Source organism: Suncus etruscus, chromosome 4 (assembly GCF_024139225.1).
Source record: "Suncus etruscus isolate mSunEtr1 chromosome 4, mSunEtr1.pri.cur, whole genome shotgun sequence".
Lineage (NCBI taxonomy): Eukaryota > Metazoa > Chordata > Mammalia > Eulipotyphla > Soricidae > Suncus > Suncus etruscus.
The window spans coordinates 124,586,835-124,658,923 of record NC_064851.1 but is presented as its reverse complement, the minus strand read 5'-3'; the positions used below and the strand labels follow the sequence as shown (position 1 = coordinate 124,658,923).

The 72,089-nt window shown below is 41.1% G+C and overlaps 1 protein-coding gene and 1 non-coding gene across 2 annotated transcripts; one reads left to right on the top strand and one right to left on the bottom strand.

Annotated features, from left to right (window-relative positions):
• Positions 1-30,798: 30,798 nt before the first annotated feature.
• Positions 30,799-55,944, bottom strand: ERI1 (exoribonuclease 1). The gene is made up of 7 exons (XM_049772376.1): positions 55,729-55,944; positions 49,173-49,351; positions 45,713-45,923; positions 44,007-44,090; positions 40,943-41,052; positions 34,996-35,110; positions 30,799-31,265 (listed from the first exon to the last, which is right to left on the bottom strand). The coding sequence occupies exons 1-7, from the start codon at positions 55,843-55,845 to the stop codon at positions 31,023-31,025; spliced, it is 1,059 nt and encodes a 352-aa protein (XP_049628333.1). The 5' UTR covers positions 55,846-55,944; the 3' UTR covers positions 30,799-31,022.
• LOC126008151 (U2 spliceosomal RNA) lies at positions 48,500-48,689 on the top strand. The gene has a single exon (XR_007495534.1). It is a non-coding gene; the product is annotated as a U2 spliceosomal RNA (small nuclear RNA).
• Positions 55,945-72,089: the final 16,145 nt, after the last annotated feature.

Genomic DNA, 72,089 nt, shown 5'->3' with positions numbered 1-72,089 from the left:
AATGGAGAGAGAGAGAGAGAGAGAGAGAGAGAGAGAGAGAGAGAGAGAGAGAGAGAGAAGAGAGAGAGAGAGAGAGAGAGAGAGAGAGGAGAGGTGCACATCTCACATGTGTACTGCAAGCCTGGAAGAATTGGCTTCCTAAGTAGGACAGGCAGTGGTGGCAAAAACACCTGGCAGGCCAGACAAATGTCCTTAGCAGACTGCATATGGCTCATGGGATGTAGTTTGAGGACCCTTGGTCTAAGAGTTAAGGTGCATATGATTGATTTTGGTTTAATCCCCACCACTGCATATTGTTCACTCCTGTTCAGGGGACCATATGTGGAGCTGGGGATCAAACCCAGGTTGGTCAAGTGCAAGGCAAGCACTCCACCAGTTGTACTATCTCTCCACAATCCCCACTGCTCCTTTTCTAGGGTGCATTGCAGACCCCTTAAAAATCTGGGAAAGGATATGAAGCCATGGACTCGGATCTTTTCTCTGGTCTTGCCTTTTCTGTCTCAGAACTAGCTCCCATTTCTATTCTCTCTAGCATTGGGCTGGCTACATTCAGGGATTGCTCTCCCATCAAAAAATCTAAGAATGAAGTTAGAAGACACTAATTAAACTCAGCATTACTCATCCCAGCCCTGCTCTTGGCAATGATATTACTGGGAGATGCCAATCTTTGGGCTGGATGACAGTATGAATTTTAGGCGCAAATTGTGGTTGCAAGTAGGTTTGAATGTGTTTTCTGCTAGGAGATAGTATAAGTGCCCTGAGTAGGAAGACCACAGGCTTAGTCAATTGCTACTTTGCCTAGTACCCTTCTGAAATAATAGAGGGGATTGTTTTAATCCTTCTGATCCAAATCTCAATCCAGGTCAGAGACCCCTATCAATTCCAGGTTGATGTGAGGTATGAAAGAGAAGTGTCGGATATGAAGACATTCAAGAAATAAACAAGTTTAGAGAGAGAGAGTTGACAATGTGAGAATTAGTGCAGAACAGATCTGAGGATTCTTAATTTCTCAGTTACCTGAATGGTGCCGCAGGGATTGCCTGGTGGGAGGGAATCCTGTATCAGTCTTATCTGCCACCTTTTCCAGAGGAAGATAATCTTTAGAGATTTTACCTTAGCTTCCTCTTTCATCACACATCCCTTTTTCAGATGTAAAGACTCACTTAGGTTTGATTAACATTAGATAGGTATTTTCCTGTTGGCATCTGCCCTTCCTCTCATGTTGTTGTCACTGAACAATAAGTACTGTATGTGAAGGAGAGTCAGGGCTATCAGTCTATGAGGCTGGGAGCCCCCTGGCCCCATGCTTTTATCTATTATGTCTGTCTTGTTTTCTTAATCCTCATGGTGCCCCAACTTCAAGCCCATTCACTATGGACTAGATTCCAGCAAGAAGGATGTGGTAGAAATTGGCATGGCTAAAGTTGGTGCTGCCTCTGAAATACTAGGTACTACTAAATAGGTGGTATTTGCTTTCTGTTGATGGAAACTGTTTCTTGTTGGTGTGTGTGTGTGTGTTGCATTTGCATTCCATCTTTTCCCAGTGCTTCCAATTAGCTTGTGAAATGACTTCTTCCTCCCTCCCTCCCTCCCTCCCTCCCCCCTTCCTCCCTTCCTCCCCTCCCTTCCTCCCCTCCCTTCCTCCCTCCCTCCCTCCTTCCTCCATTCTTCCCCTCCCTTCCTCCCTCCCTCCCTCCCTTACTCCCTCCCTCCTTCCTCCCTTCCTCCCCTCCCTTCCTCCCTCCCTCCCTCCCTCCCTCCCTTTCTCCCTTCCTCCCTTTCTTAATCCCTCCCTCCCTTCCTTCCTTCGTCCCTCCCTTCCTTCCTCCTTTCCTCCCTTCCTTCTTTCCTTCCTCTTCTTTTTTTCTTTTCTGTTCTTTTCTTAAGAAATTACTTGACAGAGAGAGCATTCTGTTCTTCCCCTCCCCTAATCCCATTTCCAGGCTTTTAGAACACTGGCTATTTCCTCTACCTTGTGTGTGAAGCAAAAGTATCTGTTAGACTTTTCACCATTGACCTCTTGCAGCACGGCACATCATGGATATCAACTTGTGCTTGTGTGAGCTGTCAAGGGCAAGAGATTTGGGGAGAGATTTATGAAAAGAATAAAGGTGCATCTTGTGGAAGCAAAGACAGGAGCATGGCTGGGCTGCAGTGGGAAGTTCCCTAGGCTCCACAGAACCCTCTGCAAAGGACTGGTTTCTTTTTGTTATTTTTTTGTTTGTTTTGCTTTGATTTTGTTTGTTTGTTTGTTTGTTTGGGGGCCCCACTGTTGATGTTCCCACCATTGACTCCTAGCTATGTGCTCAGAAATAGCCCCTGGCTCCAGCCCCAAAGGGCTGGTTTCTAATGATTTGTGGGTGCTGCTTTATATTCTGATAACTGACTTCATTACCCTTGCCTACAAGTGGTCATATCACACTCACAAAGGCACAGTTCTCATGACTTTTTGGACATGCCCAGGGTGGGGTGCAGTATTTCAGTATCAATTCTTAGGCCAGCCAACAGTCAGTTCCCATTTCCATGGGTCTCCATGGCTAGTCATGACTGTGTTCTCAACTCATGTTCCCTGATTGATTCAGCTTATGATCAGAGTCACATGTGAGATGCTTTCAGCCCAGGACTCTGCATCAACAATACCGCAAGTGATTCTAATGATAAATTAGATTTGAGAGCCACTGAAGCACAGGACCTGGTATCCATTAATCTTGCTACCAAGATCTAACAAGACGCTGCCTTTTAAGCTGTCTCCTATTTGTGGAGGCTATTACTGGAGGGCTAGAGAGAGCAATTCATTTCTGTGCAAACAGACATGAGTGCTATGGGGAAATCCCTGCCCTCCAGGGTACTTTGCTGTAGAACCAGTCTAATGGAAATCTGAGAAGCCAGCTCAGAATTGGAGCTAATGCCACTATTTTTCAAGGTTTCATGGTCAGAACGTTAGACACGACTTCAAAAACAGTTCTTAAAAGTTGAAATCTGGCACAGTGTTAACCAAGGAGTATAGCTATTGTAAGTCAATATGAGAATCAAGAACAACTTTAAGAGGCCTGAGATAAATTTGGGGAATTAGGTGCTTGCCTTGCAGGAGCTCAACCACAGGCTGAGTTCTGCCAGGTGTAGCCCTTGATCACCACTGGAGTGCCCTCCTCTCACCCCAAAAGTTAAGGAAGCTACAAAGTTAGCTCAAAAAACTAGATTGCTGGTTTGCTCGTGAGTACTCTGAATTTGATTCCTGGAATAAATGATCTTCAAGCACTGAGCCAGGTGTAGCCCCTGAGCACCATACCAGGTATGGCCCCAAATTAATAAATAAAAGAAACAGGAAAAAATGGAAATTTTTTATACTAATGAAAAAGAACTCCACTGGAAATACCATTCTATAAAATAAAATTGTATTTTAGGTTTATATTATTGTATGGAGAAATATTACCATTTCTTTCTCTAAGGTCCATCAGTTTATTCTTTAAGACTTGACTTTAAGACTTGATATTAAAAAAAAAACAAGACTTGACATAGAGATTAGATCTTTTATTGTATTTCATCAGAAGCTAATATAGACAAAGCATTTTCTTCAGTTTTGATAATAATAGCTTAAAATTTAAAGATGGTGTATTTCAAAAAAAAAAAAAAAGATTTGACACAGACACAGACAGTCCAGGGATTAAAGAATTTGCCTTGCATGTGATCAAACCTTATTTTATTCCCAGCACCACATATGGTCCCCTGAAACCTTGCACACCATGGTTATGGACCAAAAGCAAAACCCCAAAATACTCATGTCTCCACTCAAAGGAAGCCTTAGTCCATTCATCTTTGCTTCCGCTCCTGCAAGAGCCTTTGCATGTCTTGATCATGTCCTGAATTGTGTTCTACTCCACCACCTCCACTTAATTGTGAGTAGTTCAGCAACAGGATCTATTCATATTCAAACTGGTATGAGTTCTGCTACTGAACTGATGGTGGAGAAAGTGCTAACTTGGCTCCAAGTCCCCCTTCTCTTCCCCTTATGCCCTTTATTCCTACAACCAAAGTCACTCTGGTTTGATTAATAGTCCTAAAACCACCCCAGGTTTCAGGGTCATTCATCACTCATCAGAGAATATTTTAGGAGCTTTAGAATTGTATTCTCCATCCAGTATTAGCCAGGCTAATTAGGTCACCTTTTAGCACCATGATGAGTTTTGGAGATGTTTTATTTGTGTTTTACTCTGTGGTACTCCAACTCCATGTCATACTTGACTGGGGATGATTCAGTTATTACCTCATTTAACTCCCACATCAAGCCTATAAAGAAAGCTTTATAGGGTGTCATGGAGTCATGGAGGTTAAGGAATCTGCCTAGGACACATCTTCAGCAAGTCTCAGGATGGAGATTCAATCTCAGTCCTGACTCCAAGACCTTCTGCTATTCCATACCAGGCCACCTGGCAGCTCCTCTAAAAATCTACTTTACATGGTTAGTGCTTTTTCCAAGGATAGGGCTTCCTCAACCGGAAAGAGAATAAATGTTTGATGGGTACAAAAAATTAAATCAAATAGTATACTTCTGAATGTAAAGCAAATGTCATCTCTTACCCTTTACCAAGTGTAATTTTTTTCCGCAGGTATTTATTTGAAAGCTGCCAAAGGTACAGGAGTCAGGCTCTAGCTGCCTCTCAACTTTAACATGACTAAGGAAAAGATCTCTCGACAGTTGTCATTTCCCATAAAAGACATTCCTGACCTGCGGTGGGATATGGCTCAGCAGAGTGAGCAGGTGCCTTGTGAGTGGGAGGCTCTGGGTCGGATTCTTTATGTTCCTAAACTCCAAGGAAGCCCTCCTTACCCTGTTGTCTTAGGTTCACGTGCTCTGAGAAAGTGTATGGATGATACGGGATAAACATGACCTCAGAGCATTTGCTGCTAAGATACAAGTCACATGAGCAGTTAAGGGAGGGCATTGCCAGCCTAGTTTTCTAATGTTCATTTGTATTTGAGAGCCCCAGACAAGAAAAACACTTCTTACTTGTTCTAAAAGAGAGATGGAGGTGGAGGGGGGAGTGCCTATGTAAAGTCTAGGGGTCAGAGAATACTTTTCATTTGTTCAAGAGATGAATTTGGAGGAACTGGAGAGAGAGTACAGAGGTTAGAACATATGCTTTCCATGTGTCCAACCCTGATTCTATACCCAAAGCTGATGACCCTCAAGCACTTCCAGATTTTGGGGTTTGAGTCATTGAACACTACTGTGTTTGGCTCTGGAGGGCCCAAGTATCACCTGAAGGATCTAAGCATTGCTCAGGGGACCCAAGCATCACTTGACCTAAGCATTGCCTGGTGTCAGCCACAGATCTGTGGCTTTATCACTGACATCCCAGTTGGCTGAGCATTTCCAGGAGCAGCTTCTGGGCTCCATAAACATTGCTTTGGAGCTTCTCGTGCCCAGGTTTTTTTAAACAAACAACAAAAAAAATTCTCTACAAAATTTATTCTTAAATGTACAACAGATTCCAAAATACATTATTCTTGCGGCTATTGGCAACATAGGCTAAACAGGAAACCCAGATGTTTCACCAGACTAGGAATTAGGCTCCCCACTGCCTTAGGCCCCAGAGCAGCTTCTTTATACCATATTTTTTTTATTTTCTCTTTTTCTTTTTAAAAAAATAAATTGAATCATCAAGAGACACACAGATACAAAGCTGTTCATGGTTATACCAAATGGTTATACCAAATTTTTTTTTCATTAAATTTAAACACCGTGGTTACAAGGTTGTTCATAATAGATTTTTCCCCACAGATAAAGTTGTTTATGACTGAATTACATTCATGCAATGCACAACAACCTTCACCAGTGTTCGTTCTCTCTCTCTCTCTCTCTCTCTCTCTCTCTCTCTCTCTCTCTCTCTCTCTCTCTCCTTTCTCTTCTTTGATACTGTGCATTTCTGTCAATGAAGGGTGCCATGCATGTCACCCTTTCGGCACCCAGTTTTTGTCCAGAGTGATCAGTTCCAGCTATCACCTTCACCATGACACTTTTTTTGTTTGTTTTTTATTTTGGGGCACACCCAGCGGCTCTCAGGGGATGACTTCTTGCTCCTGCGCTCAGAAATCGCTCCTGGCAGGCTCGGGGAACCATATGGGATGCCAGAAAACTAAATCTGGGTTTGTCCGGATGTGCCCACACATGCAAGGCAAATGCCCTACCTCTGTGCTATTCCATGGTTGACACTTTTCTACTCCAACTGCACTCTGCTCTTTGTGGTAAGCTTCCTATCATGGACTAGTCCTCCTAATCCTCATCTCTATTGTCTCTGGATATCATTCCCATACTGTCTTTCATTTTCCTTACAGCCACAGTGAGATTATTCTATGTCTATTCCTCTCCTTCTGACTCATTTTACTTAGCATGATAATCTCCATATCCATCCATGTATAAGCAAATTTCATGACTTTATTTTTCCTAATGGCTACATAGTATAACCTTGTGTAGATGTACACAATTTCTTTAGTTTCTTTCTTTTTTTTTTTTTTTTTTTGGTGGCTTTTTGGGTCACACCCGGCAGTGCTCAGGGGTTACTCCTGGCTCCATGCTCAGAAATTGCTCCTGGCAGGCACAGGGGACCATATGGGATGCCGGGATTCGAACCGATGACCTTCTGCATGAAAGGCAAACGCCTTACCTCCATGCTATCTCTCCGGCCCTTTAGTTTCTTTCATTCATTGTCAGGCACCTGGGTTGTTTCCAGATTCTGGCTATTGTAAATAGAGCTGTGCTGAACATAGGAGTGCAGAGGACATTTTTGTATTGTTTTGTGTTCCTAGAGTATATCCTTAGGAGTGTATACCAAATTTCTTAATTCAGCCATTGGCCAGGGTTTTTCCTTGTGGACTTAGCTTTGATTTCTTTTGCTCCTCATCACCCTGTTTCTATTTTAATGCCATGTCTGCATTATCTATCTCTTTGGCTTACTATTGTGCTTTTTCAGGGGCTGCTTCTTGCCATCTTTAAGGTCAGAAGTGGTTCCTGCAATTCCTTACCACTGGAAGTAGAGTATGACATTTTCTTCTTTTGGTTTCTGGTCACACCTATTGATGCTCAGGGACTATTCCTGGCTCTGAGCTCAGGAATGAGCATGTGGTGCATACTTGTGAGATCATGGATGGTGCCTGGAGATTCGAGTGCAAAGTAGAATGCCAAAGCAAGTTCTCTATCCTCCTGTGTGTATTATCTCCTCTGGGTCTCTACATACGGGATTTTTAAACCATTCATTAAAAGAAAATAAATTCCCTAATGATTCGGGGTGACACCTAAATCCTCACTCCTAATGTGAGACAATATTTTTGCGCCTGGTAAGGTTGCCTTCCAGGTGACCCACCTTTGCAGGAGGACTGCTCGTGTGGAGCAATCTGCCCATTCCTTTTCCCGCCCCAAAAGTCAGATTGTGCAGAGGGAGCAGCGGTTACTCTTGGTCTGAGCTCAGAAATCACTACCCTGGAAGGATTTGGGGGATCATATGGGATGCAGGGAATCGAATCAGGTCCTTCCTAGGTCAGCTGTGTGCAAGGCAAACACTCCACTGCTATGCTATCTCTCCGGCCTCAAAAGAACCCTCAGTTATTGGCTCTGTGCTCAGGACCTGAAGCCAGTGTTCCTGACATCCAAACCAAAAGCTGGGCAGTGATTGGTGCAATTTAAGGATGGACCAGGCCTCACTGTATGGCCAAGATGGGGACACGCAGGACTTTGGCCAGACACAGAGGACTGGAAATGCAGATGTGTGGCCAGGCCTGCAGATAAATGCACTGGGGGTCTCAGTTTGGAAACAAATCTGGAGCTTGGGACTAGGGCTGCAAAGCTGTGACCATCCACGAGCCCGAAAAGAAAAAAAGAAAAAAAGAAAAAAAAATAAATTCCATAGTTGACAAAACTGATCATAATACATTTGTTTCAGGATGACAGAAAGTGAAGTTATTAAAACATAGAAAGAAAATAGAGAATTAAAAAAATGAATGGACAAAGAAGGGGGAGAGAGTTCATTAGCAGTTATATTTGTGAAAATTATTTAAATCACCAATAGTAATTAATACACATTTTTTTAGTGTACATCTCATCTCTAAAGAAAAAAAGGGTAGTGTACTAAACCTTTGGCTATTGTATTATATAAGGACTTTTTAAATGAAGTTTGGGACCACTGGTTATGGGAGTTGATACTAGATTGGTGTTAAATATTAAGTGCCTAAAACTTTACTATCAATAACTTTGTAAATCATGTTTTTTTAAATAAAACAAATAAATAAATTTATTCCTTCCCCCCCCCACAAAATATGGCACCGTATTGGGGGTATAAAAATGGTTTGGCTTGGGCCGGAGAGATAGCATGGAGGTAAGGCATTTGCCTTTCATGCAGAAGGTCATTGGTTCGAATCCCGGCGTCCCATATGGTCCCCTGAGCATGCCAGGAGCGATTTCTGAGCATGGAGCCAGGAGTAACCCCTGAGCAATGCCAGGTGTGACCCAAAAAAAAAAAAAAAAAAAAAAACCAAAAAAAAAAATGGTTTGGCCCAATTAGAGGTCTGGGGCAATAGCAAGAAAATTTAAATATACATCAGAATTAGGGTATTTCTCACTCCTCACCCCTACCCAAACATGGTTCAAAATCTAGAACGTAAATAGGCTGCAGAAAGATAGCAGAGTCCTGATCCACAGATTCCAAGAAGGAGATGGAACTTGTGAACTAGGAAGTGGGGGGTCCGGCTATGCTCTCTAGAGACAAGCAAACTAGTCCTGAGTCTTCAGGCACAAACAGGTGCCCTGAGCAAAATGGAGACCCTGCACTGGATCAGGAGAGGGCAGGCTCTGAGAATGCCTCCGGAAGTCAGTACTTCTCCAGCATCAACAGCTTCCCTCACAGAGGCAAGGGCTAGCTCCCTCAGGCTTCCTTAGAGGGCAGAGCCACAGAAAACCTCCAAAGAACAAGAGACATCCTCACAGGAAACAGGTGGCCGTTCACAGATTCTGCGATGAGTGATGAGCAGGTAGAACAAGTGTGGTGGGGGGTGGGGTGGGTGTGGTGGGTGGTGGTAGTCTTTGGCAATGAGTTTTAGGAAATAATCAAACTCAGATAGGATCCAAATGAGTTATTCTTTTATTCGTTTTTTTGTTGTTGTTGTTTTGTTTTGGGCCACACCCGTTGGCGCTTAGTGGTTACTCCCGGCTCTGTGCTCAGAAATCGCTCCTGGCTCAGGGAACCATTATGGGATGGCAGACATCAAACCAGCGTTCGTCCTGGGTCAGCCCACTAGCGAGGCAAACGCCCTACCACTGTGCTACCACTCCAGCCCCCAAATTACTTATTCTGTCTCCAGCTCCAGCACATTAAGGTTGGACTCCATTTGGAGAGATGCAGACCTGAACCTGATAAGACTTGAATAATGCCAGCTCAGAGAAGGCTGGACACTTCAGGAGAAAAGTTTACGTAATAATTTCCAATTAAAAATTCTGCTCATGGGGCTGGGAAGGTGGCGCTAGAGGTAAGGTGTCTGCCTTGCAAGCGCTAGCATAGGACGGGACCAGCGGTTCGATCCCCCCGGCGTCCCATATGGTCCCCCCCAAGCCAGGGGCGATTTCTGAGCGGCATAGCCAGGAGTAACCCCTGAGCCATCAAACGGGTGTGGCCCAAAACCAAAAAAAAAAAAAAAAAAAATTCTGCTCACAATCTGCACACCAAGAACTTAAGGCCAGTCAGGGCAACTTGGAGAAAAGCCTCTGCACATCTCTCCCCACGACCTTTTTCTCTTTGGATGTGCTTCGCTTATAGCAAGCTTTTTCTCCCACCACTTAATTTTTGTTTATTCTGGGGTCACACTCAGTGCCTCACAGGGCTTCCTCCTGGCAGGGCTGGGGTGCCAGGGATTGAAACAGGGACAGCCCTCATACAAAACAAGTGCCTTACCAGCTAGGATCTCTCCTCCAGCCCTCCCCTTCCCTTTTAATAAATTTTCTTCACTCTTGTCTTTTTCCTGACCTTCTTTTGTTACAGAGAGAAAGTATGGGGGCCGGGCCGTGAGGTGGCGCTAGAGGTAAGGTGCCTGCCTTACCTGCGCTAGCCTAGGACGGACCGTGGTTCGATCCCCCCGGTGTCCCATATGGTCCCCCAAGTCAGGAGCGCACTTCTGAGCGCATAGCCAGGAGTAACCCCTGAGCGTCACCGGGTGTGGCCCAAAAACCAAAAAAAAAAAAAAAAAAAAAGAGAAAGTATGAACTTGGGAAAAATGTTTGAAAGTAAATTGGGATTTTGATTCCATCTATTTTGTAAAACATTTCCTTCTCCCCTCCCTCAAAACCAATTGGCAGGACACATGGAAATTGCTTGGGTAAGGAATGTGCTACTTAATGTGACTTTTATGACTTTGAGTTTGTTCATTAGATTTTACCTGTCTTTCCTGATTTTCCTGAATCATCAGTAAGTGATTGTTTGGAGTTGCCACATTTTTCTCCATAGACACACCAAATGAACAAAAGCCATTGATCCCCACGGTGCCTCTTTACCAAGTTTGAGCAAGCTAGCAGAAGTGCGATTGTAATCACTCAAACACTCAGCAGAGCCAGTGACCGGGGTGCAGCTGTCTGCACTGAGAACTGTTTCCTAACATTTACCTAGTGTGTCTGCACGTTCAGTGGGGCTCAGGACTGAGCAAGCACTAGACTTAGTAATATGGGGGGTGGGGTGGGAGGGAGAATGCTAATGCAGGGTGTTCCTGTGACATTATCAGATATAGGGAGTTCAAAAGGCTTGGTGTGCCTGCTTGCTGGATAAGTTTGCTGACAGTAATGAGGCAGGGGCAGGGTGGTTTGCTTTGCACTCTCCCACAAAAGATTAGGCCTATTTTCTTGGGGACTCACTGAAGAAATCCTAAATAAGGATTTGCATTAACTATAAATTTTATATAAAAGCATAATAGCACTGAGGAAAGCTTTTACTAACACAGAACAACAAAGATCGAAAATTGTAACTCTGGACCCAAGATCTTCATGTAAACTGTCCTAGTTGACACTTTTTATGGGATTCCTGAGCAAGGGTAATTTATTTACAAATTATTTATATATCAATACTTATGTATATAAGTTTATACATAAATTATATTTTTTATGAGGCCAGAGAAGTGGCACAAACGGTAGGGCATTTGCCTTGCACGCACTACCAGGATGAATTGTGGTTCAATCCCCCAGTGTCCCATATGTCCTTCAAGGCCAGGAGCAATTTCTGAGTGCATAGCCAGGAGCGTCACCAGGTATGGCCCAAAAAACAAAAAAATATATTATATATTTATACATTATTTATATATTATTTAGTTTTTGCTTTGGGGGGAGATATGCTAGGTGGTGGTGTTACTCCAGGTGGAGTGCTCAAGGCCATACCTGGAAGTGCTTGGGAGATCATGCTGGGCTGGGGATAGAACTCAGGGCTCCCTATCATGCAAAGCAAGGTCAGATAATTAGAGCAAGGATAATTTATATCTTTGCTTCTTTGCATATGCTTCTCCCTCCACTCTACAACCAAAAACTCACTACTCACCTAACTCAGGCCAGACTGTGCAACCCTGAGATATACACATCTATAAGGAGACAAATGTGTAGTTCATGGGGCACCTTAAACTGAGATACCCTGTACTGCATTTGTACCCAGAGAGATTCAGAGATGAGGCATTTGAAAAATTTGTTAAGAAGCTCAGAGACTCGATTTGTGGGAAAGTAAGGTTGCAATAGGAATTAATGATGATCTTCAATGAACAAATGGGTTGCTTGCATCTCGAGATCCTTACTAAGAAAAAAATAAATGGGTCACTTCTGATGGAAGAAACACGAGCAAAGCAAACCACATGTAAGAACTATTGAATTACCTACAGCTTTTCTCATAAGTAATTTTTTACATACTTGAAAATGTCCTTTCATAGCAAAATCACTAGAAAGGAAGGTGCCTTTAGAAAAAAAAAGTACCTTTAGAACCGTAGCAACAAAAATAGCCCTAAAGGTGGTTCTAATTTTAATTCTGAGGATTTTTTCAGGATGCCAAAACTTTTTACAATGCACTGAAAAAAAACCCTAAACACATAAACTTTTCATGATCATATAATAAAATATGTCACATACACTTCATATTATTATTATTGAGTAGTCAATACTCAATTATTTTAGTCATATAGAATTATTTCCTGCCACTTACAATAAAAATAGATTAAATTCTATTGGTCACTTTCAGTTTTCAGCAAACTATAATGTTCTATATAAATGTTATCCTATTAAAATTGATGCTTTATATTGTTTCTTAATTCTTCCAAAATCCAAACACTCTAGTGCAATATATGCACACACTGTTACTGACAAAAGATCTTACCTTTTTTCAACCCACTAGCTTACTGAATAATTTTAGCTAGATATAATTTATCAGATAGCTTGATATACACTAATAACAAATGACATGCATACTGATTTATCTTTATTTAAAAAATGTTAAATCCAAAAAAATGTTAAATCTATACAATTATTTTATTTTAGGAGAGAAAGAGTTACAGATCAAACAGTGATGCTCAGGAATTTGATATAATGATAAGTGTGTATATATTGACTTGAACATATTGGATATAAAATTCCTAAATTTTGCTAAAATATATATTTAATATTTAATAAAATTATGATAAAAATAAAGAGCTTTATTTTTGTTCTATCTATATGTCTGGAAATACATCCTTTATACCTAAGACAATTAAAACATTTTTTTTATATTTTAACTTAAAGAAAATGCATTACATAGTTGTCATAGTTGGTTATAATACATTTGCTACCAGATAAGTGAAAGCAAAGTTATTGGGGAAAAAAAGGGAAAGAAAAAATTAAATGGAAGAGAAAAGAAAAAGAAAGAAAGAAAAGTACACTAGCAAGCCCATTTGTGAAAATTATTGTATCACCAATGTAATCAATACAATGGCAAAAGGTTTAGTAAGTTCTTGTTATATGCCCAGTCTGTTAAATTGTCATCCTTTAGGGATGACAGCATCAAACAAATGAAGTTGTCCAGAAATTTATAGCTACAATACTACAGATTTTAGGGGCATATACTCAGCTGTAGGGCCTCTGAGAAGGAAGTCTGGTTTGTGGGCATGGTGACAGCTTCCAGTCTTTCCCAGAGGAAGGAAGATAACAGGGAAGATTCCTATACACCCTCCCCCCACCACCACAACAACAAAAAAAGCCCTGGCATACCTGAATTGAGGTCAGATCAGCGTCCACTCAGGGAATTGTAAAGGGCCATCAGAAAAATGGTGATTCTGAATGTGGAGGTAACAAGTGTGACTTTAGCAGGGTGGGAGCTTGGCCCACTCTCTCCTCCTGAGATGCAAGCTTTGTGTTGTGTCGGCTGGGATAGATATCTTTCATGGCTCAGTTTATATCTCGTTCTAGAAAAGAGTGAGTGTATGGAGCTGGCCTGGTTTGAACATGGCTTGAAAAGACATTCTAAAAGTGATAGGTTGGCTATTTAACAGGGTTAAATAGGGCCGAAGCCAAAGCACATCGATAGGGCATTTGCCTTGCACCGAGCCACCACAGGATGGACGCCGGTTCAATTCCTGGCATCCTATATAGTCCCCTGTGCCTTCCAGGAGCAATTTCTGAGCACAGAGCTAGGAGTAATTTCTGAGAGCAGCTGGGTGTGACCCCAAAACAAAACTAAAAACCAACAGGATTAAAATACTGGAATTAGAAGCTGGGAGATGCTTTGTATCCTGAAGTCCTTTAGTTATATTTCTGAGACCATATGGTATACATCTCCACCCCTCCCACCATTTTGAGCACCACCAAATGTGGCCACCCAAATAGAAATGATCTGATTTTCTGCTACATGAATAAATCTGTAAAGTATCATGCTCAATGAAATTGTCAGTAGAATATATTTAGAATAATCTGTCTCATACGTGATATATGAAGAATATAATAAGGGAGCAACAAATAGTTAATAACAGCAGAACATGGAAACTGTTCTATAGAAATGAGCTTAACACAATAGCAGCGGAGTACTTTGAGACAATGATGGAGAGAAGCAGACACAGTAGGGAAGGGCGCAGGGGTGGAACATTGTACATATAAAGCCCCACCATGAACAGTAGTGTTAAAAAAAGTTCACTCCCAATGTTTGTTTGTTTTTGTTTTTGGGTCACACCCAGCATTGCTCAGGGGTTACTCCTGGCTGTCTGCTCAGAAATAGCTCCTGGCAAACAAGGGGGACCATATGGGACACCGGGATTCGAACCAACCACCTTTGGTCCTGGGTCGGCTGCTTGCAAGGCAAACGCCGCTGTGCTATCTCTCCGGGCCCACTCCCAATGTATTTAAAAGTGTATGTTTATATAAAAATAGTTTTTTCCCCAGGGTCAGAGAGATAGCACAGTGGTAGGGCATTTGCCTTGCATGCAGCAAACCCAGAAAGGTTGGTTCGAATCCTGTCATTCCATATGGTATCCTGAGCCTGCCAGGAGTGATTCCTGAGCACAGAGCCAGGAGTAACCCCTAAGCACTGCCGGGGCGTGACCCAAAAACCAAAAAAAAATTTTTTTCCTTAAGAGTAATAGGTATAGTTAATAATAATCTCTTAACAGTTTTGGCAAAGCCCTTGGACTTCATCCTCAAGTTTGAGAATACACTATTAAATAATTTGCTAAGTAACAAAACCTAAGTTTCTCCGCTACCAATCTTTCTGTCTTCAACACTACAACAAAATAAATAGTAAACATGCTCTCAGTTAAACCATGATCTTTTGTTTATTTTGTTTTATGGGCCACACCTAGCATACTGAGGTTACTCCAGGCTCTTCACTCAGGAATTACTCTTGGTGGGCTCAGGAAACCATATGGATCAAACCCAGGTTGCTAACATGCAAGGCAAATGGTCCCCTGCCCACCAATGATTTCTAACACAACATGGGAATCAGTGGTAGAACACACACCTGAAATGTGCACAGGGCTGAGTTCAATCCCTGGCACTGTATGCCCCCAGCACTATGTCAAAGTGCGATCCCAATTTTACGAAATACAAAGAAAAACCAAACAAAATCTAAACACAAAAATCTCAGAACATAATATGTGGCATGAAATTAAGTAAAACCAATTGTTTCTTTAGTGTTTTTTCCCCAATTTGGGTCTACACTTGCGCCAATGCTCAGGGGGCCAAATGGGGTACCAGTGATGGAACCTGGGTTGTGATGCCACATGCAAGGCAAGTGCTTTACCTATTTACTATATTATCTCTCCTGCCCAAATAAAATTGTTTTTGAGAAAGCATCTCTGGGATAGCCCAACTGTAGGTGCTTGCTTTGAGGACAATGAGGCCATGAATTTGACCCTTTTACTTATGGGTATTCTGGATGCAACAATGAATAAAGAGTACAGGGGAGACTGAAGAAAGAGTATCTACTCCTGCGTGACTTTTGAGAGGGTGCACTCAGCATTCACATAGATAAAAATAGAAAATAGAGGGGCCGGAAAGATAGCATAAAGGTAAGGTGTTTGCCTTGCATGTGGAAGGTCAGTGGTTCAAATTCCGGCATCCCATATGGTCCCCCAAGCCTGCCAGAGCAATTTCTGAGGCTAGAGCCAGGAGTAATCCCTGAGCGTTGCTGGGTGTGACTCAAAAACCAAAAAAAAAAAAAAAAAAAAGAAAACAGAAATAGAACTGATGCTGAGCCCTCTTTCATCCTCGACAAATTAACCAGGGATACACAAACTAATCTGAATAGTTGCTTATTAAGACTTCTAGAAATTTGACATTTCATTTTTATCTCTTTGGGAAGCTATGCAACATAATGTTATATTTAGCTCAGACTTGAGGCAATCATTTATTCAAATGGAATGTGTCCAAATTTGGTACAAAAATATATGTTAGTGATCAATATGATCTTCATATAGATAGTAAACTCCTATGAATAACCAAAACCCGAAATACGAAACTTATCTAATGGAACTGGCCCCAGTCCACCATCCCATCCACTTTTTTTTTTCTCATCCACTTTCTATAAACAATTCAGAAAGCCTTTGAGAATGGTGGATAGAAATGTTCACCTCGGGGCTGGAGAGGTGGTGCTAGAGGTAAGGTGTCAGCCTTGCAATCGCTAGCCAAGGAAAGACCGAGGTTCAATCCCCCAGAGTCCCATATGGTCCCTTCAAGCCAGGGGCAATTTCTGAGCGTTTAGCCAGGAGTAACCCCTGAACATCAAATGGGTGTGGCCCCCAAAAAACAAAAGAACAAAACAAAACAAAAAAAAGAAATGTTCACCTCAAGACCAACAGGAAGTTTCTCAGCTTTGTACAAAACATGTTCTTTCTACAGTGTTTTTCCTACTCATACTTTTGTCTTTTGTATAGTTGAATAGGATAAAATACATCTTCCAATTATTATATTATTATTACACTAAGACTGCCACATTCTCACATTTACAGTGAGATTTTGGGATCACATATAAGGCATTATTTTTTTGATCATCTTACATTAAGGTAAAATGTCTTCTGAAGAGTTGCAATGAAAAGTTAAGAAGAAAATACATAACTTGTGTTTTTATATGCTTAGTGGTATTATATTTCTATTATATTTTTGCTCACTGGACATATCTGAAGGAGTGTTGAATATTTTGTTTTAAATGTAACTATTTATACTACACTAGAAATTTATCCCTTGGAGGTATGCAAATGTAGAAACAAATCTAAATATATATATTATATAAAGTTTCCTCTTCAAGTAATTTTTAAAAATCTATTGTTGAGTATGTGTGCAACATACTTTGAAAATAACTACTGGAGACAGAGGGAAGGTAGGCAAGGACATTTTCAAAATCAAACACAATAGGAGTAGATCAGCTGTGCACAGACTGAATAACTAGGAAGGAGAATTTTACATCTGTTTGCTTTTCCTGGCACCTAGAGGGAAAGCCAAGCATAGCCAAGAATTCAATATTTCTACTGTGTTAGTTTCTAAAGGCAGAATAACACAAAAGGGAATAGTTGCTATCTCTAACTGCCCAATCAGCAACTTCTTTATCAGAACCTTCTCAAGACAAACTCAACTCGATACAATTTCAGGAAAGGTACTGATAGTATTGAATATACTTTATCACCATACATCATTTTTAATCAGCCTTTATTTGTAAAGTTCAATTTATGATCTTGCGGAACAGAAAAAAATAGTGAGATATATGTGATTCTGTGTAGCACAAATAAAGAATACCACAATCATAATGAATAAAAGGTGTTATCAAAGGTTACTGGAAGGCGTTACCAAAGGTTACAGTCTTTGAAGGCAAGGCTAGTCTCAAAAATCTATATAGAACCAAAAGAATAAAATTGCCAGGTTAATCTAGTAAAGACAGAAACAGGGAAACAGATGTGGTGAAGTTCAGCAATGAAGGGAACAGTTCAGAGCAGACTGCAGACATTTGGAATGTGGTAGAAACAAGACTATGAGAGGGTCTTATATGCTGAAGGAAGCTGTGTTTTATTCTGAGAAGTACAAAATGCTCTCATGCATGCTGTCTCTCTCTCTCTTTCTGTCTCTGTCTGTCTGTCTGTCTGTCTGTCTGTCTGTCTGTCTGTCTGTCTGTCTGTCTCTCTCACCACCCCCAATCTTAAATGACCATAACAAAAGACATCAAGAGTTCAGGGGCTGAGTGATAGCACAGTGGGTAGGGTGTTTTGCCTTGGACGCAGCCAACCTGGGTTCAGTCATCAACATCCTATATGGTCCCCTGAGCCAGGAGTGATTTCTGAGCGCAGAGCCAGGAGTAACCCCTGAATGCTGCTGGGTGTGCCCCCCCCCACAACCAAGAGTAGAATTCAGTATAGCATTAGTTTATGGGTCAAGTTAGGATGTGACTAGAAAATAATTATAGAATATTTTGTTAAAAGGGGAAGAAGAACCATAGTAATTTCAAGGTTCTGACCTATCATAGACACTGATCATCATAGTTGCAGTGACCAAAAACAAAAGGAAAACAGGTTCATGTTCAAAGGAGCAGGGTTAGCAAGTGAGGATGAAGTGGAACAGATCATCTGCTTTCAATGATAAAGAAACCAATGTTTTATCCTATTGTATTCTTTTTGTTTGTTTTTGGTTTGGGGCCACACCCAGTGACTCTCAAGGGTTACTCCTGGCTATGTGCTCAGAAATCGCTCATGGCTTGGGAGACCACATAGGACAACAGGGATTGAACCCAGGTCCATCCTGGGTCAGCCACGTGTGAGGCAAACACCCTACCTCTGTGTTATGGCTTAAGGCCCTATCCTATTGTATTCTTTAACTCAATGGGGCATGGGAAAGGGGTGAGATGATACTATAATTCTATTCACCTTTTAAAACGTCTAAAATGTTTTTTTTTAAATATTCATTTAGAAGTATAAAAGTAATATAGTTTAAACTCTTCAAATCATCAACTTCTTATTCTTCAGCCATACAGGATTCACAAACAACCACCTTCATTGGTCTCCTCCTTATCAGCCTTCAACTGCTATGCTTTACTACAGATCCATCTGTCTTCACCTAGAGAACATGAAGAAATGTAAAGCATAGTTCTCCTTTCCTGTAAAATAATTCCCCACATTGTGAAATCACCCCAAATGCTGTATTTCCACCTTTAGGCGGACAAGTCTGAAGAAGCAGAGCAACTGTGAAGGATTTATAAACCAAGCCAGTCATGAGAGTCACGGAGTCAGTGGCTTCTCCATTGTGGTCTCTCTGCATGCCAAAGCCAGAGTAATCTTTCTTTATTAACCCAGTACAAAATCCACCAGGGTGGGGAAAATAGGTCCAGTAGAATGATTCAGGTAGGCTTTTACATATCAAAGGGATAGGTTTAAAGGAAAGAGAAAGATGGGGGAACACCTTTTTCTGGATTCATAGCTGGATGTCATCTTACACTTTCCCATTGACTCTCATTTCCCAACAAAACTACTCACTTGTTACCTTTGAACTTAAAGGTATGTGTGTTATATTTCTTATGTTTGTTCCACTCAAAGACCCATCAAATTATTTTCTATTTGCTGTGCATTTAGATAATTTGACTCTGAACATGTCTATTTTGAATTTCATCAAGAGATGCTTCGTAGCATGTAGAAAATATCTTCTTAACATATTAAGAACTAAAGTATAAAAGCCAGAATGATAGTACAATGGGTACTATCATTTGCCCTGCAATGATATGTAGGTACATTTGCCCTGCATGCAGCCAATCCAGGTTCAATTCTTAGCATCCCATATGATGACTCAAGCACAGTCAGGAGCGAGTCCCAGATCAGGAGAAACCTCTGAGCATTTTGAGGCATGACCTCAAAACAAAAACAAAAACATAAAAGCAGAAAAGACTCGAGACTCAAAATAGATTTCAGAACCTGGAGCTCCCACTACTTAAGCTTTAACAAAATAGCCTCAGTGTCTATTTTCCATCCCATAAAATAAAGATAATTATGCTACATTGAAGAACTTTGGTTTTTATTTGTTTGTTTTGGGGGGAACTGTATGAAGTGCTAGAGACCAGTTTTAAATGAATGACGATTTTTTGTTTTTGTTTTTGGATCACACTCATCGGTGCTCAGGGGTTATTCCTGGCTCTGTGCTCAGAAATAGCTCCTAGCAATCTCGGGGGACCATATGGAATGCAGAAATTGAACCCAGTCGTCTTGGGGTCGGAGGCTCCTGCAAGATAAACACCCTACTCATGCTGTGCTATCTCCCCCCACCCTTTTTTCCCAGCCAGCTAGACCTATGCTGTAATTCCCAAGGGCCTGAAGATCATTTTTTTTTTTTTTTTTGCCACAACTGCAGTACTCATGGGTTGATCCTGGCTTTGTTACTCAAGAAATCACTCCCAGCAGGCTCGAGGGACCATATGTGATGCCGGGAATCGAACCCAGGTCCATCCTGGGTTGGCCGTGGTCAAGGCAAATGCCTTACTGCTGTGCTCTTTCCAGCTGCTGAAGAACTTCGTGTAAGGGTAATATACACCCTTCCCGAGAGCTTTCCAAGAATATTAATGTTAGGATTAGATTGTTTTGGAGCCTTACCTAGCTGTTGTCAGGGCTTACTCCGATTCTCTGATCTATGATCAAAGCTCAGAGACCATATTATGTTGTGGGGATCAAACCAGGTCAGCAACATATAAGGCAAATGCCTTTTTTACTATACTCCTCTCTGACCTCTACATTCAATTTCTATGATATAGCGCTTTTAGGTTATCATACTTGATTTGAAAATATATAACATATACACTACTATAAGTTAAAAAGGTAGGGCAAGCAAACATTTTCTGCAAAGCATGAGACAAATATTTTCCAACTTTTTATAAGATGGGTCTCTAATGCATTCAACTTAATTCTCCTATTGTAGCATAAAACATTCAGAGGTAATAATACACTACAGCAAATGAGTGAGCAGAGTTGTGTTCCAATAAAAGTAGAAACAAGTTTGATTTTGGGGACACAGAGATAATATAGTGAGTAGAATGTTTGCCACACCACACAGCCAAAGCTGATTTGATCCCTGGCATCCTATAAGGTCGCCCAAGCCCAACAGGAGTAATATCAGAATGCAGGAGCTCGTGAAAATAACCTCCCTGAACATTGCTAATGTGGCCCGCCCTAAACATTTGATTTTACAATAATTTAAAACTAAATATCATGTTTATTCTGTAGTCCACACAAAAGTAGTCACTGGGCACAATATGGGTCCTGGCTAGTAGTTTTCCTGGCCCTTGTTCCAAACAAATTTAGTATATTAACATACATATTTAAGGGTTCTGGAAGTTTTGTGGAGGGATATTTAAAATATAGGTTCATAGAGAGAAAAACCTTTCAAGGGAGATAGAAGAAAAAGATGATTAATATTACCATTCATTTAGGAGGCCAGAGAGAGAGCACAGTTATAGGGCATTTGCCTTGCATGAGGCCAACCTGGGGAAGACCCTGTTCGATTCCTGGCATCTCATATGGTCCCCCAGCCTTCCAAAGGCAATTTCTGAGTGCAGAGCCAAGAGTGACCCCTGAGTGCCGCTGGCTTTGGCCCCCAAACCAATAAATCAATAAATAAAGTTAAAAAAATCATCATTCATTTAAAAATTATCCCCAGCACTTCATACAGTTCTCCCAAGAATGACCAGTAGGAGTGATTCCTTAGGATAGGGCCAGGAGCTCTGTGGGGTGTGGTCCCAAAATGGCTCATTGGTGTAGGGATGCTGACACTGATGGGTGGGATTAGAGTTGGAAAATTCTGTGCATTAAATTCTATCATCAACGAACTTTGTAATTTTGTAAATGACAGTAATCCACAGAATTCCAATCAAAAAATTAAGAAACGAAAAAAACATGGATCTCTAATTAAGCCACTTGCTTTTTCTCTTCTCTACTGACTTTTATTCAGTCTTTCAAATCATTCTATTTTTCATAAACATTTTTTGTTTTGGGGCTATACCCAACAGCAATCAGGCCTTACTCCTGGCGAGTGCTCTATGGACCATATAGGATGCCAAGAATCAAACTTGATCAGTCACATGGCAAGGGCAAACACCCTACTTACCCTACCTGCTGTTGCTACCTTTGCAGCCATTCTTATTTGTGATTAATCAGAGAAAAACAAAACCAACTCCTATTTTGTAAAATAATGGCAAGTGAGCTAATCTTCAAAGATACCATTTAATAGATATTGCATCTGATTTTTAAATTCAATGGAGGGAAAATTTGTCACTAGAAGGGGCATTATTTAGATCTGGCTGAGAAAGATACTCCAGAAAATATTTTTTCAGAAAAATAAAATCATTTCAGAGTTTATAAAAAACACAAAACATACAGACAAAATACAGTGTGCTCCAGTATGCAATGTAGTTGGTTCTAAATAATGTAGAATTTGAAATAATACCACAGACAAATATAAAGGTCAATGCCAGAAGGAGTGAAAGGTAGAAAGACAAAGAAATTAAACATCTAGTAATTAAGAAACATAATAAGTTGTGAATAAACTTCAGTAGCATCATGCATATACTATAATATTACATTGATAAAAAAGCAACATTTACAATGTTAATTACTAACAATTGTGGTTTTCTAGAGTACCAAAAAGTATTTGTTTCTGAAACACTTTCCTTGGAAAAAAAAAAAAATCTCTCTTTTTGGGCCACACCCGGTGACACCCAGGGGTTACTCCTGTCTTTGCACTCAGAAACTGCTCCTGGCTTGGGGGACCATATGGGACGCTGGGGGATTGAACCACGGTTTATCCTAGGTTAGCGCGTGCAAGGCAAATGCCCTACTGCTTGCACAACCGTCAGGCCCCATATATGTGATTCTTTTTTTTATCAAACTTGGTTTAAAATGGCAAAGGGTTGAAATGATAGTAAAAGTAAGGTGATCATCTTGCATGCAGCTTACCTGGGTTCCATCCCTGGCACCTCATATGGTCTCGAGTGCAGAGCCAAGACTAATCCCTGAGCACTGACAGGTATGGTCCCAAAACCCCAATATAAAAAATAAAAATGACTAAAAAGTGGTGGTATTTAGACTCATTCAGTTATGATAAAAGATTAAGTCAAGTCATTTTCTAGAGAACACAGATGGAATCTGGTGAAGGTGCAAAGGTTTCTTACCATAGAAGAAACAGAAGTCAAGAAATAAAAGTCAATTACCACTAATAGGTGGAACATAAGCAACCAAAGCAAACAAACTTGTATACAAAACTCAAGTAATTTCCACACTGTGAAAAATAAGCTACTGGTGAACAGAGAAAAATATGAAAGGAAGTAGAAGGAAGGAATGGGTAGTAGGGTCATTTTTATAACATGACAAGGATGGAACTTTCAGTAATGGGAACAGTGAAACATAGTACATAGAAGCTTTACTCCCCAAATCTCACAGCATTGGAAACCAATAAAATTGGATTTGAAAACTTTGTAAATCACAATGCTTTCAATAAAAATTGGACTTGAGGAGCTGACCCACCCGCGAAGGGTGGAGCCTGAGCCCAAGCACACTTGAATGACATTGCTATCCTGACCTGCCACCAGTACTGGGATCCATCCTGCCCTGAAGAGCCTGTGGAATGCATGTCAATGGAAGTGAGTTGACAATGCCCCAAAAGGTGAAGCTAGAGGAGCCGGCCACTCCACAGCCACACACATCTCCTAGTCAATGAACCCCAGCACAACATATAGAAAACATCACACTACAAGTGTGACAATGGGGAAACAACTCAGAATTTACCATATATAGAGAATGAAGATGGCAGCTCTGATGATCCAAAGAGTACTGGCCACCTATTTAGCCTCTCAGATGAAGTCTTAAGAGAATATGGAGGATCCTCATAGAACTTGAAAGCATGAAACAAACTGAATGAACCACAAATTAGAATAAAGAGGTTATGAAAATAGAAATGAGAAAACTCCAAACTGAAATAACAGGACTAAAAATCTTGGTGAGTGAAATGAAAACCTCACTGGAAAGCCTCTCCAATACAGTAACAGTTGCTAAGGACATAATCAGTTAGCTCCATACAACTGGAGAGACTGAAAAAATGCCTTAGAACCAGCAGACAATGGAAAAAAAATCCTCAAGGTATGTGAACAGATAAAAACAGTAGTCTGTGATAAACTAACCAGAAAAAAAACATAAGCATCATCGGAGTCCCAAAAACCCAGGAAGAAAATCCCCAAGAAGAATCAATAGTCAAGGACATCATTGCAGAAAAGCTCCCAAAGATAAAGAGCGCATGCAATCAAATTCTGCTTGCCCGAAGAGTACCAGCTAAAAGAGATCTGAAGCATCCCTAGACACATCCTAGTCAAATGACGAATCCCACAGATATAGAATACTGAAAGCAACAAGATCAAAAAGTGATATTACATTCAAAGGAGATTTCTAAAGATTTATAGATCTGTCACAATAAACCCTCAAGACCCAAAGGTAGTAGTGGGATATATTGACAAAACTCAACAAAATGAATACTAAGAATAAATACTTTACCCATCCAGACTTACATTCAGATTTGAAGGAAGCCTCACAAACAAACAATGAAAGGGATTCTCATTCACTACTGTTGGAATGCTGTCTAGTCCAGCCTTTCTAGAAAATATGAATATTCATCAAAAAATTGGAAACTGAACTTTCCATATGATCTAGTGATACCACTCCTAGGGATATACCCTAGGAACACAAAAACACAAGACAAAAATACCCTCTACATGTCTATGTTCATTGCAGTGCTATTTATAATAACTAGAATCTGGAAACAACCCAGAGGCCCCGAAACAGCTGAGTGGCTAAAGAAACTGTGGTACATCTACATGGTGGAATATTAAGGAGTCAGGAAAAATGAAGCCATGAAATTTTCCTATACATGGACATGGAAAAAATTATGCTGAGTAAAATGAGTCAAAGGGAGGACAGACAGAATAGTTTCATTCATCTGTGGGATTTAAGAAAAATAAAAAGATATTTTGGTAATAATACCAAAAAGAGAATAGAGATGAGGGCTAAAGGACCAGCCCGCAATACCAGAGTGTGCAGTTAGAGAAATAACTACACTAATAACTACTATAACAGTAATAATGAGAGAAATAGAATGCCTGTCTTAAAGACAGGCAGAGGGTGGGGAGAAGGGAGATGAGGGGCATTGGTAGCAGGAAGGTTACACTGGAGAAGGAGGGATGTACTCTATGATTGAAACAAAACTACAAACAGGTGTGGAACCATGGTGCTTAAAGTATTATTAGAAAAAAAATAGATGTCAACAATTTACATGTATAAATTACTTGATATATTTATATAATATAAACATAAATACACAATGAATAAAAATTGGACTTGAAAAAATTGAATAATAGTTAACTTCACAACTCTGGGGGAGGGGCATTATCCAGGTACATAAAGGCCCAAATCCCTTAATTTAACTCAAGAAATTTTCACCATGATATATAAAATATAAGGAAAAGAGAGCTCTAAAAGAAGAGAAAAAAAAGAAAGACTCATGCCACAAGAAAATCTTGATAAGGTCATCAGCATATTTCTCAAAAAACTTTGCATGTTAGGAGATAGTAGTAACATGTAAACCATTAAAAAGTACAAATCTGGGGCTGGAGCAGTGGTGCAAGCATTAAAGCATCTGCCTTGTCCTTGTTAGCGTTGGATGGACTGAGGTTTGATCCTCCAGCATCCCATATGGTCCCTCAAGCCAGGAGTGATTTCTAAGAGCATAGCCAGGAATAAGCCATGAGTGTCACTAGGTGTGGTCCCAAAACAAAACAAACAAACAAAAAGTACAAATCTACCCAAAGATAAATCTATGCTTAAATTCCAAACGTGGGGCCGGGTAGGTGGCGCTGGAGGTAAGGTGTCTGCCTTGCAAGATCTAGCCAAGGAAGGACCACGGTTCGATCCCCCGGCGTCCCATATGGTCCCCCCAAGCCAGGGGCGATTTCTGAGCACATAGCCAGGAGTAACCCCTGAGCGTCAAACGGGTGTGGCCCAAAAACCAAAAAAAATAAAAAATAAAAAATAAATTCCAAACGTTCCAAGGGGCCAGAGTGATAGTAGATGGTAGGGTGTTTGCCTTCAGGCAGTTGACCCAGGTTTGATCTTCGGCATTCCATATGGTCCCCTGAACCTGCCAGGAGTGATTTCTGAGTACTGCCAGGTGTGACCCAAAAGCCAAAAGAGAAAAGGTAAGCGCTAATACTACAGTGGTGGCTTATAAAAATCACTAACTAGCTCAAAAGATAAAAAGCTTAAAATAAAACCAATTTGTTTACAGATACAAAATGCCAAACAATATATTACTGGAACATCAATAATTTAAGATGAAGCATAAGTACTGTGTACAACTTTTTTTTTTTTTTTTTTTTTTTTTTGGTTTTTGGGTCACACCTGGCAGTGCTCAGGGGTTATTCCTGGCTCCAGGCTCAGAAATTGCTCCTGGCAGGCACAGGGGACCATATGGGGCGCCGGGATTCGAACCGATGACCTCCTGCATGAAAGGCAAACGCCTTACCTCCATGCTATCTCTCCGGCCCCTGTGTACAACTTTTTATGCAGTCAAGTTATAATCAGCTTGACTAAAATTAACAAGCTATACTATGAACACTTTATGGTACTCAAAAGTATTTTTATCTGATATAAAAATGATAATAAAAACCAAAATTTACTGCTACCAAAAACATCAGGCCATGAAGATAAAAAGGAACAAACAAACAAACAAAAAATCAGAAAGCAATTGAGGGAGGGGCCAGAGCAGGAGCAAAAGCAGTAGTGTGTTTGCATTGCATGCACTGACCTAGCATGGACCATGGTTGGATCCCCCGGTGTCCCATATGGTCCCCCCCACCCCAAGCAGGAGCGATGTCTGAGTGCCTAGCCAGGAGTAAACCCCTGAGCATCACCGGGTGTGGCCAAAAAGCAAAAAAAAAAAAAAAAGGCAATTGAGGGGCCAGAGCAATAGCACAGAGGTAAGGCATTTATTTACCTTGCACATGGCCAAAACAGGACAGACCCCAGTTCAAATCCTGGCATCCCATATTGTCCCCTGAGCATACCAGAAGCATACCAGAAGCATACCAGAAGACTTCTGAGCCCAGAGCCAGGAGTAATCCCTGAGCGCCCGCTGGGTGTGACTAAAAAACTAAAAACAAACAAACAAAAAAAGCAATTGAAATGAAGCTCAAAGTCACTGTAAATGGCTTAAATCCTCCAATGAAAAAATAGTAGCTGAATAGCTGTGATAACATTAGCCAACCATAAACAGCCTAGAGAAAGATATTGCCTGAGATATTCACTTATGCTTTATAAACACTAACTGTATGGAAGCAAAGAAAGAAAAAAAAGACAGTGCGTGCAGTGGGTGCTTGAAGAGTAATACAAAGCCAGGGAAGCAGACCCTGGTCTCACATAGCAAAGCATCAACTCCAGATCTGGGCACAATCTCCAAAACGTATACTAAATAAAAGAGACTAACTTTTATTTTGACAAGAAACATAAGAAAGTAATTACATAAAAATAGACCAATTCAAGATGACATGACAAATTTACATATATACATACCGAAACACTGGAACAACTAAATGTATTAAACAATTATTTACAGATTTCCATTCTTATTTGAAAAGACAGTAGCACAAGAATAGTAAGAAACTTCAATATATCACTTTCAACAATGTTTGACATATTGTTCCACATATATGGTTAGACAGAAAATCAAGGAAATAATCTCAGTAACACTCACCCAAATGACCTAACACACATATTAAACAGCAGAAAACCTTCCTCTTAAATATACATGGAATATTATCTTAGTAAAGGACATATGGTGGGTCACAAAATAAATCGTAACAAATTTAAGACTTTGATATCAAATATTTCTCCATAAGACTGAGATACCAAATATTTCTCCCAAACATAATGGTATGAAATGAGAACAGCAGAAACCAGAAAGTTCACAAATATGGGAACATTTAAAAAGAACGCATACAGGGGCCAGAGCAATGGTGCAGTGGTAGGGCGTTTGCCTTGCACACGGCTGATCCCCAGCATCCCATATGGTCCCCCCGAAGCCAGGAGCAATTTCTGAGCAATAGCTAGGAGTAACCCTTGAGTGTCACCGGGTGTGGTCCCAAAACAAAGAAACAACAACAAAAAAGAATAGCAATCAACCAATGTGTCTATAAAGAAATCAAAAGGGGAATAAATATATGAAAACAAAAATTAGGGCCAGAGCAATAGCACAGCATGTAGGACATTTGTCTTGCATGTGGCTGACCTAGGTTTGATTCATGGCATCCCATTTAGACCCCTGAACAAGGAATGATCACTGAGCACAGAGCCAAGAGTAAACCCTAAGCACTAACACGTGTGGCCCAATCACCCACCCCACAAATAAACAACAAAAAATTATACACACAGGAATATTTTTGGGGTATTAAGAAATAAGTTCTCCTCTGTGTGACTGTAGGTCCAACTTAAATAAGCCAATGTAGTAAAACTAATTACATTATAGAAAGCAAACTGTCAAATGTTGAGGGTGAGGAAAAATGGTCAAAATGTACAAATTATTTTTTGTAAGTTCTGAGAAACAATATACAGCATAGTAACTAAAGTTAATATACATAACCAGAGAATTGGAAGCATTTTTACCACACACACATAATCTATGTGAGGTAATTTATTAATCCTTAACACAGCGATCATCCCAGAATGTGTGTGTGTGTGTGTGTGTGTATATATATATATATATATATATATATATATATTAAAGGATCTCCTTTATACTTATATACAATCATATTTGTGTGTTAAAAACTAGTCAGTTTTTTTAAAAATGAGTATGGACAGTAAAGGATCCCTAAGTATCTGTTTGAGTCAATAGAGTACTGAGAGCTTAGAGCTTTTTAAAGTTATTAAAAAAGAAATACAAAGTAGTTCTGTTGGAACTCAGGTACTATGCAGAAAGAATAACAAAAATTAGCAGACTTGGGAGCCAGAGATACTACAGATGCTATTATCTCTTGTATGCAGTAGCCCAATTCAATCCTGGCCATTACTTAGGCTACCCAGAACACTGCCACGAGTTATTTCTGAGTGCAGAGCCAGAAGCAACCCCTGACATTGCCATGTGGGACCCTAAAACAAAAAGAAACACACTCAACACACACAAAGGAAAGAATAAATTAATAGTCTGACAAAAGGATAAACAAAAGAAAAAAGGAGAGTAATGAATAATTTTTTTTGCCACTCTCAGATGTCCCAAATGTTGCTTTTCCTACAAGAGAAAACTATTGCTTTCCAATGGCATGAGCTTTGAATTCTACGGCAAGATGGCTAGTTAGAAAAATCACCCAAAGTTGTCTAGTGCAATAGTTTCCTACTGTTGATTCACAGGTATAAAAAAGGTTGAAAACCTCTGGCTTAGGGGGCACCTGGCACTCACATCTCAAGAGTGATCGGCTGTCTCTGTTATCATGGAACAATACCTCAGGAAGAATATGCAGGAAATCATTACAAATTTCTAGATATGGGGCCGGAGAGATAGCACGGAGGTAAGGCGTTTGCCTTTCATGCAGGAGGTCATCGGTTCGAATCCCGGCATCCCATATGGTCCCCCATGCCTGCCAGGAGCAATTTCTGAGCCTGGAGCCAGGAATAACCCCTGAGCACTGCCGGGTGTGACCCAAAAACCACAAAAAAAAAAAAAAAAAACAAAAAAAAAAAAACAAATTTCTAGATATATTTTAGAGTATATTATCTGGTACTTTTGGAGGCTCACAGAAATCTTAGCAAAAATACGTATTAGGGATCAAAGCAATAGAAAGGCATTTGCCTTGCTTTCAGCTGAGCTGGGTTTGATCCTCGGCATACTCTATAGTCAGTCCCCTTGGTCTGCAGGAATGATTCAGATGCAGAGCCAGGAATAAATCCTGAGCAATGACAGATGTGGCCGAACCCCATCCCCACTCCCAACCAAACCAAGTAAGAATCAAACCATTTCATTCCAGACTTCACTGTATAAATCTAACCACTCATAATCTCGTTTTACTATAATTCTATTGGGTTGTATAAGAGTTCACAGAACCTTGGCCTTATTATCCTTTATTATATTCTTTTTTGTTTATTTTTTGGGTCACACCTGGAGACACTCAGGGGTTACTACTGGCTATGTGCTCAGAAATCACTCCTGGATTGGAGGAACCATATGGGACACCGAGGGATTGAACCAGTCAATCCTAGGCTAGCGCAATCAAGGCAGATGCCTTACCGCTTGTGCCACTGCTCTGGTCCCATCCTTTATTATATCCTTATGTCTACTGCTCCAGGCAGAACTCATCCTCTTAAATAAAAACCCAACAGCATTATGTAGAGAAGTCTATGAGAAAAATGCTTTTTTTTCTCCTATGCATCAAGGCTGGGACCTTTATATAATTCATCTTATTAAAATATGTAAATAAAATAGAAGTATCACAATTATTATGAAATAAGACACAAATCATATCAATGAAAATGTTCCATAACCCGTTATGGAGTAATTTAATTCTGAAATAGGTATTTTTATCTTTCAAATATGAAGAGCTTTACATCTGTAATCACAACTTTTGTTTTCAGAAGTAGTTAGGAATTAGCTACTCAATGTATGACTGGACATGTACTATGTAAAATTAGTTTTTAGTATAAAAACCATAAGATTTGGTAGAAAGTATTATTTGATTTTATTACCTTAATTCAGAATATTGGATACAAATGTAAATTTAAGCTGTGATTCTTAAGTCTATTTCAAAGCATGATTCCTTAGGATAAGGACTCAGGAAACCAAAACACCAAGCAGTCAGCCCCTTATCATTAATTTATCTATATAATATGAATTGTGAAGTATAGCCCTTTGATTCCTTTAAATGGTACTTTCTTCTGAGTTTTCATTAATTCTCATCAATAACTGAGTTGAATCAGGTCCCACATCTCTCACAAGTCTTCCAATTAGGCATTAAAAATAAATGTGAACACCTTGAATCAAGTACTTTATAAAAAATTACTAGTTAAAGCTCAGACAAACCTCAAAAATCATAGGATAGTTTTGAAATCCAAAGGCTACATATACCCCTAACAACTGTTTCTGTATTTTAAGAAAAGATTTGATCAAATGACGTAAATGGAGAACTAATCACACATTATAAAAAAATCAATGAGATAACAGTCAAAGGGAAAGCCAATAAAACCTTTCATTTAAAAACCACATGATCTCAGACATCTTAAAATTCAATTAGAAGCAGGAAGTGTTATTGGGTAACAAACACTGCTCATATCAAAAGTGCTGGTGACAAAGAATTATGCCCTCACCACAGAGTCTGCACCCCCTCACAGGTATAACTACAACCATAGTTAAAATTTAGATGTAGAAGGTGCTGCTGACATTCTGCATTGCTGAACAACTTCCATAAATAGGCTTTTGCTACTTCTTTGTGAACAATCCAGGGACAAAACTGCTGCTATTTTCTAGAATAGGGCATTTGTGGAGCTGGAGTGCCCTCTATGGGATATGAGGAAGTCACACTCATTAGCTGTCCCGCATGGATTTTCTCATTGATTCGGAGCTCACAGCCATCCTGGAGCATTCGAACTGCTATTCGAGCAATGTTCTTAGAGTCATCGAGGCCACAGTGGGGTCGCCCATCATAATTCATTCCCAGTTTCTCAAGCATTATTGTCAATTTTGTTTGACTTCTAGGAACCTGAAAAATAAACAGCTAAGTTAATTCTTTAGTATTGTAAGTGTAAAACAGAAAATTGAGTTAAAGCAACAACAGGTTAAACAGAAGACAAATTCTATTGGTTAAAGAAGAAAAACTAAGCAAAACTTCAGAAATATAATATACAAACATGTATTTTTTAAAATGACTTTAGCCCAAAAAGGTAAGGTAGGGATTAAGGTGCATGCTTTATACATGGCAAACCCTGGTTTCATACTTACTCCATTTGGTCCCTGGAGCATCACCAGGAGTGACCTGTGAGCATAGAAGAGTCCCTGACCAATATCTCAGGAAGTCCATAAACCCATAAAAATAAAAGTCATCTTACAAAAATACATACACAAAAGAGCCAGGGTGCTATAGTTCAAAGGGCTACAATCAGCATCAAAGGTCCTCTAACAACATAATTTCTGGTTATAGCCACCTGTGACCCAACAACCTCTTTTCCCTACAAAAAAGCCAACATATAAACATAATAAGCTAATAGAATCCTTAAGATACCTAAACATTTCACAAAACATATATGAAAAAAAAACTGGTTGAGGTATCTAAGTTGAGGTTCTCTACCTTTTCAACCTGAACTCATTTTTCTGCCTGATATATCATGTATCTTATTTAAAATATTATTTAATTTGACTAATTTCTTTCTTTCCCTTCCCTTCCCTTCCCTTCCCTTCCCTTCCCTTCCCTTCCCCCTCCCGCCCTTTTTTTTAAATTGTTTTTGGGCTATACCGGGTGACAGTGATGCTCAGGGGTTATTTCTGGCTACGTGCTCAGAAATGGCTCCTGGCTTGGGACCATATGAGACACTGGGGGATTGAACTGAGGTCCCATCCTGGGTCAGCCACGTGCAAGGCAAACGCCCTACCTGCTGTGCTAATTTGCTCCAGCCCCTAATTTGACGAATTTCTTAAACAAAGAAAAATTTTAACCTTTCTCAGTTACTAAAGATAAGAAAGATAAATAGGATACTGTTGTGTGGCATTATTCTATCTAAATACTTGTTCCATTTTGACAAATGCCAAAATTTTTGCACTCCCCAAATTCAAACATCCCTCCTACTAAAGAATACTGTTCAGTTTTCTGTATATTCCTATCAAAATGATTAGTTAAGCTTTATGCTTCATAGTCTATAGAGCTGTCATATGTCTATCTTTTTTGGTTTGTTTGTTTGGTTTTTTGGCCACACCCATTTGATGCTGCTCAGGGGTTACTCCTGGCTAAGCGCTCAGAAATTGCCCCTGGCTAGGGGCGACCATATGGGGTACCGGGGGATTGAACCACGGTCCTTCCTTGGCTAGCGCTTGCAAGGCAGACACCTTACCTCTAGCGCCACCTCACCGGCCCCCATATGTCTATCTTGTAGTCTTCGTTTCTTCATTTGAAAAACGAAAATAATAGTTGTACTGTTTACACTCACCAGGTTGCTGGGAGAATCATAAAACAAATTATACAAAAACACTACAATAAGTATCCTGGGATATCTTTCTTCTTTTTTTGTTTTTTTGGGCCACACCCGTTTGATGCTCAGGGGTTACTCCTGGCTAAGCGCTCAGAAATTGTCCCTGGCTAGGGGGGACCATATGGGACACCAGGAGATCAAACTGCAGTCCTTCCTTGGCTAGCGCTTGCAAGGCAGACACTTTACCTCTAGTGCCACCTCACCGGCCCCATCTTTTTTTTTTTTTTTTGGTTTTTGGGTCATACCCGGCAGTGCTCAGGGGTTACTCCTGGCTCCACACTCAGAAATAGCAGGCTCAGGGGACCATATGGGACACCTGGATTCGAACTAATGACCTTCTGCATGAAAGGCAAACGCCTTACCTCCATGCTATCTCTCCGGGCCCCATCCTGGGATATCTTAACCTTCCATGATAAATACCACAATGCATTATAAACCTTCAGATAAATATTAGCTAAAAATACATTTTTAAAAATAACTTTTTTCAACACAATCCAATAAATTAGGTGAAGTATACTCTTCCTAGAAACAGACAACCTACCACGGCTGACTAATAAAAATAGAAAAATTGAAGGCATGTTAGTCCACAAGAAGGACTGATTTAATAGTTGCCCTAAAAAGAAAAGCCCAGAACCAGATGAGTTTCAATGGTGAATTTTCCTAAACACTTAAAGAGTTTATAGTAATAAACTCGGGGCCGGAGAGATAGCATGGAGGTAAGGCGTTTGCCTTTCATGCAGAAGGTCATCAGTTCGAATCCCGGCGTCCCATATGGTCCCCCGTGCCTGCCAGGAGCAACTTCTGAGGAGACAGCCAGGAGTAACTCCTGAGCACCGCTGGGTGTGGCCCAAATACCAAAAAAAAAAAAAAAAAAAAACCCAAAAAAAAGAGTTTATAGTAATAAACTTAGAAAAAGTTGTGTGAGGGGGGTGATAGTATAGCAAGTAGGGTACAAGCCTTGCACAAAGCCATTCTGGGTCTAAATATCAGCTATAATTTGGTCCAGAGCACAGCCAGAGTAATTCCTGAAGGCATATCCAGGAGTAACGGCTAAGCATTGTTGTGTGTGGCCCCCAAACCAAAATAAATAAATCTAGGAAAAAATTACCAGTATATCTATGCTGCAGAGCCATACAGCTTTTAACATTCATTGTTAAGGACTTGATTAAAAAGGCAAGATAACTGTTATAAGAATGATGCAGGGCATAAAGGAATGGTGCCTTTCAAAGAATTTTTAATTCTCAGCTTCCATTTAGGAATGCAACAGCTAACTCAAACTGGAAATTACAAAAGTACCATAAGTATGTAATTAGAAACATGAAAATTAGAAAATGAAAGTAAAAAAAGTGCTTCAGGGCACTCCCCTACCTTCCTTGTGCTCTGCACCAAAACACCCATTAGTAGTGATGCTCTGGTCCTGTGGTGCAGGACCTGCCCAGCCACCCTGAATATCTGGGGGACCACTTGGTGCCAGGGGTTGGACCAGGGTCAGCTGCATTTAAGGCATGTGCCATAACACCACAGTATCTCTCACATTATTTTAAAAGTGAACAATACATTGGGAGCCAGAGTAATGTACAATGGGTAGCGTGTCTGCCTTGCATGGAGCCAAGCCAGGTTTGATCCTTGGTATCCAATTCGGTCCCCCCAAGCCTCCCAGAAGTAATTTCTGAGCATATCAAAATTAAAATTAGAACCAGAAGTAACCCCTGAGCACTACCAGGTATAGCCCATAAACAAAAAATAAGCAAAAAAAAAAAAAGTGAAATATAGTACATTAATTAATAAAATTTCAGTGTATATACTTCTTCCACAATCTATATATTGACTATCCCTCCAACTTCAAACTTGTTACTAAAGATCATGCATATCTAATCTATTTTAGTAACTTCAACAACTCTTTTAGTTTCTAAGAGTAAAAAATTATGAATTTGGAAATTAAAAAGTAAATTTCCAGGGCCGGAGCAATATCACAGCGGTAAGGCATTTGCCTTGCACGCGGCTGACCCAGAAAGAACCTGGGTTCAATCCCTGGCATCCCACATAGTCCACAAAAGCCAGGAACAATTTCTGAGCACATAGCCAGGAATAAACCCTGAGTGTCACTGGGTGTGGCTCAAAAACCAAAAACCAGGAATAAAAAGAAAAGGTAAATGGTAAATAATTACCTTTTTCTATAAAAAGATCTTATAAATCACACTTAGTACAGTAAATTCATCAAGAATAGCATAATAAATACAGAAATTTTACCTTATAAAAGTTTCCATATGACTTCCGAATATTGATCCATTTTTTGGCAAAAGGTGGATATTTGAGCCTGCTTAGCTGGCACTGAATATTCAGGAACTTACTCATATCCCATGAACTTATGAATCAAAAACAGAAAACAAAAAAGGAATTAATACTATCCTTATCAAGTCTTAAAGGTCTATTTCTTATTTACATATACTACATCCCTTTATCAGAGTTACACAGGATATCTAGCTTATGTGATTAACTTCATTTCCTCAAAAACACATTCAAACTTTAAAGAACTTTAAAACTTTTTTTTTTTTTTTTTTTTTGGTTTTTGGGCCACACCTGGCGGTGCTCAGGGGTTACTCCTGGCTATCTGCTCAGAAATAGCTCCTGGCAGGCATGGGGGACCATCTGGGACACCAGGATTTGAACCAACCACCTTAGATGCTGGATTGGCTGCTTGCAAGGCAAACACCGCTGCGCTATCTCTCCGGCCCCAAAACTTTTAAACTTTAAAAAACAAAAAAAGAGACAAATGCAGTCGTTATGCCCAGGCCAATTCCATAAACTTATTTACTCTGTTCCTGAAAGAGATGTAAATTAAACCAAGTTGTAAAAAATCATGGGTACAATGCCCTGCAGCTCGAATCTCACAATCTTCCAAAGAGAGACCCCAAGACTCTGCTCTAAAGAAGTCACACCTGCTGTACCCATCACCAACAACTGCTGCTTCACCAATGGCCCTGCTTCACCACATTATGACTCTTTGAAAAGATACCATGTGACCAAATCTCCAGGTATGTTGGTATTTGGGCTGATTATTAACCAGGATTTTTTCTGAAGTGAGTGTGGACATTCTGCCCTGCCCCAGTCTTGTACTTTCAGAAGGTCTGAGAGCCCAAACAAGCCCCAGAATCAGCAATAGTGTTTGGAAATCTTGGACAACTCTGTTTTTGAACAATATTGTCATCCCTTAGGAACACACCAATTTAGATGCCATGTGTATCTGAAGCCACCTAATATTCAGAAATGAAGCAATAGGGCAGTGGTAGGGTGTTTTGCCTTGCATGTGGCTGACCCAGGATAGACTTCCGTTGGATCCCTGGCGTCCATATGGTCCCCTAAGCCAGGAGTGATTTGAGTGGATAGCCAGGAGTAGCCCTGAACATCACTGGATGTGGCCCAAAATCCAAAAAAAAATAAAATAAAATAAAGAAATGAAGCAACAGAATGGTCAACTAACAACAAAAGCCTACTTAACTTTCTGATAATGAATTAATGACATCATTGAGAGATACAATAATTTTCACAAATTTTCTTGTTGCTGTACTTTTTATTTTTCTTTTTGTTAAAATTATATAGTTTCATACATACAAATAAGATCCTATCTAATAGAGATTGGAACACACAAATCTTGTAGTGCAAAGGGACCTTACACCCTGAACATTGACATAACGACCTGGTACAGGCCTCAGAAGAAAGGGCATTTTCCATTCTCCCCTGAACCAGGGAAGCCATCCATGAAACATCCAGGTTGGTCTATAACATCACCTGGAAGCAATCCTCTACCACGGAAGACCCTACCACTGCTCAGACATCGACCTACTCAAAAAAGACTTCCCTTAACACTGAGAAGACTTAACAACAACAACGACCTGCTTACAAGACAGGGATCCCTGCATTGCCCTTTAATTGTGAGGTGAAACAAGAGGACGCTCCACATCCTGTCTTCAATGTAGGATATGTAGATTCCAGGATCTTTAATACAGAAACATGATACCAACAACAGAGACTGTGTGAAAAGTGTGTTGGCACTACAGACAATGTCTTGGATTGGACGATCTAGCTTGCCTGGAGCCTAGAGTTGGTCTTATGCCAGGAAACTTCAGGGGTAGGGTCTCTTTGTATTTAGGCCAAGGTTATTCCTTTCCATGCCCCTCATATTTTGGTGGGCCTATGCAAACAATTGCCGCTCTAACATCGTTTTTACTGTGCTCCTTTGACTCTAATCTTTAAAATAAAAACCCACTTAAAATTTTAACAAAATTTGAGGTTAACTTAAGCTAATATGCATGTACATGGAAATGTAAAAAATACTATGCCTCTAATGTTTAAGGAGTTACGTGAGTTTTATGGCTTTAGATTGCCTTGTGTGCTGTTAAGAAATATTATAATGTGTTACAATCTGGGGACTTGAGGGACAAAGTAATTGTACATGGATTCTGTTTTATTTATCTTAATGTTCTTTGGCTGAAAGTTCAAAGTTAAGATATCAGCAAGGGGACTTCTTCTGAGAATTATGTTATGGGTGATTGTCCTTCCACTGTAACTTTACCTTGTCCTCTTTCTTTGCATCTTTGTTCTCATAATTAAAAAAAATAAAAAAAAATTATATAGTTCCCACTTATCTGGAAACAAATCTATTATGATCAAGCATGCCAACTATGTGATGCATGCTCTTTAAATAATGTAAATTAAATTAAAACAAAAGAAAAGAAGTTTGCATTTATATTTTCTTTTTTCAAACAGAAAGCATTATTAGATATTAGATTAATTAAAACCATGTTATAGGACTCATTACAATCATTCTATGGTTTAGATTGCCTGGGCAGACTTTTCTATCTTGTTGTGTAAAACTTTGTTCAATTTATTTAAACTAATCTATTAAATCTACTTTAATGCAAGGTTTCTCATATTTAGAAATACTTTGCAGAATAACTTAAATACTATAAAATTTAAAAACAATGAACAACATACTTGAAAGGAACAAAAATAGTTCATATCAAGTAGTTAGAATAAAATTTGTTCTAATACAGCATGTTTCTACAACACTAGTCAAATTATATAGTTAAATATGAGACTACTGCATGTAAGTATATTAGTTCACACATGGCTTTTCTGGTTAGTAGTAAAAGTAAGACAGATTAGTAGTAAAATTATAAACTTCAACGGGGTGAAAAAAAGTTGTACTGGCAAAATTAGTATTTTCAAGTATGCTTTAAGAAAATTAAAAATAAGTGCTAAATCCAGAATTCTTTTATCCTGTGCATTTGTAATATGCTTGGAGTCAATTTCCAACTGCCTTGAGCTGTTTATCTTGGCTGTCAAATTATTTCTATACATAGGTATCTATTTTTGTTAGTGCTCTAGTAATGAAATTTTTTTAAATATATTTTTATTTAAGTAACATGATCATAGTTGGGTTACAGTCATAACCAAAACACCCCCCCTTCACCAGTGTAACATTACCCCTTCCCCCCCTTCCCATCCCCTTCCTGTATTCAAGACAGGCATTCTACTAGTTAGTTGTTTTTAAGTTCAGTAAGTTGAATTTTTTTTCCTTAAAGGATAAGAGTAAAAAAATATAATAAAGGTGTGATAGTGGCAATCGCCGCTGTTTGCATAGGTCCAGAAAAATGGGGAAAATGGAAAAATATCCTTGACCTGATTACAAAAAGGCCTCACCACAGAAGTTTATTGGCATAAGAACAACTCTGGGTTCCAGGCATACCAGTCTGTCCAACTCGAGTCATTCTCAGTGGTCCCGGTGAAACTTTTTCACATTTTAGCTATTGTTGGTATCAGATTCTTATATTTAAAGACTCTGGATTCTGTGCATTTCTATCATCGATGTCAGTCTGATGTGGAGCATCCTCTAGTTTCAGCATACCATTCAATGTGGAGCGATCTTCCCTGCATGCAGACTGTTGCTGAGTTGTCTGGGTATTGGGAGCACTCTTTGGAGTAAGTCAATGCCAAAGCAGTGGTAGGTCTTCCCTGGTAGAGGCTTGGATCCTGGTAATGTTATAGACAATTGTGGTTGTTTCCATAGATGGTATCTATTGTTCAGGTGTGTGGGGGTGATGCCCATTCTTCTGAGGCCTGAGCCAAATCATTATGCCAATGTTCAGGGTAAAAGACCTAATTACATTACCAAATTTTTGTTCCCATCTCTATTAGATAAGAACTTGTTTGCATATGTATTATTTTCCCATTTTAATGTGCCTATGCAAAAGAGAATCAATGCCACAAGGTATTGTTGGTGCATCTGGGGGCCGACGAAGAAAGTCCAACATTCCCCGTAACTTGGTACATAAATAAAATTTATACAGAGATACTCTTCTACCAGTATTGCTTATAAAACAGATCTCAAAGGGGGGAAAATCAAACAATCAAATAACAAATCCAGTAGGCAAAATTGTCACTATATGAGGATATTCGAAAAGAGTTATAGATGTTAAGGGAATAATACACCTGAGATATACAAAGGATACACGTGACCCTTTTATGTTTTAAAAATAGTCAAGAGGGAGGGGGGTGTTTTCGAGACACCACTTTGGCCTGTGATTTGAACAAGCGAAGAGAGCATAGAGCCATGTCCTCCCCTTGTTGCCTGCTGAAGTTTCTGACTCCCCGAGAGGCATTTGCTTCCTAATTGCTGGAAGTTGAAAGTTCAGCAGTCCCTTCCCAGCCCCTTGCAGGAACAAGGAAGCCTTTTAAATTGCACCTCACCGGAACCCACTTGCTGGGACACTGAGTAGTTGTCCATGAATAACCCTGGGGACGGGGAGGAAGGAGAGAAAAGGCTGTGGGGGGCAGCCAAGGCTGCATCTTCACCTTATTTTGGCCAAAAAGCCTACAGCATGGAACCTTGCCGTGACGCGTTGCCTGCTGAAGCTTTAGACTCTACCAAATAATTTACTGTGAAAGATATGTAACCCACCTTGGCCAAAACAATAATCCTTAGTACAGAAAAATGGTTAAATGTGGGGTAACAGGAGCTGGGAGTGACGGAGTAAAGGAATAAAACGAGCGCCTGCATGGCATTCAGATAATGACAAGCAGATAAAAAAACAATAATATCAATATATTTCTCATAAAACCCCGCGCGGTTTCACAATGAAAAGGTTTAATAAGAAAAATACTCTGGATACCCTAGGAACACAAAAATACAATACAAAAACCCCTTCCTTACACCTATATTCATTGCAGCACTATTTACCATAGCAAGACTCTGGAAACAACCAAGATGCCCTTCAACAGACGAATGGCTAAAGAAACTGTGGTACATATACACAATGGAATATTATGCAGCTGTCAGGAGAGATGAAGTCATGAAATTTTCCTATACATGGATGTACACGGAATCTATTATGCTGAGTGAAATAAGTCAGAGAGAGAGAGAAAAACGCAGAATGGTCTCACACATTTATGGGTTTTAAGAAAAATGAAAGACATTCTTCCAATAATAACTTTCAGACACAAAAGAGAAAAGAGCTGGAAGTTCCAGCTCACCTCAGGAAGCTCATCACAAAGAGTGATGAGTTTAGTTGGATAAATAACTACATTTTGAACTGTCCTAATAATGAGAATGTATGAGGGAAATTGAGAACCTGTTTAGAGTACAGGCGGGGGTCGGGTGGGGAGGAGGGAGACTTGGGACATTGGTGATGGGAATGTTGCACTGGTGATGGGTGGTGTAAAAAAAAAAAAAATACTCTGGTAAGTCCTAATGCCAGTCCCGCACCCCTTCCTAGCTAGTAATGAAATTCTGAATAATTTCCCAGAATGTAAGGCTTTCACAAAATTGCACATTTTGTATTAAGATAAAAACTCCCGAATTATTTATCATGAACATCATTTGTGTTTAAGATTTAACAATAGATCTCAAAAAATATCCATCAACTCAAGCAAATAATTTTTGTTTGTGTTTAAGGACATATTTAATCTTCAAAAGTCGATTAAAAATAACAACATTCACGGCCCAGAGAGATAGCATGGAAGTAAGGCATTTGTCTTTCATGCAGAAGGTCAGTGGTTCAAATCCCGGCATCCCTGAGCCTGCCAGGAGCGATTTCTGAACACAGAGCTAGGAGTAACCCCTGAAGGCTGCCGGGTATGACCCAAAAAACCAAACCAAACCAAACCAAACAAAACAACAACATTCTAAAATACTCACCCATCCGTTAAGATGCAATATTTATACTTTGTTCCCAATTCCTTCAATTTCATCCAGTCAATAACTTTTTTTAGTACTTGAGGGAAAGTATCAGCTTTGTCCACCTGATCCTGAGAATATAAAAACAAAATTTATAAAAATCAGGGACATTAAATATTATATTAACAAAACCCCTCATATACATTAGAGGCAAAGAAAAAAAAGTCTTATTTTTAAACTCTTTTTTGGCTAAACTCCTTATACTTTTTTTTTTTTTTTTTGGTTTTTGGGTCACACCCAACAGAGCTCAGGGGTACTCCTGGCTCTACGCTCAGAAATCGTTCCTGGCAGGCTTGGGGAACCATATGGGATGCAGGGATTCGAACCACCACCCTTCTGCATGCAAGACAAATGCTCTACCTCCATGCTATGTCTCTGGCTCCTAAACTCTTTATACTTTTAAGGCAACTAAAAACTGTCTAAGTATTAAGATCAGATTTTAAGTAAAGCATATATATCCCCAAAATTAATATTTATAATCATTCCCAGGGATTCACTCATTTTTAAGCCTCAGCAGAGTGGTTATAAAGAGAGAAAAATTTCCTCTCAGTTCAAAGTCATCAAGTGTCTCTGTGGGCTGGAGACAATACAGGGGTAAGGCACTTGCTTTGCATGGACTGACCCTGTTTAAATTCAATCCCAGAAACCATTAAGTCCACCAAGCATCACACCCACAGCACTTGAGGTTCAGAAGGCTACTGGTAATACAGGACTCTCTACAGGGCTAAGCAATCCAAACTCCCAAGCTCTCACATTGAACAAATGGCTGAGAATTGCCATGAGGATGCCCAAAGACAAATAAAAAAAAAATTTCTTTTTAAATAGTCTTGCTATCTCAAAGCTCACACTTGTTTATTTTTTGGATTTTTTTTTTTTTTTTGGTTTTTTTTTGGGCCACACCCGTTTGATGCTCAGGGGTTACTCCTGGCTATGTGCTCAGAAATCGCCCCTGGCTTGGGGGGACCATATGGGACGCCGGGGGATCGAACCGCGGTCCTTCCTTGGCTAGCGCTTGCAAGGCAGACACCTTACCTCCAGCGCCACCTACCCGGCCCCTATTTTTTGGATTTTTAAGTCACAAAGCAGTGCTCAAGGATCACTGATGGCAGGGTTTGGGGACAATATAGAGTACTCTTAGCTTATATCTTAGTTTACCCAAAACAAAGATCATCCCCTTTTCTTAGAATCTGTTTGTTTACAACTTGATTTACTCAAAACAAAGACATTCTCCAACTTCCTCTTTCTTTTCATCAAGCCCTATGACTTGTAAAAGTTCACCTGGATAGGTACTTTCATCTCTCACTAGACCCTCCCACTCCCACCTGAAGTTGAATGGGTAAATAAAGTAAGGTCAGTTTGGGGCCCAGAGAGACCATGAGGCAAGAAGAGTCACCAGACTCGATGATTCTCTCTTGACTGGCCTGTTTTATTAATTTGCGTGATCCAACTTTAGACCAGCTCCCTGGGTTGGAAATATGGGGGTGTGATACAGGGTACTTGGGATAGAACTCTGGTCAGCCAGCATCCTACCCCCAGTAGCCTCTTGCCCCTCAATACTCACATTTCTTTATTTTCACTGTATAATCCTCCCAACACTCAGTCCCCAAGATTCAAAATAAACAGATCCTCAGATTCTCCATGATCTGGTTTGCATCCTTCTTCACTTTATTTTTGGTCTGGGGGCCACACCCCAAAACACTCAGAGGTTACTCCTGGCTCTGATCTCAGAAATCACTCCTGGCAAGCTTGGGACACCGTGAGGGTTGCTGGGGATCAAACCTGGGTCAGCCACGTGCAAGGCAAAAAATGCGCTATCTCTCTGGCCACTCCTCCTTCAAGTTAGCTTGATATGGAACAATATCTTTAAGGCACTTCATACATATGTGAACCATCCTGAACTACTTACAGTTCTAATATTGATTCCTGAATTGCCTGGCCATTTTATTCAAATTGGCTATTTTATTTCTCTACTATGACTACCCAAGTTCACCAAATTGATTTAAGGTCGTTTTTTTTTTTAGGATAGACTTCCCATTTCTTCTATCACAGAAAGCTCCTTTTATAGATGCTTGTAAGCAATGACTATAGCTAAGTTGCCAGTCTATCTAGCCACCATACGATCAATGGCTTATTCTAATAGTCCTCCTGACTTATTCTTTCAAGTTTGCCGAATACAGAACAGAGATTCACTGACCATCTTTGCATCCCTCATACCCTGGTAAACACAGCACACACTGAAAGGTCTGCCAGGTGAATCAATGAATGAATAAATAAATAAGGAAATGAACAAAGGGTCCCCCACATTATAAAAAAAATTAAAAAAAAAAGTGTTATCTAGTCATAAACTCATTACAAATATTACCTTTGCATTACATTATTACAACTCTAGAAGGCTGTGAAAAACTATACTGGAACTAAGTTATATTTGTTTTCACATCTATTTTGTTTTTCAAAACAACTTTATTCAAGTATATGGAGCCGGAGTAATAGCACATTGATAAGGCGTTTGCCTTGCACGTTGGCCAACCCTGGACAAACCCGGGTTTAATTCCTGGCATACCATATGGTTCTCTGAACCTGCCAGGAGCAATTTCTGAGCACAGAGCCAGGAGTAATTCCCTGAGCATTGACAAGTGTGGCCCGAAAACCAAAACTAAACAAAACAACAAAAAGAATCCAACAAAAAGAATTCAAGTAAAATGTATGTACAGTAAATGCATTTTTTTTAAATGAATCAAATGTCACAACTGTATATACCTGTCAAGTCACCTCCACAATCAGGTGAAAATTACTAATCAATCCAAAAGTATCATTATGCTCCTTGTAATAATTTACACCCCATCCTCAGTTGACCACTGCTTGCTTTATCACAAAAAAATTCATTTGTTTATATTTTTTTCAAAGTCATAATACATAATATATTGAACCAGACTAAAATGTTAACAAAAGAAAGGTATGTAAGTCTAAAACAAATCCCTAATTTTAAGTTTTCTACATTCTAGAAGAAGAAACACAGAATTATAACCTGAGTAATTCCAGTTAGATTGATGCAGAAATCTGAAAGTTGTGTGTTCATCTCTGGCCTCACATACTGTTGAAAGGTGTCTTCCTACAAGGGAAGGACAGCACATTAAAGTACACTTGTTGACTTCAGTTACAGGACACTTGATACATAACCAAAGTAGCCACCTGAGTTTGCATTTTATAGATAACTAATGTGTTCTGAAGTCTTACCAATTTCAGGATTATTCTCCACTCCCAGTACACTCTCATTTTGTAATTAACAAGATTTGTAAAATTAAACCAGTGTATAAAAGCAACCCTTCAAACCACAATTTAAGAAAATGTTTCCCCGAGGAGCAGAATATTGCTAATATTGCCTGTAGTATTTTAGAACTGAAAAGTCTATTGATGCATGTTCTACTTCAACATAGTAAGATTTTTCAAAATAGCAATAAATTTTTGAAGCAACATCAAAGATTCCATCATTCTTCGTAGTAAGAATTGAATAGTGGAAAACTGACAAATCACAAAGGTCACTAATATCATACTTTTGTAACCAGTTTTAGCATTTCTGAAAAGCTTCCATGCTTTATTACTTTCCATTCACAACTCTCTGAACTGAAATAAAGCATCAAATCAGGCTAAGATTGTTTTATTTTCCTCTATTCCTATATCTGTTCCCTAAATCAAATCATATTCTTTGGTAAAAAAAAAAGACAAGTTCAAAGTCCAATCATCTATAGTCAGAAATTCTTAATGCTAGGATGATAAAAGAGGGAATATTCCTTGTCATTGAAAAAATTTTAATTAATAAAAAAAAGTAAAAGTAGAGGTGCTGATAGCAAGTGCATCTCAATCTTTGGAAGAGAAGAAAGTGCCTCTCAGAGTGAATTTGGAGATCCTATATGCCTGGTGTTCGCGGGGGAGGGAGGAAGAGATATAAAAAGAAAAAATTAAGTACTTACACTTTCTAACAATAAATTCTAGATGCAAGCTCAGAACACCCATGGTCCCCCTAGTACCACCAAAGAGTGATCCCTGTGTAACCATTGAGCACCACCTAATATGTTCCCCCAAAAAAAACACAACCCAACAAAACAAAAATAGGTGACAGTAATCACTTAATAGCTTGCATCTAGAGTTTATTCTTAGGAAGCATAAGCTTAGCAGCCAAAGTTATGAGAGTCATTTCCCCCATAAACTTTTCATCAGGAAAATAGCCAATTCTAAGTTGAAAGATGATTCTGCAAATGATTGTTGTCAGATTATATACTAGTCTACAGCAATAGTACTCAAACCTGACTGCTGTCAAGTCCCATCCTCTTCACTCACACAACTCACTTTCTCCATTAAATCAGAATTTCTGGAACTAAAGATAATTAACAGGTTTTTTTTTCCATAACTTGAGAAATTCTGAGTTCAGTTACATATATTTTCAAAATGAAGAAGAAAAAAAAGACACCCAAAAATCAAACTGCTGTAATCTAGTTATTAAAAATGAAGAGGTACTGGTTTGAAACTATTTTCTTTCAGTATTTCTATTTTTTCAATGAAGATGAAACAAGTGTAAAGCGCAAAAGACTACTTCAGAAAGTCTGATCCTAATTGAAACATTATATAAGCTCCTCTTCCTTAGTGATAAACCTGAGAAATGTTGCTGCCAAATTAAAAATAAATAAATAATAATAATATAATAAAAAATAAAAAAAGATAAAACAACACACTTACAATCTCTAAGGTATGGGTATTCAGTAAAACGACAGGAAATTCAATAATTTCATGTATGAATTCAGGCGGGTTGCCCTCTTCACAAGTGGCTTCAAAGTCAATAATACAAATGTAGTCATAATAACTGTCCGCACAAGCGTTCTCCTTCAGCATCAGCTTCTGTTTCTTGTAATAGTTTTTCAGTCTCTTCTTCAGGACATCTTTCACTCCTCTGAGGAAAGAAAGAATGAAATTAACCTCTGCAGGAACCATAGGGCCTTCCAATGAAGCTATCCCAATGTTGGCAGAAAAACAGTATACACACACACACATACACACACACACACACACACACACACACACACACACACACACACACACACACACACAAAACCTTATACAATAAACTGGTATGTAAAATATGAAAACTACAGTTATTATTTATTTATTACACACACACACTCATACTACCTTATACAATAAACTGGCATGTAAAATATGAAAACTACAGTTATTATTGACTTATTCCATAGGACAATTACTAATATTTTTCAGTCTTCTTAAATCTGTTAACTGATGTTAAGCAACAATAAAGCTTTTGACTGATTTTACGTTGGCAGTTGAAAACCACTGAATTAGACAACCCAAAGAAATTCAAATAAATAAAGGCACTGTAAAACTAACTTTTACAGTTTAATGTTTGCTATCTATTTAAGATTAACAGAAAAACCAATTTAGAAGATTTCCTTTCCAGATCCCTATCCATATACATTGACAGTATATAGCTTAGGAGATTAGATGTATTTGTATTTTCAGCTAAAGAGTTACCATTTGCTCTAGTGAGAAATGCATCAGTCTTCAACATCTCCCTTGGCTATTGATATTCTAATTATCATTAGTTTTGCCAATTAACTCTGAAAAGTACTTAAAATCTGGCCATGCTTAATTCTTGCTCTGTGACTGCCAGTAGCCTTTTGGATGCTGTCAAACTCCATTCTCATTACCCTCCCTATTCTATCTTTATTTTGCTTAAGAAGCACTACAGGCGGCACTTCCCATTGAAATACCTTCGGTGACTCCCATCTCTGTTTACAAGAAAAGCAGGCATCAGTACTAAGTTCTTTCATATCTATCTGGCTACTATCATTTCTGTATCATCTGCAAGTGTTCTTATGCCCTGTGGTAGGCACACTGAAGATAAAACACACTACAATGTGTTGTATAATTGTGGAACACTTCATGCGCCTTTGTTGAGCAGTCTGAGTAATAAGAATGATCAGGGGGGCCAGAATGATAGCACAGTAGTAGGGCATTTGCCGTGCATGCATGACCTGGGACAGACCCAGGTTCAATTCCCAGCATCCCATATGGTACTCCGAGCCTGCCAGGAACAATTTCTGAGCACAGAGCCAGGAGTAACCAGAGTGCTGCCAGGTGTGGCCCAAACACAAAAAAAAAAAAAAAAAAAAAAAAAAAAAAAAAAAAGATCATGCAGCAGAGTGGCTAGAGATAGTACAATGGACTTGCTTTGCACATGGCCAACCTGGGGTTCTATCTTTGGTATCCCATATGGGTCCCTGAGTACCACTAAAGTGATCCCTAAGTACAGAGCCAAGAGTAACCTGAGCACCAGCTGGTGTGGCCCAAAAAACTAAACAAAACAAAAATCTTGTAGTGTTTTAACCTTTTTTTTAAAATCTCAAGATTTTGCCCCTTCCACTTGGCTCATCAAGTCAAATATCACTCTTCTTTACCAGAAACATGCTGCTTTATATAATTTTAAGCTCTACTTAGCTAGGCTTCTTATACAGCACTGATAAAAAGTGATTTGTCAGTGTGCTTTCTCAAAACAAGTTTTCCAAAGTGGAGAACAAATCTATTTGACATCTCTACCTTTAATGTCTAGTGTAGCCTATAAAAACTGTCATATTTTAAAATTGATTTTTTAAATAAACATACATATAAACGTATACCTAGTTTTCTGCATGTCAGTCAACAAAGAGTAAGCAATCTTCATTCACACTATCTTGCTCACAAATATCTTCTGCAGAATACAGGTAGTACCTGCTTAATAGAATGAATCAGGAGGGGGACCGGAGTGATAGCACAGTGGTAGGGTGTTTGCCTTGCACATGTCTGACCCGGGATGGGTCTGGATTTGATTCCCGGCATCCCACATGGTCCCCCAAGCCTGCCAGGAGTGATTTCTGAGCTGAGAGCCAGGAGTAACTCCTGAGTGACAACAGTGTGGTTCAAAACTCAAAATAAAAAATAAATAAATAAATAAAAGAATAAATCAGAAGGTAAAATTTTTTTCATGCACTATGATATAGACAATATAGAAGTGAAAAAAATAATATATACCTTTTTGAAACACTGTAATGCTACATTTAGAGAAAAAGATAAGAATACTAATTATAAAACAATGATTCAGGGATCCCAGAGTCATTAATAATCTTTGTGATGCCTGGAAATTTACTGTATCTCAAAAAATCCATATGCCTTTTGGATTCCTAAGGTGTCTAAGGCTCAATGGCCCAAATCAAAATAAAGTGGTTTTGCTGTTCAAAATATGCAACTTAATATATATATATATATATATATATATATATATACATACATACACAGAGATAGAGCTGGCTAAGCTGCATTATTATCTCACTCAACAGTTAATTAAACAGAACACAGGCTATTATTCTGTTCTTTTTATGTATATTTTAAAACAAAGAAAAATGCAAAAGAAATACTCAATTTCATCAATAAAACAAAATATGTTAACTATCAACCAAACAACTAAAAATGATTTGAATCACTTCTCGACCTTTTGGCTAAGATCAAGCGTAGTATCTGTTCTTATCACTTTAATATCTGATACGTTGTCTATCCGACGACTATATTAAGTGGATTTTTGGCATTAGGAACTGGAATAGGAGCTTGCTCCGTCCATTCCATGCATCGACCTGGTATTGCAGTACCTCAAAATTGCAGTGCACCAAAATAAATAAATAAATAAATAAATAAATAAATAAATAAATAAATAAATAAATAAATAAAATTATTTGAAACACTTGATATACTATGATACATATTCCTATATAAGTGCTAGTAGATTTCAAAAATGGTCAGCCTTTGATTCAATAATCCTGTTCTCTGTTCTAAAGTGGGAGCTGGAGAGAAAGCTCAATAGGCTGTGGCAGATGATTTGCATCCAGGACATCCAGGATCAACCTGATTCCCAGTACCACCAGGAGCAGTCCCTGAGCACAGCCCTGTGTGGCCCCCAAACAAAAACAATATAAAAGATTGACAGAAATAATCAGTTGCACAAACAGATTCATGCTCAGGAATGCTAATTATAGTTGCTATCTAATCTGGCAATATCATCAATTTAATGATAGGATTAAGGTTGTGTTTTCTCCCCCCAAAAGTTTTGAGGATGAGTATGTGGTACTCTTAATTTGAAAAGGTTATTTTTAATTACCTGGTTTCAAGCTTGAATTCTGAAAGTTTAGCTCTGAGTTCTTCCTTACTCATTCTATTAATGCAACCATTCGTAATAGCAATCTCCTTGTAAACTGGGTCACTGAAATCACTTGCATTGGAGGTGATGAATTTAGATCCTTTTATTTCTTGGCCATCAAATCTACATTTTTGCTTTTTCTAAAATGTTTAGAGGGGAAAAAAGGAAAGAGTTATAATTAATAAAACACTTTATATATCTGAATTCCTTCAGCAGGACCTTTTCCTATTACATGCAGAATAAAGAGCACCATTTGCAGTACCAGTAAATACAGCACTGGAAGGATGCTGTATTTTCAATATAATTTAATCTCTCTTCTGAGTAACAAGATTTTTAAAGACAACAAAGCTATGTAAAAAGTGAGCTGGTACTAGGAATCAGAATCTCCTAAGTACAGAGCTCAGCCAACCATTTATTAGCTGAGGAAGTTACTTATTAGTCTCTGATCTTCAGTTTCCTTATCTATAAAATCTAATAATGTCTTAATTGGCATTTGGTAATAGTAAATAGTATTTGAGCAACATTATTATAAAGACTATATAAGATTATACCCATTTGATTATTAAAGACAAGTTTATATATCACCACATACTATAGTATAAACCTTTCCACAAATAATATTCTAAAATTACCAATAAACCAATTTTTCAACTAACTTTCATAACATTATGCAGGTATATATATATATATATTAATGAATCCTGAGAATTTTTATGCTTGATTACAGAAATAAACAGACACTGCCCAATTAAAAATAAAATGGGGGGGGGCTGGAGTGACAATACAGCCTGGGTTCAATCCCTGGCATCCTGTATGATTCCATAGCTTGTCAGGAGTGATTCCTGAGCACAGAGCCAGGAGTAACTCCCAAGCGCTTCCAGGTGTGGTCCCAAAACCAAAAATAAATAAATAAAATGGGGTAAGGTAAATAAATAAATATAAATACAATAAAATGGGCAGCTCCAGGAACCACATGGGAAGCCAGGGATCGAATTGGGGTCGGCTGTGTCCAATAGAGATAGCTCAAAGGATTGACGTGAATGCTTTGCATGCTGGACATGATAGGGAATATACCCCTCTCCTCCTAAGCACAGAACAAAAGTAAAATAAAAGGAATAGAGATCATGTCCAAAATATTCTCAGACACAAGACAAAGGGAATGCATTCAGTTTTAGAAACAATTTGTAAAAGTTACACAAAAACCATCGCAAGATCTATAGTTCCAATGCATTTTCTTACCTTAAGTAAAACAAGACCCCCAAAAGATGGGGAGTGAAGTTATAGCAGAGAAGGGACTACTAAGACAATGATAGTTGGAAATGGTCACTCTAGAAAAGAACTGGGTGCTGAAAAGAGGTAAAGTGATTATACCTTCAGTAAAGGTATTGCAAACCAGGGAGAGGAGGGAGGGAGGGAGGGAGAGTGTCTAGGGTGGTACAGGAGGGTAACTGTACACAATGTGGCAGTAAATATGCACAGGTGAGGAGGAAGTGAGAGAGAGAGAGAGAGAGAGAGAGAGAGAGTGTCTAGGGTGGTAAAGGAGGGTAACTGTACACGATGTGGCAGTAAATATGCACAGGTGAAGGAATGGGTGTTGGAACATTATGTGATTGAAACTCAGTCATGTATACTTCAAAGAGACCTTTAGAAATGAATACAACTGTTTGGAAATGTATTTATAAAAAGAAACTCAATCATGAACAACTCCATAACTATGTATCTCATAGGTGATTCATAAAAAAATCATTAAAATTTAAAAAATAAAAATAAAACCAAGACCCAAATCTCATCACCATCTAAAGGTAGTCCCAAACTTTTATTATGTAATTGTAAAGGTTCATTTTTTTAGTTTAGGTTTTGGGGCCACACCCAGCGATGCTTAGGGATTACTCCTGAAGGGTTAATCAGAGGGTGCATCTCAGGGAAGCCAGGTCAGCTGTGTCCAAGGAAAATGCCCTACCCACTCTACTATTGCTCCAGCACCCTTAAAAGTTCATTTATAAGATAAATTATTATCCACATGCAATGTTACAAATATTAGTTTACCTTACTCATATTCTACCTCCCTGTCCTTAAGTGAACTATAATTACAGAGTAAGAGAAAAAAAATAATAAATAGGCCCAGAGGCCCTGACTTTAAAGTACTAAGCTAGAGAACTTAAGAATAACTTATTTTGGGGGCTAGAGCGATAGCACAGCAGCAAGGCATTTGCTTTGCACGCAGCCAATACCGGACAGACCCCAGTTTGAATCCCGGCATCCCATATGGTCCCCCAAGCCTGCCAGGAGTGACTTCTGAGCACAGAGCCAAGAGTAACCCGAGTGCCACCAGGTGTGATCCAAGAACAAAAGAACAAAACAACAACAACAAAAAAAGAATGACTTATTCCTATCTTCTTTATGAAAAATCTGTAGTCTCAAGCATGAATGGAAGAATTCTTGGAAGAATTTTTGTATAGTTCAAGTATATTAAAGTTTCTTGTGGGCATTTAAAAAAACACATATTTTATTACACTGATCTTGAGTCAAGAAAATAAACCTGCAATATATTAAATGTAGGACATTTGACTACATTATTATTATTATTTGGGTTTGGGGTCACACCTCTTTGTGCTTGGGGCTTACTCCTAGCTCTGTGCTGAGGTACAGGGCTCGGGGAACAGATTGATGGGGCATCTGAGATAGAAAACAGGTCGATTGCATGCAAAGCAGATGCCCCACATGCTGTTCTATCTACTATCTCTCTGGACCCTATTACTACATTTTTATTTGGGTAACTTACCATTGTCCTTAAGCTTACATTAAATCTTAAACTCCAGTTTCATTCAGGTTGAAACTAGGTACATTCATTTTTATTATCAAACCCACTGTCTTGATTGGTCAGATGTTTTCTTTGGCTAACTTCTTTCTCCCCAGTTCACTTAATTCTTACACAGCTACAAAAATTTCTCACAAAATTAAATAATTAATGCTTAGGTCTCTTCTAGACATGCTATACTGCATGATTTCTAAAAAAAAAAAAAAAAAAGAAAAAAAAATCTCTTTAAGCCTGGGGCCAGAGTGATAGCACAACAGCTAAGGTGTTTGCCTTGCACACTACTGACCTGGATTTGATAGCTGCTAACCCATATGGTCTTCCAAGGACTGCTGGGAGTGATTCCTGAGCAAAAAGCAAAGAGTAAGCCCTGAGCACTGCTGGGTATGGCCCTAAAACAAAACAAATTGGAAAAAAAAAAAACTATAAATCTTCCAATGTCCAATTATAGCCATGTTTCAGTCAAGTTTAAGACAAAGTTAAGAGTAACTTTTCTGGAGAGAAGGCATAGCAGGCAAGTATCTTGCATGCAGCAGGTCCAGGTTCAATCCCCAGAACCCCATATGGTCCCCTGAGCACTGCCAGGAGTGATCTCTGAGCACAGAGCCAGGAATAAACCTGAGCATAGCAGAGTATATAGGTATAGCCCCCAAGCAAACATTTACTAGCAGGTTCCAGAGATGGATGCTCTGGGCAAAAGAGATAGAATAGTAAAGTGCTTGCCTTGAATGCTGCCAACCTGGGTTTAATAACCAGAATCCCATTAGATCCTGCAATCACCTCCAGAAGTGCTTCATGAGCAGAGCCAGGAGTAAGCCCTAAGTATTCCTTATATGGATCAAATCCCACCCCCCAAACAACAACAACAAAGATGGATACTCAATTCAATCTACTGAGCAGAAAAAAAATTTTAAAACCCCACATTTATTATTAATTTACACCATTGTAGTTTTGAGGTTTTTCAATTTTCATGTGTCTAAGTGAGTGGCTGCATGGTTTATTACCACAAGTAAGAATCTTCACATATGGAGGGGCCGGGCGGTGGCGCTGGAGGTAAGGTGCCTGCCTTGCCTGCGCTGGCCTAGGACGGACCGCGGTTCGATCCCCCGGCATCCCATATGGTCCCCCAAGCCAGGAGCGACTTCTGAGTGCATAGCCAGGAGTAACCCCTGAGCGTCACCGGGTGTGGCCCAAAAAACCAAAAAAAAAAAAAAGAATCTTCACATATGGCAAGATACACTGAGGCTTATTTTCTTGTGAAAAAACATTGCTGCAGAACTTAATGCTGAGTAACATTATTATCTGCAAAATTCTTGACTTTTTAAAAATTGTTTGATCCTCAGCACTTATCTGTTTGCTTTGGAGAGAGGTGCATAGCTCAAAGTTTTAGGCCTATTCATTATAATGAAGTGGGCCAGAGAGGGTACAGTGGTAAGGCATTCAGGGTAACAGATTAGATCCCCAATACCACATATAGTCATCCCCTGCACACAGCCCCCTCCAACACTGCCAGGAGTGAGCCCTGAGCAACCAACAGTAACCAAAACAAAATATAATGAAGTATCTTCAACCATTCTTACTAAAACTAAATCTTAAGAACTTTGAAACTGCCCTATATAATGATGTTTATTGACAGTACCTCAGACATAAGTAGGGAGGCGGGGATGAGTGTGGCTTTTTTTCCTGATTTGGTCTGTTTTGTGGCAAAGGTGCTCAGGGATTAGTCCTGACTCTTGGTTCAGAAATCATTCTAGGCTAGCTCCAGGGACCATGTGATGCTGGAGATCAAACTCAGGTGGGCTTTTTGCAAGGCAAAAAGAGCCTTGCCCACTGGACTATAGTAGACAGGCTTGAGAGGGTAATGAAGATTTCTGTGTCGGTACGACTATTTAGGTACTAGAATACAGAGAACGAGACAATGATACCAAGATCCAACTGCAAAACAGGCAGGACACAGGGAGGTAGAGCAGGCAGGGCACAAAACCAGATACATAAAAGTACAACTACCATAGGCAACTGAGAGCAAAAGAGCAGTGTGAGATGAGGGGAGTGATAAAGGCCAGATCCAGATCTCATGGGCAAACTGCCTACTAAGGAGAGAAACCCAGTGAAACCAACGCGAAAAGATCCTCTTACTGGGCTGCATAAACGTGCTTTGCTAGCAGCGAGACCCCAGTTTCATCCCCCAAATCCTCCAGCACTTCTGGAGACAACCTGGAGCACTGATAAATAAGTGGTTCCAGGGCACCCCAAGATGAGCTCGGAAAAATCAAACCCAAATGGTGAGTGCAGTTAGAGAAATGACTGCACCAACAACTATCATGACAATGGTGGTAAGTGAAATAGAATTCATCTCGAAGTCTGGCAGGGGATGGGAGAGGAGGGAGATGGGGACATTGGTGGTGGAAAAGTTGCACTGGTAAAGGGGTTGTACTTTTTATGATTGAAACCCAACAACAAACATGTTTGTAACGATGGTGCTTAAATAAAGATATTAATAAGCTAAAAAAATAAACCCAAACAAGATTATCCTGTTTCTATATTAATCGAAACGGGCTGGGTTTTTGTTTGTTTGTTTTTGAGAAGCGATTACCTACGATTCATAATTACAGTAGTCAAATAAGATGAACGAATTAGTCTTTAAGATTTTACTTATTTCGAGGGGTGGAGGTACATCCAGAGCGCTGAGGGGTTCCTGGGCTCACAGCTTCCGCGACTATCACTCCAAGCATCACACAGAGAGCCAGGGACTGAAGTGCAAGCGCCTTACCAGCGGCACAGCTCTCTAGCCTTTTGTTTAAAAACAATTCGCAGAGCCTGATATACCACAACAGTGGGGCATTTGCCTTGCACGCAGCCGATCCAGGAGGGACTTATCCTGGTTCGAATCCTGGCATCATCCCATAAGGTTCCCCGTGCCTGCCAGGAGAGATTTCTAAGTGCAGAGCCAGGAGTAACCCCTGAGCGGCTCAAGAACAAAACAACACAATACAAAACAAAAAGCAATTCAGGGTCGGAGAGATAGCGTGGAGGTGGAGCGTTTGCCTGGCATGCAGAAGGACGGTGGTTCGAATCCCCGCATCCCATATAATCCCCTGAGCCTGCCAGGAGTGATTTCTGAGTGCAAAGCCAGGAGTAATCCCTGAGCGCCGCTGGGTGTGACCTCAAAACAAAACAACAACTAAGCAAAAACAATTCGCTTTTGGGCTGGAGAGATAGATAGTACAGCTCTTAGGGCTTAGAACCCTGGCACCCCAGAGGGATCGCAGACAACATACAGAGCAAGTAGTAAAAAGCCCCGTTGAGCACAGTGGTGTGAGCCTCCAGGACCCTCAAAAAAAATTTATTTTTGCGTCTGTAATTTGTCAAAGAGTAGCGATCATCACTAAAAACAAATCAACCTGCACCCCACCCCACCCCACCCGGGCCGCTCAGAGCTCGGCTGTCAGTCACTGACAGGTCACTGACAGAGGTCAGGGCTGTCAGTCACGGACAAGGGGAGCGTGGAGTTTCAGGACTGAATTCCCCAGCACTCGAACCCGGGGCCGGCGGTGGCGTGGAGGCCGGCTGTGGACCTCAAGTGCAGGGCCGAGTCCCACTGGCGCCGCTGTGGCTCGGTCACCCCGACTTCTTCCCGCCAGGCGGGCTCTCCCTCTACCGAGGGGGCCTGCGGGGGGTCCGCGAGGCCGGCCGACTGCTCACCTCGGGGCTCCGGCAAGGCGGCTCCTCCCCGCACTCGGACCGAGACGCCGCCACAGTGGCAGCCCCGGCCCCGCCGCCGCCGGCCGGCTGTGTGCTCGGTTCCTCTTCCTCTTCCATGCGGGCTGGCTGTCACCTCCGAAGAAGACGGCAGCCGGGGAGCCCCGAAGCCGCCCTCGGTTGCAAAGAATCTCCCACCCGGGCTGGCGTTCCCGCGTTCCCGCGGCGGCCGTCGCACAAACTGCAGCCGGCACCTCCCACTTCCGGGAGCGTCCGGCGGCGTCCACACGCCGCGCAGGCGCACTGCACCAGGCAGCGCGCCAAGGCGGAAGTTCCGGGAGGCGATGGGGATAGGGCGAGGCGGGGTGGGGCGGGGCGGTTCCGGGAGCGGCGGGGCGGGGCTGAGGAGTGGGGGAAAGGCGGGAGGAACGCGCGGGTGCTTCTGGGATTGCGAGGACCTGGCTGGCTCTAGCTAGATAGGCTGAAGGGCCGTATCTTCTCGTTGCAAGTCCAGTTAGTTGTTTCACGTGAAAGAGTGTTTCCAACCACTAATACAAATCAAAACTACGATAAGACTGCACACAGCACAAAGAACAAGAACAAGCAGTGCTGGTGGGGATGTGGAAAGAAAGGAACTCTTATTCACTGCTTCTGGAAACGCCATTTAGCTCAGCTTTTGTGGAAAACAATATGGTGATTTCTCAAAAAACTGGAAATTGGGGGCCGGGAAGGTGGCGCTAGAGGTAAGGTGTCTACCTTACAAGCGCTAGCGTAGGACGGACCGCGGTTCGATCCCCCGGCGTCCCATATGGTCCCCCCAAGCCAGGGGCGATTTCTGAGTGCATAGCCAGGAGTAACCCCTGAGCGTCAAACGGGTGTGGCCCAAAAACCAAAAAAAAAAAAAAAAAAAACCAAAAAAAAAAACTGGAAATTGAGCTCCCATATGATCCAATTATACCACTTCTAGAGATATACCCTAAGAACACAAAAATGCAAAACAAAAATCCCTTCCTCACACCTATATTCATTGCAGCACTATTTACAATAGCCAAACTCTGGAAACAACTAAGATGCCCTTCAATAGGTAAATAGCTAAAGAAACTGTGGTACATAGACACAATGGACTATTATGCAGCCTTCAGGAGAGATGACATCATGAAATTTTGCTGTACATGGATGGACATGGAACTATTATGCTGAGTGAAATAAGTCAGAGGGAGAGAGACACACAGAAGTCTCACTTATCTATGGGTTTATAAGAAAAATAAAAGACAGTATTGTAATAATGCCCAGAGATGAGGGCCAGAAGGACAGGCTCACGATATGAAGCTCACCTCAAAGAGGGGTGAGTGTAGTTAGGGAAATAATACACTAACAACTACCATGACAATGTTAATGAGTATGGGTGGGGCATTGGTGATGGGACTGTTGCACTGGTGAAGGGGGTATTCTTTTTGTGACTGAAACCCAACTACAGTCATGTTTGTAATCACAGTGTTTAAATAAACATACTATTTTTAAAATATTACCAGTTCCAGAAAAAGGAAATTTTAGCCAGAGCATATAACGTAAAATGGTTATTATTTTTTCCTTAGGAAGTTTAGCTAAGGTGTTTACTTCCAAGACTTATTTGTACAGAAAATATAAAGGTTTCTAAAGCCCAATTCCTGAACTGACAAATTTCTTTAATTTGATTTTGTTTTGTTTTGTGTCTGTGCTGTGTGTCTGCACACAGGTGTCACTTCTGGTGGGGCTATGAAGAAAAACAAAAATCTATTTTTGTAGTAACATGACTATTGACATTTTTCTTTATTTTATATTTTGGGCTACACGCGACAGTGTTCAGAACTTATGCAACTGTGTTCAGGGATCACTCCTGGCAGTTCTCAGGGGACCATGGGATGACATGTTAATGCTGGTTTCTCATTCATATAATCTCAAATCCACACCTACCTGCCTCCTTTAAGGACCCCTCCCTCTCAACTCCACCCCCTAACTCAGTTTGTTATGAATTCTCCCATTTGTGTTGCCTTTGGCCCTTTGCTGCTACCTTGCTTTGTATCTTTAAGTCCCACGTATGAGAGACTATTTTATATCTTTTCCTTTCCTTATGACTGATTTCACTTGGCATGATATCCTCTAGTTCCATCCATGTTGCTGCATACTGTATGATTTTGTTCTTTCTTAGAGCTGTATTTCATAGTGTATATACACAACTTCTTTTTTTTTTTTTTTTTTTTTTTTTGGTTTTTGGGCCACACCCAGCGGTGCTCAGGGGTTACTCCTGGCTGTCTGCTCAGAAGTAGCCCCTGGCAGGCACGGGGGACCATATGGGACACTCGGATTCTAACCAACCACCTTAGGTCCTGGATCGGCTGCTTGCAAGGCAAACGCCCGCTGTGCTATCTCTCTGGGCCCATACCACAACTTCTTGATCCATTCTTCCATAGTTGGACATTTGAGGGGTTTCTATGTCTTGGCTATTAAAATAAGTACTATAAGAAACGTGGTATGGCTGGGTTGTTAGGGGTCTGATTCCTCATTTTTTAATAGTTTTCTATATTGCTCTCCATAAAGGCTGAACCAAATGGCATTCCTATAATAGTGATGAAGGTTCCTTTCTCACTCCAACCCCATCAACACTGGCTATTTCTAAACTTTTTGGTATATGCCATTCTCACAGATGTGGTATTACATGTCATTATTATTTTGATTTGCATTTCCCTAAAATTTGGGAGGAAGAGCAGTTTATATATGCAGATAGAAACTCAGTATGTTGGTGGGGGAGCAGTGGCGCAAGCGGTAGGACAACTGCCTTGCACACTTTAACCTAGGACGGACTGCAGTTTGATCCCCTGATACCCATGAAGTCCCCTAAGGCAGGAGTGATTTCTGAGCACATAGCCAGGAGTAACTCCCGAGCCTCACTGGGTGTGGTCCAAAATAAAAAATAAAAATAAAAAAAAGCCAAACCAAATAACTGAGAAACTGTGTAAATCACTGATTGAATCAAAATATTCTCAGATGCAAAAGCAGAACTATTATTATGTGTTGGCCTAGATTTTTGGTACCTGAAAGAGAGTACAGGAGTTAATGTTTACTTCTTTTTTGGGTGGGGCACACCTGGGGATGCTCAGGGGCCTTTCCTGGCTCTGTGTTCAGAGTGACCCCTAGTGGTACTCTTCAGAGCAGCACTTAGGAATTACTCCTGGCTGCCTGAAGGAAGCGTGGAGGGAAGGGGAATATGTGTGGCGGGCCGGTGATCCCTAGTCCGCCACATGTAAGGCAAGAGCCCTACCTGCTGTACTCTCTCTCCTGCCCAGCATTTGTTTAAGAGCAAGCAGCTTTAACATGAATTGAAGAATCCTTATGATTTCATGTAGCTTCATTAAAGACCAGGGGTCCTGCCTTTTGTTTCTCCTTTACTGCTGCGACTATGCATATTTTAGCCACCTGGTGGCAGCATACTCCAATCATGGGTTTTCATTGACACATTGATGACTGCACAGAAAGACAAGTGAGCCTGGAGTACCTCTTTTTCTGGGCGGGCGTGGGGGTGGGGAATGGAGCACACCTGGCGGTGATCAGAGTTTATTCTTAGCTCTGTGCTCAGAAATAGCCCAAAGACCTTTTCAATGGTGAAATCCTCTGAACAGTGCCTGTTGAGACACTAAGCTTCTTCACACCCTATCAGAATAATTATTTCATTGATTTTCATTGACTGATAGAGCTGATAGGTCTTTCTTTAGGGATCTCTTGCAGTTACTCTCAACTTTATGCTCTAGAGACCACGTGGAGCAGGAAAGTAATTTGAATTCGTGCATGCAAAGCCAGCAGAGTCACTGTATCCTCCTTCCTGGCCCTTCTGGACATAATTTTAAATAAAAACTTCTGGAGAGATGACCTGGCCCACAACAAGCACCGACCATAATCTGCTAATACCTTGGCTTTTCAAATAATCCTGAGAACCCAATGAGAATACAGAAACATTTTCCACACCAGTCTCTACCTTGTATCCTAGTTCGTTGCCCCCTGGAACAGTGCCTCATTTAGGACATTTTACCCCCTAATATGCCTGGTGTGTGGATCAAGGTGTCCAAATTGGGGGACCAGTCAGCCCCACTGGTTCAAGTGCCCTATATGTGGCACTTGTATATTTCTGCACCCACATCCACATTTCGAATTTGGGGAACATTTCAATCCCGGGAGACAACTCATGTGTTGCAGTAGTGTGTAAAATCACCACACGCGCCTAATCTTCAACCCCAGGTGAACAAGTCTGAATCAGGATTGTGCATAAAGTAATTCCACAAACTATGCCACAAACTATGATGGTTGGAGACAATCTAAATTTTATTTGAAATATAGACCACAACCATCCAACTGCAGTGATTTTCCTTAGATCCAAACCAATTAGTTCAAAATAAGATGAAATAATCCACTTGAATAATAGAGAACCAATGCATATGCAAAAAGGTGGCAGAATCCACATGACTAACCACGGAAACCATCTAATGGTCAGCAGAGGAAATTTCCAATAAAGTATTTCACTTACAGTTATTGAGGGTCCAGGTTCAGCTAGTTTGAGTGCCATTATGTTGTAATACTGCCCTTGATGGGGTTGACTGATGGAGGACGAGGCCTTTCTTCTCCAGTTCGGACCACGTGTCTGTTACCCTGTTCAGCCGGCAGTTCTGAGGTAAATGTGGCAGGAAGAAAGCTAACAGGCAGTCAGACTTCTGAAGAAAAGAGGCTTTATTCTGTGGAAGAGGCTAAAGCCAAAACTCCCTAGAATCAGCCCCAGGAAAAAAGCCCTCATCTTCCACAGACCCTTGCTTTTATACCCCAGAATAAGGTACCACCCAATGGTGGGATCAGGTACCACCCAATGGTGGGAGCAGAATCAGGTACCACCCTAGGGTGGGAGCAGAATGCCAGGTCACACCTTAGGGTAGGCACAATCACTGATCAGGGTAGGGTCAGTAACATAATAATCCCATTGAAATGTTTACATACAAATACCCCTCTTCTGTCAGGTGCTCCAAAGATGATCTCAAGTAGAGATCAGTGGCTGGCATGACATTGGCAAGATGTTTTCTGAGACAAATGCAAAAGTACCACATCAGATCCTTCATTTTCTGGGTACGGCCACCTTCCCAGGACCGAGGGCTCCGAATCAGGAGCCTGTCAAAAGCACTGCAGGGAGCAGAGAGGTTTTCTGGCCACCACCACTCAGTTGTTTGCTGAACAGCTTTGCTATAAGGAAGGCCAATGAGAAGCCCGAGCCAGACTCCAAATCGCAGATGCCTTCCTCTTTAAGAGGGCCCCTTTACCCCTGCTGGGGTCTTGGGCCTTTGTGATTGCGTGTTTCCCACATTCTAGACTCTAACTACCATTTCTTGCTGTTTGGGAGACTGCAAGAGTCATAACTCGAAGCTCTTCCCAGTAGGGGTGTCTTTCATAGTGTTAATAGTATTTTAAAGGTTTATTGATTAATTTAAAGAAACTTGTTTGTTTCCTTTGGGGGAATCAACCCCTCCTGTGCTTAGGGTCACCACTGAGCAGGCCCAAGACCCCGTGGAAATAAATATTAAGCCAGGATGTACTGGACATGAGGTATGTGCCCAATCCCACTGTAATCTATCCCTCCCTCTCTCTTTGAGTCTCTCTCTCTTTCTAGAAACTTTCCCTTTCTCTCTCTCTCAATTACTGCTATTTTTAAAATAATTTTTATTGTGACCAATGTGAATTACAAGTCTTTCACAATAATATTTAAGGTACATAGTGACATTGAATCAGGGCTATTCCCACCACCAGTGTTGTCCTCCCTCCAACCCTGTTCCCAGCATTCCTTCCTTTGCCCCCAGGACTGCTAGTATAACTGGTTCCCTCTTTGTATACCTTGTTGAAGATTGGGTATCGACTCTATTCTCGTTGACTTTGGGTTTAGTGTTTAAGTCTGATCATTTTTTATTTCTACTCTATGTTCATATAACTGTTTGATTCTGGTACCATCTATTTTTCTCCTCAATATATGAGGCAGAACAAGATAATTCAAATTATGTGGTTCTGTTTGAAAAAAGAAAAGAAAAGAAAATTAAGAAGAAAACAAAAACCAATAAACAAAATTAAAAACAAAACAAACAAAATAAAACAGGAGAAGTCCATCTAGAGGTTATAAATATCAATTTAAAAAGAAGAATGGAAAAAGAAGAAAAACATAACAAAAAAAACCCACCACCACCAAAAAAATAAACAAAACAAAAAAGAAAGAAAAATCAAACAAAAGACAAAACCCAGCAAATACAAAAAAGCACCATGCAACAAATACAACAACCAAACAATAAGCACGAGACCAAATTAAAAAAAAATACAAAAAGACAGAAAAGAAAAAATGAAGGAGGGCTAATGCGACAAGAAATTTTGGTTTTTGTTTTACATAGGCAGAGTAAATAGTGGGGTAATTATAAAGGGAATTCCCTTGGTCTAAAAGATACAGGGTTTCTCTACCCTTTGAGCATGCTGTCATGGGGATACTACAGAATCCGTACACTCTCAGGAAACTTTCCGCTCAGTTGTGGCTGATAGTATCAGGCTTCTAACTAGAGATTATGATATTTGCACAAGTCATAGGATGAAGCCTAGGATAGCATCTCTCTTCATGGTTCTAGCAATTCTGTTTTATCACTGTTGTTGTAATCAGTCCTCTGTAATTGGTGGTTTGGTTTTTGCAGATCCTAGAACAAGCCTAGGATAGAGTCCTTCATTATGTTTCCAGAAGATCTACTCTAATGCAGTTGTCAAAGTCAGACCTCTGGAATTAGAGATCTTGGTTATTGTACCAATCCTAGGCCGAAGCCTAGGCTAGGGTCTTTCTTATTGGTCCCAGGATAAGTTCTGCCCAGTCATGGTTGTCAAAGTCAGTCTTCTATAGTTAGTGATCTTGGTTTTTGCAAAGATCAAAGGATGACTTTTGATTTCATCATCTTGCTCTTAGATCAAGTTTTTGCTGTTTTCTCTTTGTCAGGATGTCATATTAAAACTGGCACAAGTTGGTGCTAGAGCAGTATTAGGAATTTCCCAAGGGTAGTATGGTTCCTGGTGCTGTTGCAGGATACTGTGTCCATGCTATGTCTGGGCTCTAGGGCTTGGGATTGGACAGTCACTCTCTGATCACATGGAGGCTAAGTTGGGTCCATATGATAAATATTCAGGGTGGGAGGCACCTCTGTATTCTAAAATATATGGGTTCTTATACCTAGTAGATAAGCCCTGATTTCTATACATAAGATTTCCCCTGTTTTAGTATGCCTTTGCAAAAAGAAATGGTGTCATGTTATATTATTGCTGGTGCATTTGGGGGTAAGAATGTCAGGCTACTCAGTCTCTGTGCCCTGGTTTTGACCTGAGCTTTTATCCCAGGCAAGACTTTTTCTTGTAGGTTTTTGTACTAAGCAGAACCAAAATAGGTGAAGTAAAAAGGAAAAAATATATATATATACATATATGCATACATATATGGTTCCAAACTCTTAAGAAATAATTGAATTAAGTAAAGATAAATAATTAGTTTAGTTATGGAATAGGAGAGAGAGAGAACAAAAGATAAGAGAGAAAAGAAAAATGAGTAAATACAGTAGAAATAAGTTAAAATAAAAAAAATTGGCCATTGCAATGGAGTTGAAAGGTTTTCCAATTTCTAGGCACTTCATCACTGACAAAGGTGCGTCTTGCTAAATGAAGGTTTCAGGGTTAAATAGTGACTGGAGCATTTTAGGATACGCATAGTTTTCACATTTAGAGTATTAAGCAATGTGGTAGTGAAAACTATAAGAGATGGCTACCCTCTGTAGTATTGTCCATTGCATCTTGGGTATCGTGGTTTCTTTCTTAAAGAGAACCTGACAGCTTGAGTTTTATTTATTTAAAGAGAACATGACAGCATGAATCACTGTTGTTTTTTTTATGTTGGGTAATGAATGAATCTGTGGATGAAAAATAAAGTTAGTATTGATTTGCTGTTATAAAACTTACATGGTGGGAAATGGAAAGCATATCCTTCCTTCACCTTTCTGGGCAGTTTTTCCAAGCCCATTACCATGGTGTGTGGTTCTCAGGCAGGTGCTGAGCTGGTTGGTATTGGTTGATGCAGAAACATAGATGGGGCATGTTACTCGCATGGGTCTCTCCAGCTGATCCTGGAACTTTTTGTTTTGTTTTTGTTTTTGGGTCACACATGGCAGTGCTCAGGGGTTACTCCTGGCTCCATGCTCAGAAATCACTCCTGGTAGGCTCAGGGGACCATATGGGATGCTGGGACTTGAATCAATGACGACCTGCATGAAAGGCAAATGCCTTACCTCCATGCCATCTCTCCGGCCCTGATCCTGGAACTTTAAAGCTCTACAAGTGCTTCGCCCTTGAGGCCCATGCTGCTTTGATCAGTTGCATTTGGGGGCACTTAGGCTATACTTGGTGGTGCTTGGGCCTGGTTTATCATCATGTGTGAGGAAAAGTTGAACTCTGAAATATGCTCTGACCCCATCTATGTTGTCTCCTCTCTTTTTCTTGGGACCTGAACTCTTGCTTTCTCTCTCCTCTGTCTCTACATCTCTAGTTTTGCTCTATCTTTTTGTCTGTCTTTGTCTCTGTCTCTCACTTTTTATAGATCTAAGCCAGAATCAAACTTTATTTTAGCCACTGCTTCTGTGGTATCCATGGTCAGGAAGCATAGTGGCCTCCTACCTGCCCAATCATGAATTTCTTGAAGTCCCCAGCGCTCAAGGCCCCCACCAGGATCGTCAAATTCCAGAGCTCAGCTTTGAAGGCACCTGTGGCTGGTATGGGGAGGGCAGGTCCATACATGGAGGGCAGGGTGGGGAGGGCAGGGATGGGCAACATAGGTCTGGGTGGGTTTGGGGTGGGGAACGTCTTGGAAATTTCCTATTTTTGACCATCATCCCTTCAGTTACTAGGAGCTCCCTGAATTGTGCCCTTAAAAGTCCTCCCCAGGAAGAATTTGGCTTGCAGTAGGAGGTGTTGTGGCTCTGTGAACAGTGCTCGCATGATTGTCTCAACCTGTCTCTTCAGAGTGATGGTGACAGTGGACAGCTAGGCTGGTCCACACCTGACCAAGTGTCAGCACCTTGCTGCAGGCTTAGGAGGGACAGCATGATGGAGGAGTTTCCAGACTGGATTAAAGGGCTGGAAGACATACTGGGTGGAGCCACATGCTGGATCTTCATTAGCTCCCAGAACCCTCACTCTTGCACAGATCATCTCCACTAGCTCCCTGCCTTCCCCTTGGGTGAACTTGCCACAGAAACAGCCACTAGTGATGGCCCTAAAGTACCAAGGATACCCTGAGCACCACCAGGAGTGATTCCTGAGCACAGAGGCATAAGGCCCCAAGTTTTGCCAGATGTGGCCCCCCCAAAAAAAGAATATGGAGCGTGTCAGCCAGAGCTAAAACACAGTGGATAAAACACACTGGGGAGCAGGGGTGGGAGGGAAAGAAGGAAACTCAAAGAAATGGGAAAACAAATTCCAAGGTACATTGTGTTTCCTGTCTGGTGGATCTCACAGTAAAAAACACCTCTGCCCAAACACCTTTCTTGTTTATCTGGCAGATGTAACCCTGGTCTGTTACTGAAATAAAGTTGTAGGCTCAGAGGTCTAATTCAGTGGCATAAAAGGAAGTCCGGGTCCTGACTGCCAGCAATGCTGTCCTGTCTTCCCCAGCACCGCAAACATTTTCAGTCACACTAGCCAGATGTGTGTGAACTTCACTACTAAGGGATACGGTCCCAGCAATTCCCTCAGCTAATCGGTGTCCCACTGGCAAGAGGTGCAACCCCGGCAAGCAGTGGTGTGAGTACCAGAGCACAAACAGCACAAATAGAACAAATAGGATGTGTGTGAGTGGGTCCGGAGAGATAACGTGGAGGTAAGGCTTTGCCTTTCATGCAGAAGGTCGGTGGTTCGAATCCCGGCATCCCGTATGGTCCCCCATGCCTGCCAGGAGCGATTTCTGAGCAGAGCCGGAAGTAACCCCTGAGCACTGCCGGGTGTGACCCAAACAAACAAACAAAGGATGTGTGTGAGTAAAGAGAGAGACCCCAGCATCACAACTAAAGGAGTTGGGACCCCCCTGCAAGCATCGCAGCACCACACCTGCTCTATGGCGCTTTTGGAACACACAACTTGGCATGTGTGTTACTAAGGAGAGAAGGGGTGGATAATAAGAAAGAAAGGTTTTTGCTTTGTTTTGGTTTGGGAGATTCATCTGACTGCTCAGGACTTACTCCTAGTTATGTGCTCTGATTCATTCCTCGTGGTCTTGGGGGAACTCCATTGGGTGCCAAGGATAGAACCCAGGTCAGCCACACATAAGACAAGCACACTACCTACCCTGTACTATTTATACTATCTTCCCAGCCCCAAGAAGGAAGTTTTACTTCCTATATGTGGCTTGCTTTCTTTTCTTTTTCTTTTTCTTTTTTTTTGAAGGGTTTTTGTTTTTCTTTTGGAGCACTCCTCAATTGGTGCTCAGACCAGGGGCAGAGAGAGGATCAGGTTTGAACTAGAGCCTATTACATGCACAGACCTTTTCACATGTCTCTCCCTACACACATTTTGCTTTTATTTTTTTAATTTTAATTATATTTTAAATTTATTTATTTTTGGTTTTTGGGTCATACCGGAGGCACTCGGGTTACTTTTGGCTCTGCAATCAGAAATCACTCCTGGCAGGCTTGGGGGACCATATGGGATGCTGGGCACCTTCTGTCCTGGGTTGGTTGAGTGCAAGGCAAACACCCTACCGCTGTGCCATCTCTCTGGCCCTGGCCCCTGCAAGTGAGTGGCCTGGCACTCCTGTAACCTGCAGTATTGAGAATCAAACCCAGATCTTCTGCATTCAAAGCATACACTCTAGCTTATCTCTCTGACCCTCTCCTTTTTATGTTACATTTCCATTCTTTCTGCTGAGGGGGAGAGATGTCTGTGCATGGGCTTTCTGTGTCTGGAAAATCTAACCAAAAAATGAAATTCGGCCATGGCTGCCTCTCCTAGACCTGTGGGTGGCAAACCCAGACTTCTGTGGTGCCAGCTGGGCACTGCAAGCACCCAAAAGCATGGGTTTACCCCATCATACACAATCTCTTGGGGACAGAGCAATATTGCAGCAGGTAGGGGGCTTGCTTATCATGAGGACAACCCAGTTTTGATCCCCAGCACCACGTCTCCTGAGCAGAGCCTGGAATAGTTTCTGAGCATCACTGGGTGTAGCCTCAAAAAACAAAATAAGGTGAGGAGATATAGGAACCTATATCTGATCTAAATCATCTTACACATGTGAGGCCCTGACTTTGACATCCAGCACCGCATGGCCCCCACCACGCACCACCAGGAGGAGTTCTGGACGCCTCTGCACTCTCTCTCCAGCCCCACCTGCATTCATTTTCTGTAGAAAAGTGATACCATATTAAAGTTGCTTAAACCATGGAGCTTACCTTTTCCTTTCCTCTCATGTGATCCAGCAACGCCTTACCTTCTCACCATGCCTCCTTCTTGAAGACCTGTTTTTTTTTGGGGGGGGGGGATCTGGGGGTTTGAGATCACACTTAGTGGTGCTCAGGGGTTGGTCCCAGAGCTGCTGGGGGAGCATCATGTCACCATGCCCCAATGCCCAGCACTGCCACAAAATTCTTTTACTTTTTAATGTTTCTAAAATTATTCAAGTCTCAAAAACTTGGCTCTTCCATGCTGCTAGAGGATCACGAGGTGGCAGGACTGTGGTTAAGACTCAGGGCACAGTTGCACAAAGGGTAAGTGGCTGCTCTTTGTTAAGCCAAGCAGTGTGGTCTAGCACTCTCTAGTGGAGAAGTTAGTATAAAAAGTTCCAGTTTCTAATGAACTGGAACTGATTCTTGGCATCACCTGACCAGACTTAAGACTAGGGAAGCCTGGGTCCTTTATCAGAGATGATCTTGGTGTCATTGGTATGATTGTGTCTAGTCCTTCAATGCAGTTGCTAGATATATTAGACACTAGCAATTCTTAAAAACCCTCCAGGTGACTCAAATAAGGAATGTTTGAGATGAGAACCACTGAGCAAACAGACTTCATCGTGAGAGTTCTTGAAAGGTCGAGTCCAGCCTATGCTAGTAATTTTTTTTCCTTAATAGCATGACTATCTTGTGCGCATTTAACCAACTAGTAAATAATGCTGGTTCAAAAAGAGAGAGGCTGTGGCCAGCCTCTGGGGCCAACTGAATACTTGATTCTCTTCATGAAAATCTAGAGCATTGTCAGGGCCAGGGGCTGGTGCTAACGTCCTCCAAACTGAAAGCCCCTCGACCTTCTGGGAGGAGGTGGGGGAACACCGAGTCCATATCTGCTCCCGAAGGAGCTCCAGGAGGCGGCAAGGGTCTCTAAGAGCTGTGTCACCCCTTACCTTTCCCCTGAACCCCACCACTCGCAGCGTCAGGAAAACCAACAGAGTCAAACAAATGAGTTTTATTCCTCTTGCGAGGCAAAGCAACAGAGGCGCCTGATGGCGTCAACCATCCGCTTTCTTCGGGCCCGGGATCCCCCAGAACCCACGAGCTCAGGAGCCGCTTCCTTCGGGAGATCCGGCTCGGTTCCCTTCAGGCCCCTCGAGGCTGACACCGGGGGCTCGGGGGTCCCTGCACCCTGGGGGAGCAGGGGTGGCTCCGAGAGGGCCAAGAAGGGAACTGGTGCCGGCAGGGCCAAGGGGGTGCAGGGCCCGGGTAGGGCCAAGGAGGTGCAGGGCCCAGGAAGGGCCAAGGGGGTGCAAGGCCCAGGCAGGGCCAAGGTGTTGCAGGGCCCCGGGAGACGTGCTGGGCTAGCCCTCCAGAGAAGGGCGCCCAGGGCCTATGAGAGGAAGGTGGCAGCCCAGTGGTCGGGGCGCCGCCTGGGGTTCCCTCGCCGAGGCTCAGATAAGCAGATGGAAATATTGTACAGGGGAGGCCTATACTGAGCCTCGGGGGTATTTTCTCTGCAGAGAACAAGAGCACAGGATGGAGCAGGAGGGAGAGGAGAGGACCCCGGGCCTGGCTGGGCTGACGGGCTCTGGATTCCCCCCGCCCTCCCCCAGCCTGGGGCCATCATGTCCCCACACCCCCAACTGCCCCATGGCCTCACCGTCCCCCCAACTGCCACGGGGCCACCACACCCATCTCCAGGGCTCGCAGGCCTTATAGGCCTTGTCCAGGGGAGGCCGTCCCCACTCCCACACTGACTTGATGGGGGGTGAGGAGAATACTCATCTCACAATCACATATAGCCACAAGGGCACGTCTCTCCCCCCCCCTAAAATAAAGAAATTTTGCTACAGGGAGAGGAGCACTGGTCAGGGGCCAGCAAAAGCCGCTGGTCGGGTCCATGGTCACCCTGGCCTGTTCTCTCTCTCAGCCCCAGGACCTTCCAAAGGCTCCTGCTTCTGGGCAAAGGCCTGTCAGACTATCTTGGGTGTTAGAACCACCCCGGAGCCCTGAGAGGACCTGCCGTCCAAGCACTCAGGGAACGTGACCAAGTCCAATGGCACAACGGCTCTGTACCCCTTCAGTCACTGCCCTTCAGAAATACCCCAAAGGAGCCAGCTGGACTCCCCAAAGCCCCTCAGGTTCTGTCTGACCTCCCACTGGCTGCTCCTCCCTGGGCCCTGGGCTCTCTGAGGGATGGCGTCAGCACTGACATCCTCAGAGCTCATGGCCTGGGACTTGAGGACAGGGAGAGGAAGGTCCCCCTGGCTCCTTACCTTTAAGTAAGGGGCGTCTCCTCCTCCTCCTCGCCCTCCAAAGCTGAAAAGAAAAGAGTGAGGTAGGGACTCTTGGCACTTCAGAGAAGCCTTGGGAGAGGAGCACAGCAAGACAGAGTAAGTTTTCTTCCGGAATCATTGGCACAGTGCTACAACTGTCTCCTCAGTAGGCCCACGCCCATGCTACCAGCTAGCTCTGCCAAGGAAACTCCTAGAATAAGGCCCCTGATCTGTGGACTGCCTTAGGGAGAACCCTGGTCCCCTCTGCTGAGCGATGCTCAGAAACTCGTCTCCACTGTGTGAGTGGCCCCCTAAGTGGGTCTGTGACTTGTTCTGCAGGGCTGAGACTTCAGTTCTCCAACAGCCCTGCATGTGGTACTTCACCTCAGACCCGGCACAGAAACCAGAAAGTCTCTGAACTGGATGTAATAGGCGTCCCTGAACCCCTACTCTTGGCATTATGCTCTGCTAGAGGATTCATGTGCTATCCTGGCTTCAGACGCCCCAGTCTCAGTGTGTCTCTCAATTGTCTCCTTCTGATGCACTGTCCTCCCGTGAAATCCCCAGGAACACGTCCTGCATCCTTACCTGATACCACACCATGACTTTTCTCACCACCACAGCCATAGAACATAAACAACCACCCCCAAAAGTAGTTTCAGGAACAGAGACCCGCCCAGGACCTCTTCCCCGGGGACCGGGTCAGGGGAGTATGGGGGCTCAAAAGTCTCCATTTTCAATCCCAACTGCTCATGCCGCTAGCCTACGGCAAATGAGACTAGAACACGCAGGTCCTGTTTCTATAGACACCGGTGACATCACTAGCCACTGAGGTCACAATAGATCACAGGGATTCCATGGTTATGGAGGCCACAGAGCATAAAATTTATGATTTTTCACTATCATTCCAGTATGATTGCAGTCACATTCGTTCATTTTAGAGACAGAAGAATTCTTTCGTTAACTCCACTTGAAATTATTGATTCTAAACTTTTGTTTTGGGGGGCATTTCTTAATTATTATAATTTTCCTACTCAGATATAAATTTAAAAAATTACTAAATAAATGATAAAGAAAACAAAATATAAATTGAATTGTATTACTTCCTTTAAATACCGTGATTACAAGTCTGTTTATGGTATAGTCGGTTTTTTTCAAATTGACAATGTTCTTGATTGAGTTTCATTTATACAATGTACAACACCTTTCACCAGTGCACAATTCCCACCACCGGTGTCACGTTTCTCTCCTGCCTTGCCCATGCCTAACCCCTGCCTGCTCCTCTGGCAGACTTTTCTATTTCTTCTCTTCTAGGAAATTCTTCTCCTCTGGCAAAATTCTGACAAATAGGATCCAATGCCTCATCAAGAAGGTCCTACACCACAACCAAGTAGATTTCATTCCAGAAATGCAAGGATGGTTTAACATACATAAATCACTCAACATAATACATCATATAACAGAAAGAAAATCATATGATCACATCAATAGATGCAGAGAAAGCATGCAGTAAGGTCCAACACCCATTCTTGATAAAAAGAAAAAACCTTTTATCAAGATGGAAATGGGTCCCCTCTCCTCCTCTTCAGATATCTGACTATCCCTTCACCTCTCAACCCCACCCCTGATTTCCCACCTTATTTAAACTCTTCACCCTCAGTTCTTAATCCATTAGGCAATCAAGACTGACCTCCTACCCCCAACCAACCAGTACCCAGCACCCAAGTGAAGAGATACCCACAACCCACACCTCGTTCCCTGCAAGAAAATACAACCAACACCCCTACTGATTCATGCTATGTGGCCCTCCTTATCAACTCTCCCTAACGTGGACTGTGGCTTGATACTGGACTTAGATCCAAAAGGATCCCCACTGCAAGAACTCTACCCAAGACCTCCCTGCAGCAAATCTTTTCTCACTCTCAAGAAGCCCAGAGTGTGTAATGAAAAAGTGCCCAGGAACCCACACCCCACAAGAAAATATCAAAAGACAACAGGGATGCCTATACTTCCATCATAAGTATAAGACCTATATAACACTACCTCTTCACCTGTTTTCCCCCAAGTGTAAGGTAATCTCCTGCATCACCTTCTTCCTTTAATTAGTTCTTTTATTTTGTTTTTAAATAATCTATTTTCTTTATATATATGTGAGCATATATGTTTTTATTTTTTGTCCTGTTTGTTTTCTTCTCTTTCCATCCCCAAATGCACCAGCAATATAATGTAGCACCACTTCTTCCTGCAAAGGCATACTAAAAAATGCGGAAATATCACGTATAAAAACAAGCTCTTATCTACTACGGACAAGAACTCTTACTTTTTTACAACACAGGGGCACCTCCACCTTGAAAACATGTCATGTGGACCCAGCCTAGACCCCAGGGAATTAGACACCGGCCATCCAGCCTGGACTCCTGGAAACGACACAGTTCTCCACAATAGCTCCAGGACCGAAATCCCCATCCGGGGCACCCTTAATACTGCTCTGACACCAACATATGCCAGTTCTAGAATGATATGCTGACAACAAGGAAATGGGATCCACTTGAACTAAAAGCAGGTTGTCCCACCTCACCAG

Bases quoted from the DNA above. Each gene is read 5' to 3' on its own strand.
- ERI1 (XM_049772376.1), bottom strand. From the start codon at position 55,845: ATGGAAGAGGAAGAGGAACCGAGCACACAGCCGGCCGGCGGCGGCGGG. The intron at 44,091-45,712 runs GTAAGTGTGTTG...CTTCCCTTGTAG, and splicing joins ATACCCATACCTTAGAGATT to GAAGACACCTTTCAACAGTA. The intron at 31,266-34,995 runs GTAAAATTTCTG...TTTATTTTTCAG, and splicing joins CATATGGAAACTTTTATAAG to GTTCCTAGAAGTCAAACAAA.